Raw genomic sequence first — 71,131 nt, 5'->3', positions numbered from 1 at the left:
AGGCCGGGACGCAGGCAGGACCGCGGCCCTGAGGAGCCGGCGCCCCGCCTCACGTCCTCCGCGGTGAGCGGGAGGATCAGGGCCCGGCCCCGCTTTCGTGAGGAAAGAATGAGCCACAGGGGGAGAGAAACTCGCAGGGCCTGACACCTCGTGCTTCCCGAGGAGGTGAGGCAGTGGTTTGGATGCAAGGGCGCCTTCGAAGGAAAGGCTGGGGAAGCGGGGACCTCGGGGTCCCGGCGGGCTCAGGAGGAGCTCCGCGTTCCTTCTGGGCCGTGGAGCTACGGCAGGGCTTGAACGGAGGAGCAGGTCCTCCGACAAGGGGGCCGCGTGGGGCAGTGGCCGGGAGAGGGCCGCGCGGCCTGGCGCGGGGCGGCGTCGGATTCGTGGGGCAGGGACGCCCGGCTTCCGGCTGGGGCGCCCTGGCGAGCCGGGAGGGGGAGCGGGCCTGGGCCTCCCGCTGCGCGGCCCCTCAGAGGCTTCAGCCAGAAAGGGCGATGTTGAAATCCGTAATGAGAGGTGGCTCTAGGCGCCCAGTGTCCCCAGGACCAGCTGCCCCTGCTTGTCCCTCAGCTCTTCGCCACGCTCCCCGTTTCCCTCCGTGACCCAGCTGCTCAGCAGCTCCCGCCCCAGCCCTCCAGGCCCGCTGACTCTAAGCTCCCCTCGGGCTGGAAGGGCTGCAGTCGGCGCCCAGGCCGGAGCCAGGGCTGCGGGGACCGCCGGCCGAGGCTCAGCCCAGGTCAGGGGCTCCCCCAGGAGCCCGAGGGGGCTGCTGCCAGACGCCGGAGGGGAATGGGAAACGCCCCGACAGGGCGGGCGCGCGGCGGCCCCGGGTGTGAAGCCCGTCTCTTCTGCACCAGATCCAGACCCTGCCAGAGACCCGCGCGCCTTCCAGAAACAGGCTCCCCTGAAATCCGCCCCGACTCGCGACTTCAGCAGCTGGCCAGGGATTGGCTCAGTCCAGCCAATGAGAGCCCGGAGGTTGCAGATCTCGCACTGTGATTGGCTCACAGCGGCCTGGAAACGACCGCCTGGCGGGACGATCTCCGCCCAGGGCTGAGACTAACGAGGCGGCAGCGGGGTGCGCCCGCTGAGGAAGGTCGAGCGGGGGAGAGGAGGCGGCCGGAGCCCAGCGGCCGGTTGGGCCACGTGAAAGACGGCGGTCTGTGAAAGACAGGCAGCCAGGCCCAGGGAGCCTCGGTTTCCTTAAAAGCGTGGCCACCTCTGCGCATCCCCAAAATGTTCTTCGTTTGGACTGTTTCTGAACTTGACATGCGCACACCGCTCGCACCGTCGAGAGCACCCAGCGGGTCCCCGCGGCCGCTCCTCTCTGGCCTCCGCCTGACTCCAGCCCCTCCCTGGATTCCCTTGCCTGTGCATATTTAGGTGGTTTCCTGCTTTTCCCTGTTACACGCAATGCTGCTGTAACCATCCTCCCAGTCTTCCAGGGACGCTTGTGCTGGTCCGAGCCATGGGGCGCAGGCCTTCAAGCCGACCAGCCCATGCGAGCTTGCGGCGAGTGTGCGCTCCCTCCAGCCCTGCCGAGGCTGCACCTCCTGCCGGCCCTTGAGAAGGGCCTCGGGGATGTGAACCAGTCTCCCTGCGGTTTCACCGTTCACGGCCCTTGTCACTAATGAGGATAAGCTGGATGTATATTTACCAGCCATCTGCATTTCCTCTTTTGTGAAATTTCTGCTCATACGTTTTGCTCCTTGATTTTCCTTCACAATCACTGATTTCCAAAGCATAGTCAGGCCCTGTGGCTCTCTGCCTTTAAGCCCTTTCATGGCTCCCAGGGGGCCTCAGAGTGAAGCCCACGCCCAGGGGCCTGGCCAGCCCTACAGTGGTTTGGCTCTGGTCTGTATCTCCATCCTCAACAGGAGAGTTTCCTGAATCTCTCCTCTCACATTTCCCCCTCCCCTCAGCTCCTACAGGCTTCCTTGCCCATATTCTGCTCTGTGCCACCTTCTAGCTCCTGCCTGTGCTGTGGCACCTGCCAACAAAACCCTCCTTCTCCCCACTGAACCTTGTCTGGCTGCTGCTTCCTCAGCCTTCAGGTCTCAGCTAAAATGTCACTTCCTCCAGGGAGACCTCCTGGCTTCTTCCCACCCAGGCTGCAGGGCCACAGTGCCTGTGCACTCTGTCTCAGGGCACTGCTCCTGTGCCATGATTGTCAGCAGGCTCATCAGCCTTTGCCACTGGACAGTAAAGTCCATGAGATCCAACACCATGACTGTTTTGCTCACATTTATATTCTTTGTAATGGGAATGTGGCTGCACAGTTACCTCTCCAAAACTCTCCATAGAAGTGTGGGAAGAACAAAGAGATGGACAGGGGCAGTGTGGGGCTGTTAAAGCACTCACTGTGCTTTCTGGGATCACCTCCCAAATAAATTCTTTGCACCAACACAGACTGTGGGCGGGACCCAGAGATCACTATGAGCCCACATTAGGGTGGAGGAGGGAGGAATACTGCATGAGGAGTCAGGGAGCTGTGTTCTAGTCCTGCCTCCACCGCTGACAGACTAAGATCTCTCGACAAGTCTCTTGTCCTCTCTGTCCCACCTAACAGAGAGGAGCCCTGACTTTCTTTCCATTACAGATAGTGCCCTATAAGGCCAGCCTGAGGCCTGACCCACAATTCAGGCCCAGGGAGCGGGCAGCCCCCTAACCAGACAAAGAGGCCTTGTTCCCAGAGCTCTTTCATGGAAACTCCTCCTGCAACAGCTTGGCTCCAGCTGAACAAAACAATATGCCAGCATGCAGGAGGAGGGGGCGGGGGCAGGCAGCACCACAGTACCCCTCTCAATGTTCAGGCCCCGCCCAAATGCCAGATGCCAGGAACTCACTCTGAGGAATGCTCTCCTTCAACTGCCCCCTGCCCCACCCCCAGCTGTACCAGGCCCTCATCTGTTTCTCATGGGGCTGAGGGAGCCAATCGAGGCACACTCCCTTCTTCCCTCATGCAACGCTCGTGTCACCCTCCAGGCAAGCCTTCCCACCAGGCCCATTTAACAAAAGAGGAACGTGAGAGGCTTGGAGGTCATGGTCATGAGCCCTCAGACTCAGCCAGGAGGTTCAAAGGTGGGACCACACATAGCAGCCCGGCTTCACTATCACACTACCCTGAGCCCCACCGCTGGGACCATGCTTCAGTGCGTCCGGATTTCTCAGTAGTTGGGGAAGACAGGGCTCTCAGTGCAGCCTGCCCTCAGCAAATCAGAACATGGACGGACAGCTGTCGTTACCTGGCCTGCTGGACAGCTTCAAGGGGAGGAGCAGGCCTCAACCCATCACCACTTTGCATCTGGAAATCTGTTGAGCGTGTATCTATGGCTCTCCTCCCCTGGCGGGCCTGCAGCAGAAGATCTCCTGCTGAGAATCCTGGCTTCAGGCCCCATCCTGCCACCTGCAAGTTGTGTGCCATCGGGTAAGAGCCTTGCCTCTTGAAGTTGTCTGTGCAGTATGTGTGAGGCCTCTGGGGAGCACAGAAGGACATGTACCTGTGAACAGCTGACAAGCCCACTAGATTTATAGAAGGAAAAAGATGGAAATATTAAGTGTGGGAAAGGAAGTGAAGCAACTATAATCCTTGTCCATTGCTGATGGGAGTTTCACAAAGTACTTATCACTTTAGAACATTGTCGGGTGAAATTGACTAAAGCGGAATACATACTTATACAATGACCAGAAACTCCACTCCTAAGTTTCTACTCAGGAAAAGAACATATGTCCTCCAGAAGTGTGGACAAGATGATCCCCAGCAACACTGTTCATAATTCTCCAAACTGGGAGACCACTCAAAGGTTCAGTGCAGAGGGATGTGGAAGGATGTCGTGGATCATCCACACAGCTGAGCATTGCATCGCAGTGACAGCAAAAAGTTATGGCCACGTGGAGGTAGCTCACAGGTGCAGCCACATGGAGACAGCTCACAAGCACATGGAGAGAGCTCACAAATGCAACTTGGAGCCGAAGAAGTCAGGCGCAAAAGATCGCACACAGATGAGTCCATCTTTTACAAAGTTCTAGAACAGGCAAAACTAATCTGTGCTTTATTTTATTTTATTTTATTCTTTTAATCCGCATTCAAGGACATGTTTCTATTGATTTTAAGGAGAGAGGAAGGGGGATGGGAGGAGAGAGAGAGAAAGAGAGAAACAACAATCAGCTGCCTCCCAGCACTCTGACCTGGGATAGAAGCAGCAACCTGGGCAGGTGCTCTGATTGGAATCAAGCCCACCACCTTTCTGTGCACAAGATGACACCCAACCAACTGAGCCACACAGGCCAGGGCCTAAACTGTGTTTTTAGAAGTTAGGAGAGGGTACCCTCAGGGTGGTTGTGGCTAAGAGAGGCCACAGAGAAGACTTTTGGGGTGTTTCTTGATCTGGGCGCCAGTGTCATGAGTATGTTTGATTTGTGAAAATCTAGCACGTACACAATTATTATAGAGGTGTAAGCAGTTAATGGAGGACAGGGCTGTAGTAAACTGTAATGTTCCCCTGGGTCTGTTTATTTTTCTTTTCATTAAAGTCTCTAAAGAGATAGCGGAAAGTGGTCCAGTGGCAGACAATGTCCATGCCCTGCTCATCACCCTTCAGCCCATGCCAGAGGTCACTGCAGCCTCGGTGACCAGCCCCCCCACACACAGATGGCTTCTGGGTAGAAGAGTGCTCCTGGCCCATGCGTACAGGGCAGCCTGAGTGCCATGGAGTCCATTCCTCTGGGAGCAGCCTCAGCCAATAAAGTGGACAAACACCACACTTCCTTTGCCCTTTCTGAGGTGTGTCAGGTGTGTCCTGCACAGTCCCTTTGGAGACTGGCTAGCTTGAGCCCCAATTGCCCCCACTGGTGACTCAATGACCCCCCCTCCCCCCGCCTCACCCACTCACTGTGCTTTCTCCCAAACAAAATCTTTGCACCCAAATCCTTGCCCGAGGTCAACTTTTGTGTCCCTAAATGTCTGGACGAGAGGAAATGATGTAGGGATTGTCCTTACCTGGGAATTAAGAGGCCAGGAAGCCAATTCCAGATCTCATTGGAACTCTCCTTGCCCAAGACCACAGCAGCAGAGAACCCTGCTGGGGCAGAAACCGAGCACACATGGGAAGGGGTCCAGCTCGGCCAGGTGTCCCAGGTCAGGGTCCTCTGCGGAGGGGCCTCTCCCTAGTAGCATTTCCTGAAGAATCACACATGCCTACAAATGACCTGGTGGGGATGGAGGCCACATCAGGACACTGCTGGTATTGATGGCATGTCAGAGCAGCCCAGGAGGCTATAGAGGCTGACTACGAGAGGATGGTAGAAGACAAATTACACCTTCTTCACCCAACCCGGGGACCATGGACCACATCCAGCTTGGGAAGGGAAGAGGAGAGAATTCATAGTGCACAGTGGCCCAAACACTGGGATTGGCTGGAGATGGCCATCAGGGAAGGTGGGGCCCACAGAGCCCAAGGGACAGCACCACAGGAGGAGAAGAAACCCCTCCCCTCTATCCCGCCCCCAGCAAGTCCAGGCTGCTCAGCAAACTGGTGGCACTTGAATTGGATGGCTGTGCTGAGCAGAGAAAGAATGGAGGTTCATGGGAAAGGGTCCCAGCCCCATCCACCCATCACAGCCCCACCCACCACAGCCCCACCCACCGTGCAGACTGAGGGTGTCTCTACCCACTCTGCAGTGCCTTTGCCAGCAGACATCAACCTCACAAATCATGAATGCCACCTCGAGGTCCCCCAGGCTGCACAGATGGATTCATGCCCCACTAGGCCCCAGGAAGCTCTGCCCCCAGCCCAGGCCAGCTGAGATGTCTGAGATGGTGAGCCCAGCCAGGGTGCGGGTGGGGTGGGGGTGGGGCTGAGCTATAGAACATTTCTCCCAACGTGTTCCCTATGAGAAGGAAAAGCATGGGCCAATCTCATCTAGAGACACAGATGCAAACATCTTAAACAAGTGGGAACAAACCAGACCCAGCCATCTCTAAAAGATAACACATCACGCGCATGTACAATTTACCCAGGGATGCACTCTGGGCTTCACCTTGGGAGAGCACGGCATTTGGTCACCATCTTAACAAACAGGAAGAAAAACCATTCAGTCATCTCAACAGGTACAGAAAAAAACCACATGCTTGATAGAGCCAAAATCTCTCAAATGAAGAGTGGAAAGGAACTTAATCTGATAAAGTGTGTGTACATGTATATAAATTCCATTTCTACTCAATTGGAGACAGAGCTAAAGGAGCAAGTCTCATTTCAACACCAATTCCCTCTTCCAGATGAGTGTCCCTCAGCACCTCCCGCCAGAGCTCATCCTAGCATAGGGCCCCTGCCCTTAGGGAGCTGAGTGCGGAACCATTGTCCCATTCCAAAGGGAGCTTTCCTGGAGGCTGGGAGCAGGCAGGACCCCCTGGTGCAGCCACTCCAGCCTCCACGGCCCTCCTTTCCCTTCCCTACGTCAACAGCTTTGCAGATTTTTTAAAAATTTCAGTTGCAGTTGACATTCAATGTTATATTAGTTTCAGGTATACAGCTTGGTGGTTAGATGTTTACATAATTTACAAAGTGATCCCCCTCATATTTCCAGGACCCACCTGACACCATGCACAGTCATTACAACATTACTGACTATATTCCCTGTGCTGTACTTTACATCCCCGTGACTGTTTTGTAACTACCAATTTATACTTTTTCACCTAGCCCCCACACCTCCTCCCATCTGGCAACCATCATCTTGTTCTCTGTATCTATGAGTCTGTTTCTGTTTTGTTTGTTGGTTTATTTTGCTCTTTAGATTCCACATATAAGTGAAATCATGTGGTATTTGTCTTTCTCTGACTGACTTATATCACTTAGCAAAATACCCTCTAGGTCCATCCATGTTGCATAAATGGTAAGATTTCATTCTTTTTAATGACTAATATTTTACTGTATTAGTACTGTTACCGGGAAACCTGGGTGGGGCTCAGGCTGCCTGTCTCTGTATCCCATTCAGTGGGGGCTGGGTTGAATCATCCCAGGCGTTTACTGAGAAGCTGGCCAACCAAGAAGACGGAGCCTGCGAGCATCCACAACCTGTCCTACCGAGTGGGCTGAGGGGTCAGGTTCTATGGGGCAAACTGAGGCAGGGAACGGACTGCAGCTGCTGCAGCCCTGGAGGTCATTCTTTTGACCTTGGTCGCCTGGCGATGTCTCCATAAGGTGATATCTTGACTCATTGCTCACGGCTGCGCCACCTCCTTAAGTGCTTCAGTCCTGGACCAAGCGGAGCGCAGGGTGCCAAGGCCTAGGAGAAAGAAGCTTGAGGAAAAAAACTTAAATCTCTGCTCAGGTAAGTATACGTGTTCTGCAATTTTATAAGTAATATAATTATATTTCAGATTAATTCAGGTCTCAACCTTTGGAAATTATAAGTGCCCCTATCAGTACCACCTATTCTTTATCCAATCATCTATCATTGGACACTTGGGTTACTTTCATAGCTTGGCTATTATAAATAATGCTACAATAAACATAAGGGTGTATATATCTTTTTGAATTAATATCTTGGATTTCTTCAGGTAAATACACAGAGGTGGAATTGCTGAGACATATGGCAGTTCTAGTTTTAATTTTTTGAGGAATCTCCATACTGTTTTCCACAGTGGTTGCCCCAGTCTGCATTCCTGCCAGCGGTGTACTGGGTTCCCCTTTCTCCACACCCTTGCCAGCACTTGCTGTTTGTTGATTTGTTGATGGAGCCATTCTGACAGGTGTGAGGTGATACCTCATTGTGGTTTCAATTTGCATCTTTCTGATGATTAGTGATGTTGAGCATTTTCTCATATGTCTTGGCCGTCTGTATGTCCTCTTTGGAGAAGTGTCTATTCAAGTCTTCTACCCATTTTGAAATAAGATTGTTTTTGTGGTGTTCAACTGTATGAGTTCTTTATATATTTTGGATATTAACCCCTTATAGGATGTATCATTGGCAAATATCTTCTTCCAATCGGTAGATCATCTTTTCGTTTTGTTGATGGTTTTCTTTGCTGTGCAAAACGTTTTTAGTTTGATGTAGTCCCATTTATTTATTTTTTCTTTTGTTTCCCTTGCCTAAGGAGATACATCAGAAAAAATATTGCTACGAGGGTTTACTGCCCATGTTTCCTTCTAGGAGTTGTATGGTTTTGGGTCTTACACTGAGTCTTTAATCCCTTTGAGTTTATTCTTGTGTGTGGTGAAAAGAGATGGTTTAGTTTCATTTTTTTTGCATGTATGTCCAGTTTTCCCGACAACATTTATTAAAGAGACTTTTACCCCATCGTATGCTCGTCCCGCCTTCATCACAGGTTAGTTGACCATAAAGGTGTGGGTTTATTTCTGGGCTCTCTCTTCTGTTCCATTGACTTATGTGTTTCTGTGCCAGCCATGCTGTCTTCATTTAGCTCTTTTTCTGGAGTTTTGTTCTGTTCTTTCATTTGGGACCTGTTTCTTTGTCTCTGCATTTGGGCTGCTTCCCTGTGTTTGTTTCTGTGTGTTAGGTAGAGCTGCTTTGATTCCCAGTCTTGGTAGAGTGGCCTAATGTAGTCAGGGACTTATGGGCCCCTGTGCACGGCCTCCGTGGTCACCTGAGCCAGACACTCCAGCAGCGTCCTTGTGTGGCTTGTGTCTTCTTCTTGCAGTTGGGCCTTGATTGCTGTTGGCACATTACTGGGTGGGGTTGACCCTCAGACTGACTGACTGTGAGGTTTGGCCAGGACCGTAGCATATGAGCTACTGTGTGGGGGCTGACCCCATGGAGCAGGACTCACCCCAGCGGACTCTGGTGCCTGCAACATCTCTCTATAGGTGTGCCAAGTGTGCTGCTTGTGGAGCTAATCTGGTGATGCTCTGTTGTGGAGTGAAGCTGGCAGGCAGATGTATTGGTTCTGGGACCCTTGGGAGGGGCTTCTATGCCGGCCAAGGTCAGCAGCTGCCTGTGAGTGACCTGGAGCTACTCTGTAGGAATTAGAAAGTGAGCTGTGGTTGTTAGCTCGCTACTCTGGGCCTAGCGGGATGTGGGAGAGGCCACGCTATAAGCCAAGGCTGGCTGCCACCAGTGCCAGGCCTGGGGCCGCTCAGCAGAAGGGACAGGATACCCCAAGGCCTGCCACCACCTACTGCCCATGAGGCTCAGATGCTGAAAGAGCCTTGGGCAGTACAAGAGTTGGGCGGGACAGTCTTAGGGAGTCACCAAGGTGGGGCGAGTGGTGTTCACCAGGTAAATGCAGATTCAGTTTGGCACCAGTGCTGAGCCTAGGGCCACTCAGCAAAAGGCACAGGGCACACAGAGGCCAGCAGCCACCTGACTCGGGTCTTCAGATCTTTGAGAGTTTTTAAGAAAGGCTGCAGTGCAGGCCAAGGCTGCCACCTACCACCAAAAGAGCCTCTGGAGGTGTGAGAGTTGTGTGGGGCAGGGTCTCAGGGAGTCATCAGGGTGAGTGAGTGGTGTTCCCATGGCTAATGAAGACTCAGAGTCAGCCTGCCATGTGGGGAGAGCTCAGCACAGGAAAGGTGGCACCCGCCTTCCAGCTGTGTGGGAGGAGGGCTCCACCCAGGGACAATGGCAGCTGCCTCTCCAGCCTTCACCCTGAAGCCACCAATTCAGTTTCTCCCTGTACGTCTCTGGGGCTCCAGAACCAGAGCCCAGGTGACTGCCTGAAAGTGCGAGTCTGCACGTGGGCCCTTTAAGAGGATCCCTGGTTTTCTTTCTATTTTTAAAAATATTTTTATTGATTTTTAGAGAGAGAGGAAGGGAGAAGGAAAGAAAAAGAGAAACATGGAATCAAGTGCCTCCCACACCCCACACCTCCCTCTCCATGGATGGAGCCCACAACCTGAGCATGTGCCCTGACCGGGATTGAACCAGTGACCTTTTACTGAGCCAGGGCGAAGACACCTGGTTTTCCAGTAGGCTCCCCACCATCCCACCCCCCCGTCTCCCTTGGATGGGTGAAATCCCCACTGTGTCATGTGGGCTCCTTTTCCCGGCACTGGAATCCTGGGCTATGGAGGCCAGTGTGAGGCAGGGACCCCTCTACCCTTGAGGGGAGCTCTGCATCTGAAATATCCCTCCCATTTCTCAATATCCATATGTGGCTGTGGGGCCAGTCCATTTTGCATCTCTGCCCCTCTCACCAGCCCGGACGTGACCTCTTCTTTTTTTTTTTTTTAAATATATCTTGATTGATTTCAGCGAGAGGAAAAGAGAGGGTGAGAGAGAGATGGAAACATCAATGATGAGAGAGTCATTGATCGGCTGCCTCCTGCACGCCCCCGACTGGGGATCGAGCCCGCAACCTGGGCATGTGCCCTGACGGGGAATCAAAGCCTGATCGCCTGGATCCAAGGTCGATGCTCAACTGCTGAGCCACACCCGGCTGGGCGGCCTCTTCTTTATATCCTTAGTTAGAGGGCTTCTGTTCAGCCAGTCTTCAGATGGTTCTCCAGGTTGATTGCTCTATAATTTGTTGTAATTTTGAGGTGGTTGTGGGAGGAGGCGAGCACAGCATTCACCTACTCTACCATCTTGACAGGAAACCTTGGTTTAATGGATCAGAGATTTCTCAGGAGAAGTGACATTCAAGCTTATAAAAGTGTGATTAAGGATCGTGACGTGAGGAAATCCATTCTAGGTAGTTTTGCTGGAAACATATTTTTGCAATTTCTTTAAAAAATTGTAGTACACTTAAAAAGTACACAGCAGAGTTTGCCACGCTGGTCATTTGTAAGTGTGCAGGTCAGCCCACTCATACTGTGCAGCCATCACCACCATCATCTCCAGGCCCTTTCATCTTCCCAAACTGAAACCCTGTCCCCATTAAACAGCCACTCCTGTTGCCCCATCCCAGCCCCTGGTCACCACTGTCTCTGTGAATTTAACTACTCTAGAGACCTGATATGAGTGGGACCACACAATATTTTTCCTCGAGTTTCATCCACGTGGTACCGTGTGCCAGAACTTCCTTTCTTTCTAAGGCTGAATGACATTCCATCGTATGGATGGACCACATTTGTCTCTCCACTCATGTGTGGATGGACACAGGTTGTTTCCGCCCTTGGTGGCTGTGAGTGGCGCTGCTGTGAGCATGGTGTAAACATCTGTTTGAAGCCCTGCTTGCAATTCTTTGGGGTGTTTATACTTTTCCTACTTTGTGCACAAACACAGCCTCTGCCCTAGGGTTTCATGCCTTCCCCCACCCCACCCTGGCTGGAGGCTGGGATGGCGGAGACTTGCTAAAGAGCTGAGGCACGCATTCAAGGAGAGGACACTCCTCTGGGTGGGCAGAGGAGGTGGGGTGCATTTGTTGGCATGACCCAGGCATGCCATCTCAGCTAATCCTTGCAGCCACCCAGATCTGGACCTCAACTGCATTTTGCTTGCTCAGGATAGTTTTTCAATCAGGATATTTCAAAATCTCTATTTCTGACTTCTCTTGAAAAGTTGAAGAGTCTAGATTGGTCTGTGTTCCCATAGTTGGAGCCAAGTGGCACCCTTGGCACCCTTACACCCTTAGTCAGAGCCTGGGCTCTCCAAGTCCCCACACTTTTCTACAGCCCTTCCCTCCCTGGCCCCCATAAGCACTTGAGTTTGTGAGCCCTTAGCTGGGAATGAATCATCCCATTTTACAGCTGAGGAAAGTAAGGCAGAGAGGTTAAGTAAGTGGCTGAGCCCCAACTTAAACCCAGGACTCTTGAGCTACATAACAGACACTGAATGGATACTTGACTGTGTAGGTCAGGGCTGGAGCTTCAAGAGAAACGAGAGAAACATAGTGATTCATCCAAACACCCCACCCCCATCTCCTATGCTCTCAGGACCTCATCACTGTCTGCCCAGCCCCACATGCAGCCCATTGCCCATGGGAGGGGTGCTGTCCTTTGCCTGTCTCCCCACTCTTCTATCCTGCCACCTCTTCCCTCTCTCACCTGTGCCTGCCCTCATTTGGCCCTGCCTCTGCCAGGTGCCCTGCAATCTGCCCATCGCAGCTTCAGGAAGGCTCTTCTGGCAACATGCATCTGCTGGTGGTACTCCCCTACCTGGAAGCCCTCCTCAGCCCCAGGGCCTCAGGACGGGGTCTAAAGGCATCAGCCTCACCTTTGAGACCCCTGTGAGCCAGCTCAGCTGTCCCCTCCCTTGTGCCATCTTCCACACATCTGCCCCTCCAGCCAGACTGAGCTGACAGGCACACCACACGTGCACACCTCTTTGCCTTTGCAGAGACTGGTTCCTCTGCCTCGATGCCCTTCCCTCACCTTTTCTCCTGGGTCACTCCTACTCACCCTCCAGAACCCAGCTCCGGCATCAGCCCTGCCCTGTGCTCCTGCCGTCACAGCTCTGACCACCATATATTCCTACTGTACTCCCGTTAGATTGGGACCACATCTGAGGCCCGTCTGAGCCCTCACGCGCTGACTAGGAGGGCCTGGCACACAGTGGAGCAAAAACTAAATGGCCAGAGGGAAAGATGGAAGCGAGAATGGAGAGCGGAAGGGCTGGGAAGATGAAGGGATGGGTGAGGGGAGAGATGGAGGGGTGGGTGGATGGGGGAGCATAGGTGCAGGGAGGGGGAAGAAGGGAGGCACAAAGAGATGAATACTAAGAGAGACAGAGGGATGGAAAGATGGGGGAAGGAGGGAGGGATGGAAGGAGAGCAGGGGAGAGGGACCGCGGGGAGAGGGGTGGGATGCGATGGCTCTCCTTACCCCACTGTGTGCTGAGGCTCTTGGGGAGGTAGGGAGGCGTATTTATTTGCCGTGTGGGTCCTCCAAAGAGCCCAGCAAAAGGGTGGGTGTGCAGCAGGAGTTCAGTAAACTAACCACGAGCCAAATACGGAATGCGCTGGAAGTGGCGTTCAGGATAAGGAATGGGGGCCAGCGGGTGCAGCGGGTGGGGCCGTCCCGAGTGGTAATGGTGCTAGGCCCCAGGCAGGGGTGGGGGCTGCGAGGAGTGAGATACTGAACAGCTATGACGGAGGCAGAACTAGCTGGGCTTGCTGACCGGGGACACCAAGGGGAGGGGCGTTATATCCCTGTGGTGGGAAACAGTGGAGACCAGGATTGAATGTGCTGAGAATGAGGACCGTCCACTGGGGAGCAGCCCAAGAGCAGGGTCAGAGCTCAGGAGGGAGCTCTTGACCCAAGCCAGGTTTGGGGGTTCTAACAGAGACAGGCTAAATGAGCATGTGGGATTGAGAGAAATTTCCAGAAAATCTTGGTGAAAAAGCAAGAGGATGAAAGCAGAGCCTTGGGGACAAGAGAGTGAAGCCAACCAGGAAGAAACCAGAGGGAAGGGGTTGGAGGGAAGCCCCAGAGAAACCCGGTCCACAGCGGGCAGCGGAGAGGGTGAATGGCAGCTGGGGTTTGTCCCCCTAACCTTAGGCCCCTCTTCCCTGCTGCCCGGACCTGGGAGTCAGACAAATTCTTGGAGAAAAAGATGAAGGAGATGGGCTTGGGCACAACAGTCATGATTTGCAGCACTGGAGCAGCAGGGCTGTCCACCAAGCAGGAGCAGCAAACCGTCATATTAACAGAGATGCGATGTGCAGAAAGTGGGAGTACTAGGTGGTTTTTGGCAAACTCCTCCTCCCGGCCACACCAGCTCCTGCCCTATCTGGGCACCACCTGAGTCCTGGCCATGTACCTTCGTTTGGGACCTCTGACCCTCCTCCACTCCAGCTGTGCCTCAGCACAGGCTGTCCAACCCAGCCTCGCTCTGCCTGACCCAGGTTCCTAATTCGGCATGCAGACGGCCTGCCTCCCTCTCACAAAAGGCTTTTGTTCTGCTGTTGCTCACCCCTGGCCCCCATCAGGAGGAAGGCCTCTCCCAGCCAGGGAGGAAGGAGGCATTCTGTCCAGCATCTTCCCCTGCCAGGCCCTGTGCTGCCCGCCCTCCTGCCGCTGGGGAAGAAACTGGAAAGGTCAAGCACAGGCTTTAACGTCATGCCCAGGGCAGTCTGCTCCTGATGGCGCGCACTAGCCGCACAGATCTGGCCTTGTTTTCGGGCCTCTCTGAGCCCCACTCCTCAGACGTAAAGATGTTTAACCTTACAGAACAGATCAGAATGCAATGGGACATGCATCCCTCTCTCCTTTCTGTGTCTCCAAACCCCAAGCTAGTTCTGGACGTTGGGCCCTGGTACTCACAGAGCCCTCTGTCTGAGCCTTTCTCTGCACAAGGCTTGCCTGATGTCTCCATGCCCCCGACTGCTCTGAACGAGCAGGATCTCCCCTACTCTGAATTCTTCCCTTGCGTCACCGCATCAGTGTTCCACACCAGGGCCCTCAAATATTCTGCTCTCAGGGTCCTTTACGAGGATGCCAGTTTAGTACATAAGTAAAAATACAGAATAACTAGTTAAATTTGAGTTTCAGATAAGTGGCAAACAGTTCTTTTTAGTATAAGCATGTTCCAAATATTGCATAGGACATACTTATATTTTATTTGGCAAATTATCTTTTACTCTCTTAAAAATCATTGAGAACCTCAAAGTGCTTTAGTTTATGTGGATTATAAATAATGATATTTATTGTATTAGAAACTAAAATGGAAAAATTGTTAAAATATTACTGCCAGTTGTCTTTCTGGTAAAAAGTGAAATTCTAATTCTTTGTATTTCTGTTGGGTCAGTTGTTACTTCACCTCTTTCGTTTCTGATTTTCTTTATTTGGGTCCTCTCTGTTTCTTGGTGAGTCTGGTGAAAGGGTCTTCGATCTTGTTTATCTTCAAAGAACCAGCTCTTGGTTTCATTGATCTTTTGTATTGTTTTTTTTTTAATCTCTATGTTATTTATTTCTGCTCTGATCTTCATTATTTCCTTCCTTCTACTTACTCTGGGCTTTTCTTGTTGTTCTCTTTCTAAGTCTTTAAGTTGTAGGGTTAGAGAGTCTATTAGAAGTTTTTTGAGGTAGGTATGCAGTGCTATGAACTTCCCTCTCAGGACTGCTTTCATTGTGTCCCGTAGATTTGGGGTTGTTGTGTGTTCATTTTCATTTGTTTCCAGGAAGTTTTTTATTTCTTCCTTGGTCTCTTTGGTAATGCATTAATTGTTTAAAAACATGCTATTTAGCCTCCATGTGTTTGAATGTTTTTTAGTGTTTTATTGTAGTTGATTTCTAATTTCTAGCCATTGTGATCTGAGAAGATGGTTGATATGATTTCAATCTTCTTGAGCTTGTAGAGACTTGTTTTGTGTCCTAACATGTGGTGTATCTTTGAGAATGTCCCATGTGCACTTGAGGAGAATGTATATTCTGCAGCTTTGGGGTGGAATGTTCCGTAAATGTCTATTAAATCCATCTGATCTCGTGTCATTTAGGGTCACTGTTTCCTTGCTGGTTTTTTGTCTAGAAGACCTATCCAGTGATGTCAGTGGGGTGTTAAAGTTTCCTACTATGATTGTATTGCTGTCTTTCTCTCCCTTAAAGTCCTCCAGAAGCTTTTTTATAAATTTAGGTGCTCCTATATTGGGTGCATATGTGTTTACCATGGTTATATGCTCTTGTTGGATCAACCCCTTTAGTACAGGGGTGGGGAACGTCTGGCCCATGGCCCAAAATCATTTGGTCTGGCCCTACCAAGGCAATTGCAGGAGGGATTCAAAATTCAATAAATCCAGGAGCTTTTTTCATAGCTAATTTTTGTTTTTAATCCTCACCGAGAATATTTTTTCCATTGCTTTTCAGAGAGAGTGGAAGGGGGAGAGGAGAGAGAGAAACATCGATGTGAGAGAGACACATCGATTAGTTGCCTCCTGCTCAGGTGCCAACTGGGCTGAGGATTGAGCCTGCAACCCTTCAGTCCTCGGGCTGACACTGTAACCACTGATCCAAACCAGCTAGGGCCATAGTTAATTTTTAAGTTAATAATTTTGTATGACCCACAAATGCTCTTATAAATATCCAAGTGACTCTTGGCAGAAAAACAGTTCCCCACTCCTGCTTTAGAATTATGTAGTGACACTTTCTTGTCTCTTATAATGGTCTTCATTTTGAAGTCTATTTGGTCTGAGTATTGCTACCGCAGCTTTTTTTCATTTCCATTTGCATGGAAATTTTTTTTCCATCCCTTCACTCTCATCCTGTGTGAGTGTTTTGTTCTGAGGCAGGTCTTTTGTAGACAGCATATATTTGGGTCATGTTTCTTATCCACTCATCCACCCTGTGTCTTTTGATTAGAGCCTTTAATCCATTTACATTTAAGGTTTTTATTGATAGATACTTATCTATTGCCATTTTAATTCTTTATGCCTATGTTTCTCTCTCTCTCTATTTCTACTTCATATTACAGCAGCCCCTTTAATACTTCCTGCAATGCTGGTTTGGTGGTGATAAACTCCTTTAGACTTTTTTTGTCTGGGAAGATCTTTATTTCACCATCTCTTTTGAATGATAGCCTTGCTGGATAGAATATTCTTGGTTTCAGATCCTTGCTTTTCATTTCCTTGAATACTTCATGCCATGCTCTTCCGGCCTGTAAAGTTTCTGAAGAGAAATCACCTGACAGCCTTATGGAAGCTCCTTTGTAGGTAACAGATTGCTTTTCTCTTGCTGCCTCTAAGATTCTCTCTTTGTCTTGAATTTTTAGCATTTTAATTATGATGTGGTTGGGCACATCACAATTAATTTTAAAACATTTTTATCACCTCACAAAACAAAAATCCCATGCCCACTAGCAGGCAATACCCATTTCCTCCTCCCCTTCGCCCCTGACACCACTAATCCACTTTGTCTCTATATATCTGCCTTTTCTAAACGTGGATGGAATCATCTGTGTTCTTCTGTGTGGCCGCTTTCACTGAGCATCATGTTTCCAGTTTCACCCATATAGTTGTCAGTGCAGGTGTCAGTGCTTCATTGCTTTTTATGGCTGAAAAAAAGTTCCATTGTGTGGATAGACTACGTTTTGTTTATCCACTCAGCCATGGATGGACATTTGAGGTGTTTCTACTTTTTGACAGGCATTTATTTGCACAAAACTGCAAACCATATCACCATGTTCACCCCCATATGAAGGCATTGAACGTATTGAATTCAAGTCCCACCTGCAGTTGACTTGGCAGGGCCAGACCAAATGATTTTGCAGGCCAGCCAGATGTCCCCCACCCCACCTTAAAATGAGAGATTTCATGCCACAATATGCAATGAGTTTACTATTTTTTGGTGACTTTTTATTAACAATTTCCAGCAGAAGCAGAGGTCATGGTATAATGAATGTCCTCGCCACCTACATGCCATGAGGTTCCCAACCCTAGAGTCCACTGCTCAGCGTCCTGTGGGGCTGTCAGTCCCCTGACAAGAAGGGTGCTATCACCCAGATGTCCGGGGCCAACTGTCAGCTCCTCCCCTCTCTCCCCAGCCAATTAACAATTTTGGCCTGGGGCAGACAGCATTATCTCCAGATTGATACTGTCCCTTGGAGCTGTTTGGGCAGGAAGGCAAGCTCTGCAGGTGGGGCCTCCTTAAGGTAAAACTGTCCCCACTTGGGCAGCCAGCCACACTTCCTCCCACTCAGCCTTTCCTTCCCCTGGTCTTGTAAGCCTCTCCATCCTATAAGAAGTTCCAGGACCAGCCTGGAAAGAGCTAGAGTTGGGGAAACAGAGGCCCAGAGGAGTCGGGGATACTGTCCACATCTTCACAAAGCTCAGGCTCAGAGAGGCAAACACCTCTCAGAGACTGCTGGCTCCTGAGAGAGGCCAGGGAGGAGAGACCAGCTCAGCTCAGCCCCCCTGCCTGGGAGGAGGTGCGTGTAGGGAGGTGGGCAAAAATGTGGCTACAGGAGGAGTGCAGCCTGAACCTGAGCCTGCAGGGATGGGGATGGGGTGGGAGTGCTGCCTGAAGGTCATCCAGTGAGCTCCATGGTCACACTCCTGTGATTCTCCATTTGTGCTTCCCACTTGTCCCTAAGTCTTCACAAGATTTTCTAAACTGTCCAACCCTGGACTATTGCTACAGGGCCCTAGGGCAGGACCTCCAGCACGCTGGGGCCAGGGTGTTGCAGAAAGAAAGGTCTCCTGGACCCCTACCTCACCCCCAAGGCCTGAAGTGGCTGGTGAAGGGAAGAAGGCACTTGGGATCAAGGCCATTGGAGGCACTGTGGCTCAGTTTCCCCACCAAGGAGGCTGCCCCTCCAGTACCAGCAGGGGAGAGAAGCACCACTCTTGAGGACAACTCAGAGTTGCCTCGTCTAGTGACAGGACGACACCTGGGTATGGGGAACCCATGCCCCTCGCCAAGCCTGAGTACATGCCAGCTGTGTCACACATGCTCAAAGGCATGCTGCATGCTGAGCTCTACCGTTGGTCTGTGAGGCCCTGGGTGGGGGCTTGCTGGGTCTAGCCAGCTCTCCGGGGTTGGAACTCTGGCCCCTGCAGCCTTGGCCCCAGGCCCAGATACCAGGTTTCCACCCCCTGGCTCAGTAGGTGCTGCCTCCCTCCCCCGACCCAGCATTCCAAGTGTCCAGCTGCCACCCAGAGCGCCCTAAGCCAGCTTTGCTCCAAGAATCCTTTGGGAAAATATTTGCTCACTGCCTGCAGGCTTCCGGGGGCTTCTGTTTCCAGCCCTTGGTGGGGAACACCACTGTTTGCACTGGACCCTGGCAGCCAGCCCCTGGAGCTGGACTCTGCAGGCAGTGCCCACTCTCCATCTCGGTCCCAGGAGACCTTGGCAGAACCCTGGCCAAACCTCCACCCTGCCCTGTCTCCTCCCCACATTCCTGGGATAAACCCAAGTTCCCAGGAGCAGAGAATCTGTCCCTGGGCTGGCATCACTCGAGAGAAGCAGCCGAGGCCTGGCTAGGTTTCCAAGGACGTGGAAACCAGTGCCAGAGCAAACACTTCCCACACTGCTTCCTCAGGCCCCCTGGACAAAGAGAGGAAGGTGGCAGATTACAGAAGCGTGGAGCACCAACTGCGTAGCGGGCCACTGATGTTCATAGGCCACGTCCCACATGCTGAGGGCATTACTTTCCTTTTTCATAGGAAATGGTGATCCAGAGAGGAGAAGTGCCTTGCCCACGGTCACAGCCAGGAAGTGGCTCAGGCAGGACTTGAACCCAGAACCCAGTCTTCAATGCCCCCACAACTGGCCTCTCCTGCTTGGAGCCTGGGCCTCACAGGGGAGGGAGCAGCTGCAGCCTCCCTCGCATAGCAGGTAGGGCTAGCGGTTGATGGATTGCCAATGACTCTGGGGCCTGAGTGTCCACACAGTTGCCACATCCCCCCTGGGTCATATTATCAGCCCCTGTAACTGGGCTCCTGCATCAGTTTCCCTTGCCACCTAGAAGGCTGGGCCCTGCTGCTCCTCCTGGTGCCAGCAGATAATATTGAGGCCTCACTGGGCCCCATCCCCTCTTTAGGGTCCACCGGGCCCAGGACAAGCTCCCCTGGCCAGTATAATCAATCTCTCTTTCCTGAGGGCTCCTGTCCCATTCTGGGCAACGTGGTTCATCCACAGCTCAGAAGTTGCTCCTGTCAGCACAGTTCCCTCCTGGGTGGTGGGGGTTGGGGGCTGGAAGAGGTGGGAAGGCAGGGACTTGGGAGAGGCCTTCCCCCACCACATGTACACACTCCTGGGCATCGTCTTCCCTAAAATGGCAAGGAATGCAAAGTCCTGCATGGCTCCCGGTGCCAGTGGGCACTCATCAGGTGTGGGCCTTGCCCTGTGCCCCCGTGCCATGCCTCCTGGCCTCTTTTGCGTAGGCTTTGAGTCAGAAGGGCACTTGGAGACTGACAGCTCCACCCTCCAGGGTCAGGCGGAGGCGATGGACGCAGAGCTGCAGAGCACCAGGGCCTGCCCAGGGCTGTCCAGGCCAGGGAGCCAGGGGAGCTGGGAGGAGTGGGGCCGTCAGGGCTTTGGCTGACGACTGTTTATATTCCAAAGAATAGCAAGGTCGGGACAGTTTGTTCCCACATCTGGACCCAAGGGAACCTGGCTGACCGCCTCATCTATGTTGGACTTGACATCTGCTCAGCAGCCGGCCTCAGACCTGCTCAGTCCTTGATTTTTAATTCTGCACAAAGTAGATGGGACAGTGGGCCCATAGGTCCAGTTTCTGTGGCTGATGAAGGGGGCAGGTCCTCCCAGAAGTCAGGTGATGGCCCCCACATCTGGGGGCACTTCCCAGGCTAGAGGAAGGAAGGGAGAATAGTGGGAGGAGAGAGGGAGCGTCCCCCACTCAGGGTCTCCTCAGGCTGCAGACAGGAGACTGCTCATGGCTCTCAGCTCCCCACACATGCAGGTCCATCGAGGCCGGGAGGCGGGAAGTTGACAGCTGTGACTGTCATGACAGTCACGTGAAGATGGGAGCACAGCTGGGCACCTGTCTGGAGTGCCCACTCTGTGCCACACACTGTTCCAGTGTTTTGCATGGGCTACTCATTCACTCCTCACGGCAAGTCTGAGAGGTACTGTTATTCTTAAATTTTTTAAATTTATTTTTATTTTTTTCGATTACAGCTTACATTCAGTATTATTCTGTGTTAGTTCGGGTGTGCAGCACAGAGGTAGATTCTGTTAATATCCCCATTTTACAGATGAAGAAACTGAGAGCAGGGAGGTTAAGTCCCTCACCTAAGGCCAGAAGGAGTGGACAGCAGCCAGCACCACCCCGTTCTCTCCATTGCTCCTTCAGTGGATGGAAAGCCCAAAATTTGGTCCCTCCCACGCCCGCTGGCGCTCACCCATGCCCCCCAGCCTGGCTACCAGCAGCTCCTTGGCAGTTCTAGGTGGAAAAATTGTAGTGTTGGCCCAGGACTGCTGGAGGGGCTGGGAGCTCCCCTGCCTGAGAACCAGAGGGCCTGGAGGGGGGTGGAACAGGGTCACCTTCTCAGGAGTGGGATTGGGCCTCTATGAGTTCAGAGGGCAAGTGGGGCCCACCCGTTCCATAAGTGGGATGGAGAAAGTGGTCTCCACCCTGGCCTGGTCCCCCAGAGCCTGGAAAGCAGGACAGGGCTGATAGGAACCAGCCAATTTTCCTCACAACTGGAACAGGAATGGAGTGTTTATGTAGCACCTACTGAGTGCCAGCAGACCCTGCTCTGGGGATAGTGTGGGGGAGCAGACCCAACCCCTGCCCCCTTACTGTCTGGCAGGGAGAGCAGACAATAAAATGCTCGGTAACAAGGAAAGTACCTGTTTCCCAACATCCTGGGAAGAGGTGAAGGGACTTGCCACAGGCTCTGGGTGAAGCTGGGCCTTTGGACGGTGCTCTGAACCCGCCAGCCACCACCCTGGTGCCAGTCTCTTCGTGGAGCACCTAGTCTGTGATGGGTCATTCCCATGCTCATGTGACCCACCCAAGGTGGGTGAAAGCATTCCCATTTTCCAGAAGCGGCAATTGAGGCTCCAAATGGGGGAGGGTCCAGGATCATCTACTTGGAAAAGGTAGCCCCAAGACCCCACCCCAGATCATTGACAGCCTCCCCTAAACCTCTCTTGGGAACTACTGCTGTTTAGAGTCATGGGAGAGAGCTATCCTGAACAGGGTGGAGTGGGGTCGGGGCCCCAGCTGGCAGGCAGGACTCCTCAGCTGACAGCATCCTTCCTTTTACAATGATACATTATTTATCTAGCTCCAGCCCGCCCCACCTATGTGAACTTTCTTGATAATTTTGGTCTATCCTTTTAAGCACAACAGCTATAATTTAACCATTTAAGATGAAATGAAGCCCACACGATGTTTTCTTTGTGTTCCTGAAGAAAAAACACCATGGTCAACCACTTTCAGGCCACAGGATATTAGAGTAAGAATCTAGGTGCTTATTGGATAAGAAAGGTTACTTGCACCTAAACAATGGCCCCAAACTGATATTTTGTTGTTTTTCCCAGTTATTAACAGTTGTTCTTTCTCTTCTCTTATAGTCGGACCATTATTTCTAAAATCACCTAGGGCTTGCTTTGAAATTGGCAAACAAGCTTGATGCCACTCAACAACAAAGGGACTATGTCACAGGAACAAATTCCACCAAGTATTGTGAGTTCAGGGAGCTCTGGGGACTCCGGAACTGAAACCGGGGACTTGACACAGCATGGTTGCGAGCCCCTTAGCCTGTTCAGCAGTTTTGTGCCAAGTAGAGAAAGGCTCCACTTCCTCCAGACACTTGACTGCCCTCTGCTGGAAAGCTGTCCTGATAAACACAAACCCATGGTGCTGAAGAGTGTGAACAGCACTCTTCACAACTGTGTGGTGCACAACTTACACAGTCCTTCTTGATGTCATCAGAATTCCTTTTCTCCATGTTTATCTTCTCTCTCTCCATTTTACTCTTTCACATCTAACAAAATATGGCTCTACAACTCATGAGACAAGGTCACGTCCCCGCCCACCCCAAAGTAAAAAAGTCTGGGTAAGAACTCTGGCCGAACTTGAGTCACACTGCATCACGAAACCACCTGTGACCAGGGAAAAGGCATGCGTATCAGCCAGAACAGGCACGATTACGCTGTGCGCCAACCGAAGGCAATTCAGTGCCAATCAGAATCCCCATTTCGGGGCGCAGTGAAGGATTCACGCAGTGCGGACAGCTCAGCCCGGACTCGTCGCGACACGGCATGCCCACGGACCACGCAGCTGCGGAACAGCTCAACGGCGTTCTGATGCAACGGCGAGCCGCGCGGCTGGGGAACCGCGGGGCAGGCGGGCGCCGGCGGCCGAGCCGCAGGGCGCTTTCCGCTCCTCGCCGCTCAGCTCCGCCCGAGCAGGGCCGCCCCGCGCTGCAGCCCCCGCCCGGCAAGACCGGCCCCGGAACGTGACTTCTATACGGAGACAGCCTGCGCGGCCCTGGTGGGCCCGTTCCCCAGCGAATGCGGGCTCCAGATCCTCACGGTTTGATTCGTCCAAAAGCACTATCCTGATTGGTCAGTGCAGATGCTCTGATTGGACAGTGGAGATGCTCTGATTGGTCAGTGCAGATGCTCTGATTGGACAGTGGAGATGCTCTGATTGGTCAGTGGAGATGCTCTGATTGGTCAGTGGAGAGGCTCTGATTGGTCAGTGGAGATGCTCTGATTGGTCAGTGGAGAGGCTCTGATTGGTCAGTGGAGATGCTCTGATTGGCCAGTGGAGGTGCTCATGAGGCGCTAACGGTGCAGCTGCGCCGGGAAGCCGCAGGGCTGTTGGTGGGAGGAGGATTCCGGGAGCCCGGGGCGGGTGGCTCGGGCGGAGTACCCAGCGCCGGCAGTTCAGTGCCAACAGCAGGCAGTTTTGTGCAGGCTGCTCCGTGAACCGCCGCTTGCCTGAGAGGTACACGTGTTTAGCAGCAGCTGCTAGGCTCTGGTTTTTGGGGGGTTTTTAATTTTTCTAAGTTTTTGAGCCCAGTTAGCCACCAGGAGCCCTTCTTGGTAGGTATTTTCTTTCTCAGGGTTGACATGTGCAACAAGCCATCTGAAACTTCAGCAGCTTAAAAAACAAAGGTTTATTTCTTGCTCACACTGAATGCCCACTCCAGTTTGACTGGGGCCTCTACTCACCTTGGACTTTCAGGGACCCAGACTAACAAATGCTATGGGCCAAAATGTGCTCCTACTATTCACTTGCTGGCAAAGGGGAGGGCACATGGAGAGTCACCCACTGGCTTGGAAAGCTTCCACCTGGGAGATGCACAAGCCACTGAACTCACAGTTCATGAAACACGTCTGTGACCACATCTGACTTCAGGGGGGCAGATAGGTGCAGCCCTGTCCTGGTGACTGGGGGCTGGGCTGGGGTGGGCAGGGGACTGGGACGGTTACAGCCTGGAACTGATGGATAGGAGTGGAACGGTGAGGCAGCTCTGGGCACTGAGGCTGCTCTGGGCACAAGTGGAAGAGAGGAGGGTGCCAGCTGCCCCAAACAACTGTCCAGGTCAGTAGCCAAGAGTCAGTCAGCCTAGGGTGGGAGGGCCATGTGTGAGCCAGACAGCACACAGCAGCCCCAGGAGTCTCTGGACACTGCAGTCCGAAGGAGCCCTGAGGGATCCATAGGGACCAGAACTCCAGGGAAGAAACACACATATTCCAGCCCCGGGGAAAATGCACGAGGGGCCGGGCCTGGACTCCACAGAGATAAGTTAGGTGCAGAGCCGTGTATCTGTTTCACTTTCTGGTTCTTGGGTGGCTGTGGGTGGGCAGAGGTGCCAGGTGAGTAAGATGATTTAGAGTTTTAGACCCCATTTTACAGAGCCTATCGGTACTTGGATCGGTTGAGGAATTTTCTCAAATCGTGGAGCTAATTGGGAAACCTGCATTTCCTAAGCACCTACCACACGCTAAGCTTGTGTTCACTTCTCAGGCGCTCCTGTCTCTGTCATAGGAGCAAAGCAGCACAGAGCCCAGCCCCCAGGCCCAGCCTCCCCGGCACCCTCAGGAGTCCGGGCCTCTGGGGCAGGGGAGCCGAAGGGAAGGAGCAGTGGGTGGGCCTCTAACAGGATGACAGTTCCAGCGTGTGATCAGGAACTTGGAGGAACAACACGGATGTCTGCAGAACTGCGTTCCAGGCACATTCCTGAGCTCTGAAAGGAGAAATAAAAACGTTCCCTTGTCTGTGAGCTAGAGAGACAGCAATATTGTGGGGTAACCAGGACCAGATGGACTTTGGGAATTTTCAAAGCCCTTTTAGAGTATTAGACAAAACAGCCTCCCAGCCACACACTGTAACTTTGTCTGGCTGCCTGGGTATCGGTTACTGAGGCGACCGGCTGGCTACACACACTGACTGGAGGGTCCCAGAAGGGAGTGGACCTCTGGCTGGGACCTTGGCCTCTTCTCCGGCCCCATCAGGAGGCCCCCTTGCTTGCGACACTTTCCCCAGAGTTCCAGGGAATCAGAGAGTCAAAAGGGGCTGGGAGGTCCCAGAGGCTGCCCGGTGTGCAGACCCTGCTTAGGGGAAGGTGACTCGGCTCCCTTCCTGTGCCCCATCCTCACGTGCGAACACGGCGGTGCTGCCCCCGAGGCTTTGCTGCTGGTCGCCAGATGAGCGTCCGCCTCGCTCCTGCTCCCAGTAGCCGAGCACTTGCCTGTGCCAGCGCGTCTCACGTGGGAAAGGCTGAGGCCCAGGGCAGTGATTTGTCTCACCCAAGGCCTCACAGCAAATCCAAGCTCTAACCATTCCACAACACTGCCTTCCCAATGGTCCCAGCTCCCAGCGGGAGCAAGGCCCCTGTCTGTGCACCAAGAGACTGGACAGTGAGCCATGAGTATCCTTCCCGCACTCACCCTCTGGACCCTAGTTCTGTCCTCAGATGACTCGGACCACATGGCAGCCCCACCTCCGTGGCGCACAGTCATCTAGACAAGGAAGCAGCGAGCCTCGGGGGGATGCCGCCTGCCCAGGGTCACTCCTGAGGCCAGTGACAAAGGCATGTTTGAACCCAGGATGGCCAAGGCCAAAGCCTGGTCCAGAGACCCCGCCACAGGCATCATGGCCCCCACTGGCCTTTGGCCCAACAGCAGCAAGGAAGCAGAGCCCCACTGTGCCCTCAGCCTGCGCCTGCTGGGCGAGCTCTGTGGCCTCCGAGCCTTGTTTCTCAGGCTGTGAAAGGAGGCTCCAGGGCCCTGCCCAGGGAGGCTGAAGAGGGTGAAGGAAAGGTGGACGCATGCAGGGCGGAGCGATGCGCTGCCACCAGGGCAGTGTGCCACGGCCCCACTGCAACAGGAAGGCTGCAGCGAGGAGGCCGGGCTTGTGGGGTCAGTGTGTTTCCTTAACAGCCCTCCCTAGGTCTTACTTTCCCCACCTACAAATAGACAGTGGTGACCAGCAGGCCCCCGAGGACAGCCTTCCCTCTCCACCTCTGTGAGCCCCGTCAATGGCAGTGCTAGGCTGGCCTTCTGCGCCATCGGTGTGACAAGCAGGTGGGACTGGTGGTCCCGGGGGCCCTCGGCTCTGACTGTTCATATGCCGGTCCATAAAGCACTTCTCAGCTGCCTGCTCTTTTCTTTTCAAAATTCACTTTATATTTGCAAAATTCAAGCTGCGAGTTGGACAGCCCTGTAGAAGCCCAGTGCATCTTCCAGGGGCAGTCTCAACGACCGGACGTGGAGGGTGTCTCTCTCTGCAGGCCACTCACCCATTTGCCACAGCCACACTTCCCTCCACCTGGCGCTGCCACCACCGCCGAGGGATGGAGGATGGCTGCCTTTCGCCTGTGGTCCTGTCTCCTCTAGACACTGGGTGCTGACACCTGCCACACCCAGGATTGCTGGGAAAGGTGTGCACTAGGGAGGGGCTGAGAGGTCCAGGTGGGACATGAAACCAAAAACTCTGCAAGTGCTCATTTCAGACCTTTGCCAGAGGGTCTGGTTGTGGGGAAGAGGTACTTGTTTTGGAGTCGGGCGGATCTGGATCTATCCCTGACCTTGTTATTGCCTGTGTGACCTTGGGCAAGTCACTCACCCTCTCTGAGTCTGTCTCCTCTCCTGTAAAGGTGATGATGACGATGGTGACTTGTGTTGAGTGCCTGATACCCTTTAAGCACGTTGAACTCACTTCCATGATTTTCTTACGGGAACCCGTGAGGTAGCTGCCACATCCCCGTTTTACGATAAGCAAACTGAGGCACAGAGAGGTAGCCACCCAGCTCATGAGGGGTGGGGGTAAGACTCAAAGCCAGGCTGGCATGGGGGAGCCCATGTCACCCACTGCACCCACAGCCTCACAAAAATCACAGGACAGTGCTGCTCCCAGGGTGGCCCTGGGCCTGGGACAAGGTTCCCCAGTCGGTATTGTCTAAGGGAAACCAACTCAGGCCCTAGAGTTCCTGGCCCTAAATCCCAAGCATTTGGCCAAGGAGCCAGGAAATGTCATAAAAGTGTCCCTTAGATCTCCCCAGGAGTCCTCTCGCTGGCTTGCTGGGCTGGGAGGGGTCATACAAGCTGTTTGCGCCCAAGGCAGCAGGTGGGGAACCTTCATTCTCACCTCTTCTGCCCACCAGGGCTCTTAGCCTATCCTCAGGCATGGTCTTCATGGGGCAGGGTGGGGGGGCTGCTGTTTCCAATACTTACCAAGAACCCCTCAACTGGTCCCAAGTGGAGCGCAAGCTGAGATTCCAGGAGAAGCCCTGTCCCCAGGCCCACCAGCCAGGCCCGCACCAGGGTGTGTGGAAAGGAGGGGGAGGGGCTGCTTTCACACAGCACCTACTCCGGGCCAGACTCTGAGCTGCCACCAGTGTACCCCACACATCCCTGGGCCCCCAAGCTCAGATCTCCGACTCACCAGGATGGCTGAGGAACCAGCTCTAAGACTCATGTGCCCGAGGCTCCCCGCTCAGGCTGGAGCGGTGCGGGTTGGGCGCCAGGGTCTGCTGGAGCCCCAGTGCAGAGCTCAGCCTCCCACATCCAATGCTCCCCCTCAGGCAGGGCCCCTGGCAGACGCCCCACCCCAGCAGGCACGTCTGACCCGAGCTCCCTGGCCTGCCCCGCTCTCCCCCTGGGCTGCGGCACTGGGCACCACCCAGGGCTGCCATGCTGGCGCTCAGCGCCTCCCAGCGCTGGTGTTCCCCGCAGGCGAGGAAACGGCTCCTGGGCTCTGGGGTGACCCTTGCTACGGTCCTGCTCCTCCACTGCCAAGCTGTGGGCTTTGGCGTGTAACTAACCCCTTAGGACTCAGTGTTTGCATCTGTGGAACAGACAGAAATGCTGTAGCTCTTACTTTGAACTGCTGTGAGGCTCGCGGGAAGGGCCACCGAACCTGGAGCCGCCGCCTGCAACCCCGCCCACCACCCCGGCGCCTTCGCCTGGGCTGAACACCGAGGGGCCACCCCGTTCCCCACCCAGCTGTGCCACCAGCCCTGGGGACGGCCCGGTCCCTCTGCCAGGCCGAGGGCAGGGTCCTGCTCCCCACCTGGGGGACCCACCTGCCCCACCCAGACCATCTCCACAAGTGCTCCAACCGAAGCCCAGAGCTAGAAGGCCCTCACCCACACACGTGTGCCCTGCTGCCCCCAGCCTCACCCACACACGTGTGCCCTGCTGCCCCCAGCCTCACCCACACACGTGTGCCCTGCTGCCCCCAGCCTCACCCACACACGTGTGCCCTGCTGCCCCCAGCCTCACCCACACACGTGTGCCCTGCTGCCCCCAGCCTCACCCACACACGTGTGCCCTGCTGCCCCCAGCCTCACCCACACACGTGTGCCCTGCTGCCCCCAGCCTCACCCACACACGTGTGCCCTGCTGCCCCCAGCCTCACCCACACACGTGTGCCCTGCTGCCCCCAGCCTCACCCACACACATGCAGCCCTGCTGCCCCCAGCCTCACCCACACACGTGTGCCCTGCTGCCCCCAGCCTCACCCACACACGTGTGCCCTGCTGGAGCACCTGCTGCCCCCGCACGTGCTTTCCTGCTGGGGCACCCTGCTCCCCCACACCCCCCCCGCGCACACCCCCCCCAGCCCGCCGCAGCACCTGCCCCCCCGCTGCCCTGCTGGAGCACCCCCTGCTCCCCACCCTCACACCCCCCCAGCCCGCCGCAGCACCTGCCCCCCCGCTGCCCTGCTGGAGCACCCCCTGCTCCCCACCCTCACACACCCCCAGCCCGCCGCAGCACCTGCCCCCCCCGCCCTGCTGGAGCACCCCCTGCTCCCCACCCTCACACCCCCAGCCCGCCGCAGCACCTGCCCCCCCCGCCCTGCTGGAGCACCCCCTGTTCCCCACCCTCACACCCCCCGAGCCCGCTGCCTCCCACGCTGCAGAGCCACCATCACAGCCCAGCCGCGCCTGCCTTCCCACCCCACACTTGCCCAGACCCTGGGCCCTCCTGTCTGGAGAGCCATGACCCCTGCCCGCAGCTCCAGCTCCACCCCGCCTAATTTGAGGCAGCTGATACAGACTCTGGAATCCAGCAGAACTAGGTTCAGATCTGGCTCTACGACTCACTAGATGTGTGGTTTGCGTTACAGGGCTCTGAGTCTCAGCTGTCTCATCTATGAAATGGGAACAATGACCTACTTCATAGGATTTAGAATCAAGTACTATCATTTCTTGGGCAGCTGTCCCATGTCAGGCCTCGTGCTACAGGCATTTAAAATGTTTATTTCCTTGAATTCATAGGAGGGAGGGATTCTTCATCTCAAGAACACACAGTGACGAGGGCCAGTCAAGAAGAGCCTTTATGGTTCTCTACACACAGCTCTACAGTGAGAAGCGGCATCGCAGCCTTCCCCAGGTGTCACAGGACCACCGGAGAAGGGAAGTTAGGGACCTCAAGTCAGACACCGAGACACCAACGAGGACGGCGGGGAGGAGGGTCCACGGGCGTGGTTAATGCTCAGGTCTTGTCCAGGAGGTCAGCATTTCTGAGTTTGTGATCTTGGAACTTTTACCACCCCCTCACCCCCTCCAGAGAGGGAGTGGGAGGGAGAAAGTGGGAGGTTGCAAGAGCAGCCCCATAGGGAAATGCACAGTCCCATGAGTGGAGCTGCTCTGGGATTCAGAGGCGTCTCCGGCCCCACCTCTGTCCACTGAGAACACACCCGGGCATGGAGGAGTGGACTCTCCCCCAGCCCAGCTTCCCGGGGACCTAGGTGTCCCCTTCCTACTAGAGCTGAGGACAAGGTGAGGGCCCACTCAGGACCCTGGACAGTGTGATCAGGGCCCAGGGAGATTTGGGTGAAGCCAGTGGAGGCTGTAGCCCCACCCAGGGCCCTGCCCCAGCCCCTTCCCTTACAAACTATAGGCCTGGACGGAGACCCTTTGCCCTCCCTCCAGAAACCCGGGCCTGGCTCACCAGTGACTGGTCCCTCCCTGGGGCCTCAGTGCCTGCAGTGCCTGGCTTGGCCACCAGCCCTGAGACTTCTTGCCCCAGCCTCCTCCTCTGCCCTCCCCACTGGGGTCAGCAGCCCCGTGACGCCACCAGTGCCAAGGCGCTGAGCCAAGTGTTCTTCCCCACTGCCCCTCCCTGAACAGGAGGGACCCATGGAAGCAGAGATGGGGCTCCTCAGGTCTCCTCTTCACACATCACTGAGGGGCTCTGAGAGAGCAGGTCCAGCCCTTGCATTACTGAGGGAATGAATGCTAGATGGGAAAACCTACCTGCACCCCCTTCCCTGCCACTGCTCACATTGAAAACCAAGGCTCCTGCCTGCTGGCCAGGAACTCAGCCCTCACCCCTAGGCCTGGCTTCAGTAGCCGGCTCTCAGTCCCACCCACATTGTTGCCCCCAGCTCTTCAGGCCCTGCCTGAGACAAGAACGGAAGCACATCGAATGACTTAAGAGGTGGGAGGCCCAACCATTGCAGAGATGGAAGTTTGCTTGGTCTGACATTTTTGAAAACGGGAGACCCTGACCCCTGGGGGCCCTACCTGCAGCCCCCAGAGCCTCACCTGCCTTCCCCTCTCCTTGGGTGAGCTGCCTGCTTCCACAGGGCCCAGTCAGACCTGTGACCCCATGTGCTGTCTTCCTGGGAATGCCTTCTGTTCCTACCAAATAGGGGCCTGGAGACCCTCCAACATCCAGTGGGGAGGCTGGAGGAGCTGCGTGCCAGGCCCCTAAGGTGGGCCTGGGCAGGGACAAACCCCAGGCCCCTCAGGGCCCCTGGCAGCTGTCCCCCACCTCATGTGGTTAGAAAAGGAGAAGCACTGCGGAGTGGGCAGGATGGGATGCAGGCAGGAAGCCGTCAGAAGGGCAGTGCGGTCAGGGCAGCTCCTGGGCTAGCAGAGGCGTGTCTGAGCTCTGCCCTGAGATGCTGGGTGACTCTGGCCCGATGAGACCCAGGCCATACAAATTAAGGATGGAGTCAGCGATGATTCGGGCCGTGCGCTTCTGGTAGCCGCCCGAGGTCACCATGAGGATGGGCACCTGGCAGGCCCGGGCCACCCGGAACACCAGCTCATCCCGCTTCACGATGCCCTGTGGAGGTTGGGAAGGCTAGCTCAGGTAGGCCTCGATCCTTGTGGCATCGGGGTTCTGCTGCAGGTCTAGCCTTGCATGGCCTGCTGCTGTTTCCACCCCCCCTCCCTGATATCAGAAGTACCTATGTGGCCACCTCTGTGTCCCCCTGCAGCTCAGTCTGCAGAGCAGACCCTCCCCTGCCCCAGGTCAGGATGTACCTGTGGGCTGATGGACAGTCCCCCGAGGCGGTCCCCCTCAAGGATGTCTGTGCCGGCATTGTACACCACCACATCGGCAGGATGCTCCTGAAGGGCTTTCTTGAGGTTCCTCTCCACCTTATCCAGGTATTCGTCATCCTCTGTGCCCCACTCCAGCTCCACCTTCCGCCTGATGGCCTCTGAGAGGAACACACCGATACCCCCATGTGCAGAGACGGGAAATTGAGGCTCAAGAGGGCAAAGATTGCTTGGGTCCCTGTCAGTGCCCAAGGCAGGACTAGAAAATAGTCTGACTCTAGGACTGCTCGGCCTCTCATTTCACTCAAAACAGAGCAAAAAAGAGCACCAAGAGCTACAAAAAGGGACCCAAAGGAGAGAAGGGGACCTGCAGATAAAACACAGGGACACCCAGACGCGGGACACCATGCTGTGCCCTTATGTTCAAATCCAGCACACTCAAGATTCAGTTCGGAAACTGGCCCCTTGGGCACATCAGCAGCCGAGTGCCCACAGCACTCACTGCCCTCCCAGCATAAAGGTCCCTACCCACAGTGGGCAGGTGCCCACGCTTTCATAGCTCACCCGAACACCGCTGCCTTTAGACTGGTAGCTGAACCTGCCTGCATGTTTTACCGACAATTACATTTGAACTGCTTTCTGCTATCCTATTCATCTTATTTTCCCTCATTTCCTTTGGTCATTCCCTGTGCTCTACCAGGCAGATGAATACCCAGGAGTCCATTTCTAGCCTTCTGAGGTCCCCCAATGTAAGGACCCACCCAGATGTGTATCAGACAGAGAATGCAATCTTGGGCGGGTCATGTGATTTCCTTGGGTCTGCTTCCTCATCTGTCCAATGGGAACAACTCCCACTTTGCAAGGCCCAGCACACAGGAAATACTCAGGAGAGAGAGCCCCATCCAAGCAAGAGTGAGTCAGGACCCAGGGGTGGCGGGCAGCTTACGCTTGGCAAAGCGGTCCCCAGGGTAGATGTGGCGGTTGTAGACGTCCATGATGTACACACGCTGGTCGTCCATGAAGTCCCGCTCATGCCCATTGCCCTGCAGGGAGAATATGGGAGCCACTTGCAGGCAGGTGCCCTTGGAAAAGCCAGGACCCACCACCCCCTGGGCCTGGGCAGTGTGGTTTCTCCCTGCAGCAGAGGGTCTCATGGCTTAGGTGACAAAGCTGGGATTCAACCTCAAAATCTGGCCCCATGACCTTCCAGCATGACCTTGAGCGAGCTCCAGCCCTGTTTCTTCTCTAGGAAACAAGGCAGGAATCCTGGCCCCTACCCTCTCAAGGCTGTGGCAGAATTGGCTCGGATCAGGGATGTGAAACATGAACTGTAAAGGGCTGTACTCCTGTGGTTAAGGAGCTCAGTGCCCCGTGACCGAAGCAGGGCGGGACCATCACAAGTCACAGCAGCAGAGGCGGGGGAGGGGCCTTCAAGAGCCCACCGGATGCCCCGCTGTATCTCGGACCAGAGGAGCCAGATCTGAGTTGCCAGTAGTCCTGATGCTTTACCCTGCAGTGGCTGAGCAGCCCTGAACCCGGTGAGCATGTTCCCGAGGAGCAGGTCCACAGTGCCCCTGGGCACCGCGCACTGGCTGGGGGGCCACTGAGGGGCTTAGACACAAGAACTGCACTGCCAGACAGGGCTCTTCGCCCCGTTAGGGAGGCAGTCAGGAGAAGGGAGGGAGGACACTCAGGTTTCACAGGCGCACTGAAGAGGACCAGCCACCCTGGCGGGGCCAAGGGGCAGAGGGAGGAAGGCAGACCCTGGGCCTCCGGCCTGCAGTCTCCACACAGAGAGGGTGGCAGCAGGAGAGGCTGAGCAGGACGAAGGGGGCAGGGGTCTGCCTTGGGGCTCAGGAATGCTCCCAGGAGCGTGTCCCACAGAACAGGCTGCATGACAGATGCTGATGGGAGTACACACAGGGGGGCTGAGAGGGGGCCCATGGGACCCCAGCCCCACAGGGCACTTACCTGATGGGCATCGAGATCAACAATGGTGGCCCTGGAGATGCCCTCCACTCGCTCAAACAGAAACTGCCCATGGGAGGAGAGGGGAGATGTGAGGTCCCACACAGGCCAGACATAGCCCCTTGGGGACTCAGCTGGTGAGGGGCCACGGCAGGAGGCCATACATGCTTGTGGACTGTCAGGACCGGCAAAGACATCATATGCCCAGGAGAGCTGTGCAGCTCTAGAGAAGCACGTGTGTATGGTCAGGGAAGCCTGCCTGGAGGCAGGGGCCTGGGCTGGGCCCTGAAGGGCCAGAAGTCAGGAGGTGAGCAGGGGAGTGAGGCTGGCCCAGGGAACCTAGGGAGATGTGTGGTGGCTGGAACTTCATTCTACAATCTTCGCCTTCCTACAAGGTCGTATCCTCATGCCTGCTCCTCTAGGAAGCCCTCCTCCCCTCCCTCCACCCTCCAAGGCCTCTCTGAATGGCAGGGTCTGTGGACCTGCCCCCATCCCACCATTAGTCTGTGTTCCTGACGCCCAGCCCAAGGCCAGGCGCAGAGTGGTCGGGGAGCTCAGGGGTCTGACCAACACAGAGGCCAAGGCCAGCTCTGTGCCTCTGACTGTGTGACCTCACCTCTCTGGGCCTCAGTTTCCCCATCTGTAATGTGAGGATTCACTGAGGTGAGCCACGGAGAACAAGGACTGGCACAAGCTTGAGCCTGCAGTAAATGCCATCAGTATATTGTGACCCTTATTTCCATCTCCCTTGCCCTTCCTACACTGTTAATATACATGCTGCCCCCCAGGCTCCTGCCATTGTTGAAGGCAACACAGAGGAGAGGGGCAGATCTGGGTTTGAGCCAAGCCCGGCTGAGCGATGCGGGGACCTTCCTCCCCCAAGCCTCGCTTCCCTTCTCTATCCTGTGGGGTGAGAACACAAAGCTGGGAGTGGCAAGGGGATCCAGGGAGGGCTCTTGGAGCTGAGCCCCACATGCTCTCCTACACACCTTGATGGCGAGCGTGATGTCCGCATAGGCGCAGAAGCCCCCGCCCCGGTCGCTGGAGCAGTGATGGAAGCCGCCACCTGTGGAAGGGCAGCCACGGAGAGGTCAGGCTCAAGAGCTAGACCCCCTCCTGCCCCCACCCTCCCACGTGCCCTCCCTGTCAGCTCCCAGGAAGAGCAGCCATCACAGCCACCTGTGCTATACAAAGAGACCTCTTCGGGTATCCCAGCAGGTCAGCTCCCATGCCCACGCATCCCCTTAGGGGACGGGAGCTCATCCTTCCCAACACAGTAAGTCTCCATAGAGCTGGGCCTGCCCACATGTGAGTCCTCCTGCCAGAAAAGGGTGGTGGGGCTATGGTGGCAGATTTACCTCAGGAACACCCAGATTCTGCTGGATGGTAGAAGGCAGGGCACCCTCTGCTGGTCATGCCTGCCCATGGCAATGGCAAGGGCCCTGGAGACTGGGTCCTCACCCGAGACACAGCCTCAGAGCCTCGGTGCCCATGGTGCACATTCCCCTGCAACCCCTACAAGAACCTGAGCTGCAGGGCTTCTGAAGTTGAGCCCAATAACTGCCTCACCTGGCAGTGTGAGGCCAGGCCCCACAGACACAGGGACTTGCCTCTTCCACCACCCAAGAGGCTGTCATTGGATCATAATGATGCGAAAACAGACAACAGTGAACTGCTAACCAAGCACTGAGCTCGCTGAAGCCTCTCTACAGCCCTAGCAGGCAGCATTATTATCACCATCTCCATTTTACAGATTAAAGACCTGAGGCTCAGAGAGGGTCAGCAACTTGTCCTGGGTCACACAGCTAGCTAATGGCAGAACCAAGATTCAAACCAAGGCTAGATCAGGACCCAGGCTCTTAACCTCTATCAGGCCATGATATCTTCCATGGGGGAAGGGCCTTCCTGAGTCCTCTTGGGAACCCTGTAGAAACACATGGCATGTGTCACTCATTCATTTGTTTAGCAGAGTCTCACAACATCGTGGTTGCCAGATGATGGGCACCTGGCCACACCAAGATGGAAAAGAGCCAGCCCTTGGTCTTGCAGTGCTCACAGTCCAGGAGGGGGGTGGGGGGAGGCAGTTATGGGGCTCTGAGCAAGCCACGAGGCCTCTCTCGATGTCCATGTTCTCATCAATGTCATCGAACTGAACAGTAACACCCAGCTCAGATAAGAGGCTGGACAGAACAGGGCTTCACAACCCGGGACGTGCTGAGCCTTTCTGAGGGACAAGGCAGGGTTGAGGAAGACATGGGTGAGCCCTCCCATGAGCCAGTCTTGTCAGGGAGTCCAAGGGACTGGGGAATGCTGGCCTTCAAGGCCCCTGAGGATGAAGTGATATTGATCCTGGGCCTGGCTACCCATGTGACATGACCTGCAGGCTGTCCTGGGCCTCAAGAGGTTGATGGAGTCTTTGGGGGGAGTCTCTAAAACTCTGCAGGTTCCAGCCCCATGCAGAGCTGTCCAGGGGATGGCACAGGCTTCCTGGGAGAGCGTGAGCTTCCCACTGCTGGAAGTATGCAAAGGCAGGGCTGGGGAGCAATCTGGAGAACTCTTTTAGACAAGGATTCCATGCCAGATGGAGACACTGGACGGTCGCTCCCAGGCACCAGAACCTCTGAACTCTCAGCTGCCTCCTCCAGGTTCCTCCTGGCCCTCCCAGCCCCAGGCCCTGACAGGCCAGCTCCCCCAGGCAGGACACTCACCCACATTGATGGCCCAGCCTCGTTCCACTGCCAGCTTCCCCGCCTGGGAGACAAGCACAGGGTGAAGAGCACAGGCAGCCCTCTCCTTCACTCACTCCCTCACTCACTCGTCCCATAAACACTATTTCTAGCCAGCTTTGAAGTGGGGATGAGCTATAGGAGGCACCCATCCCCTGGCAAACTCAGTCCCAGGAGCAAGCACCAGGTTGGGTGGCATATAGGATGTGCAGTGCAATGTTGTGAGGAAACTGGAATAAATAAAAGTTAAGTACTTATGATCACACATAAGCTGACAATGACTTTACTGTGGCTTTCTAAGGGAAAGAGACAAGTTTTTGCTCATAGAAACACAGTAGACTGAATACTGAAGCCACAGGAAACCAATGTTTTGGGGGTGGGTAGTAATTATGTAATAAACTAAAAAGAGATACAAATTTGCAAGCTAAAAAGAAAACGATAGGGATCAATAGGCATTTACCAGGTCTGAATCAGGTATCGTACACAGATATCTGAAGTGTTTCTCTACCTCCAATCAACTCGGCAGACTCTGGCTAATTTTAAAGAAAACTACACACAGGACATGAAACCTACGTGGGGGAGTGTTCTTCATCCCACCCCTGATGGGGATGAGGGGCGTGCCACCCATCATTAAAGTCATGGGGGTCTGGTTCTTAAACTTGAGTACACTGGAGTGATCGTTTTAGGACATACCTCTGGGGGATGGGGTAGATCTTACATACCAGCAAATACGGTAACTCAGTGGACATTCCTGGGAAAGGAACAAGCCTAATGTCCTGGATGGGCAAGGCTTTGAGGGAGAGTCACTGCTGCTGGGCCTTGAGGAACACTTAGGATTTTGTCCAACTACTAAGTGGGAGGAGGGCATTCCAGATGGAGAGCGCAGGGTGGGCGGAGGCCCAGAGGTGGGAAGGAGCCAGGTGTGGGGGTCCCCAGCCCAGCCCTGTGTCCCACCTGCCTCCCCACCTACCATTATGGTTCCTCCTGTCTGGGTCCGAAGGGGCTTCAGCACCTTCCTCTGCACAAGGAAGTTGGGGAGAAAGATGACAGGGGGGATTTCTGTGATGGTAGCGACAGCAAAGGACCACTGTGGAAAGAGACATAGGCCATTGGCCTCCCACTGCCATGCCCAGAGCTCAGAGGCAGTAGCTGGGAAATTAGGTTTCCTCTAGTGCCAGTTTCAAAGTGCCCTGGGTGAACTCTGGGCCAGGTGCAGTTACTTTGGTAAGAAACAAGTCCCCACCACCGCCAGGCTGGCCCCCACCAGGCTCTGCTCAGTAACGCCTTACACAGCACCTTTTCTTAAAGCTCCGCCAGCCACATTCCTCAGCGCTCCAAAGCCCTCGGCTGCCCTCCTGTGTCCAAAACAAGAGCTGAGGAGGACAACAGCTTACAGACGCACAGACCCAGAGCTGGCCCAGCCCTCCCACTGTACAGAAGGGGACACTGCGGGCCCCAGCAGGGAGGAGCTTTCTTTCCAAGGTCACACAGTGTGTCACGGACAGAGCCAGGTCTGGGAACCCAGGGGCCCTGCTCCCCAGCACAGTATGTATGGCTCTTTCATCCACTGGGAACTGGACCTTTCAAAAGTAGAGTCCTGCCTCCTCTCTGGCTGCTGAGGCAGGAGGACTGGGCCACCTAAAAGGCATTTGCACTAAGATCAGGACACAGCTTTTTCTGGGCCCTCCAGGGCCCTGGGCAAACATCCATGCCTCCAGACCCTGTGCCTGGCTGAGAATGCACCTAGGCCCATGCTCCCTGCTCCCACTGACCAGGCAGAGACTCGGAGGGGACCAGGGTGCTTTGTAAATGTTTATTAAGGGCCTGCCTGGCGCCAGGCCCCGAGGTGGAGGCTGGTTCTGTCCTCATGTCAGGATGCTTGCAGCCTAGTGGAAGTACTCATATGCAGTGTGACAAGCTTTGGGATGAAGAAAAGGGTCTGATGGGGGCGGGGGGCAGACAGGCCTTCTGGAGGTGGTGACATGAAAGCAGAGACTAAAGGTGAACAAGAGTCACTCAGCTGCAGGGTCCAGGTAAAAAAATTACTGCTGGCAGAGGAGAAGCGAGTCCATGTTCAGCGCAAGTTGAGTACAACTGGACACGGAGGGCTGGTCTGCAGCAGAGGCTCTCAGGCCTGTCAGAGCAGTGGGGCCTCAGACTGTGCTCCCCACGCTGCTGTGGTTGTAGCAGGAGGACCAGTTAGGGGAATGAGAATAGCAGCCCCAGGGAGGAGTGAGAGACCATGAGGGTCTGGGGCAGGTGAGATGGGGACGGTCAACAGAAGGCATGGGGGGACAGATGGACAGAGGTTCAGGATGCAGGTCAGAACTCCAGGGCTCTGACATGAAGGGCAGAGTCCAGGTTGGAGCCCACTGGGGCAAAAAGGGCTGTCCTGAGACCAGAGGGGTGATGGGGAGTGTGTGTGTGGGGGGCGGGGGGCAGAGGTACTCAGGAGGCCAGACACAGAGGTTTCAGGAAGGAGTGAGCAAAGTAAGGCAGTAAGACTGCCAAGGCCTCCAGTGAGAGAGAACTGGGAAGCGTGGCCTCAGTGATCACCAACCAGGAGAGATCTAGAGATTCAGGTCTGGAGAGGCCTGCAGAAAAAGCATGTGCCTGGAAAGAGCCAGGAAGGGGTGGGGAGGGGGTGGCACCCACGAGAGGCCGGGGCAGGAGGGCAGGACAAGACCCAAGTCAGCCCCCAAAGGGGCCACTGTGGCTCAGGCCACCGGCCAAGGGGAGACATTCTGTCCGGTTGCCCACACTGCTACTGAGCACCTGTACAGTCACCCACCCAGGTGTACACGGCTGGTAACAGCTGAAGGCTGGGGAAGCTCGCTCTGCTCCCTCACTCCAGCGAAGGCACCTGAGAGCAGTGCCCACAGGACCTGCATTACTTGTCCGCAAGGAGAGCTGGAATTGTATTTTAACCAATAGGACCGAGGCTCTCCCTGTCCAATTGGATCTGCACACCTATATCCATCAGTATTTTCTCCCACCAATCAGCTCAACTCAACTTTAATCAATCAGGACAGTGCCTTTTGGACCAAACTGAGGATCTGGAGTCCTCATATAGGTATGGGGGAGAATGGACTGACCAGAAGCAGGGATGTATCTGTATGAAATTGGCTCCCCTCTGGCTCCTGAGCGCACTTTCCCTTCCACCAGACTGAAGACGTGTCAGGGCTGGGCTGAAGCAGACTACCCAGGGGCAGAGCAGAGCTGAGGGCTGCCTCGCCCCAGGGCCCACTCACAGCCATGCTGTATCACAACTGGGCTGTTTGCACTGAATAAAATTTCTTTCTTCACCACGCCCAAACTGGGGATTCCTGCAGGCGTAACAGTATGCACATATGCACGTGTGGTGGGGGACAGACCCAGAAAGAACAGGGTGGCCAGCTCCACCTGTTCATCACACCAATCCCACTGCCCAACACAGGCCTGGCAAATGGAAGGCCTGGAAGCACTGCTTTCTGTGAATAAATGAGTACACAGATGACCCGCTGAAGAAACACGTTATGTGACTGCCCCTCCCTCAGCAAGCCAGCAGAGGGCAGAGGCTGAAAGGGGATGAAGCCATACCCCAGCCTCCTGAGGGGTGCGCTCTGGACACAAAACCATGAGATAGCATTTCTCTAGGAGTATTCCACAGCAACAGGCTAGCACAACGGCACCCCATCAGTGAGTTTGGGAAGTCCTCCTATGTGCCCACCTCCTGGAGCTCACAGCCCATGCTGCGTGTTAAAGGCACTGAGAAGTCCTGCTACAGAATCCCCTCTAACTTTGCCTCACCCTGTTTCTCAAACTTCCTGACCACAAAGCTCCGCCTGCCCACTCGGCCTTTCATATAACCCACACTGTACTGATCTTCACATGCTGCAGTCGTGTGGGACAGCCCGGGGACCTCTGAGCTAGAGACTGCATTTTACATGGGCCAAACATCCAGGCACAGCACACATGGGATCCAGCCAAGGGGACCAGCTCCCACAGGAGAAGGCGCCCATCTGTCAGTGTTTCTCGACTTCTGGCCATGGAAGACAGGGCTGGGCACGCAGCCTTCTCAGCCAGCTATGTCGCGTGAGAGGCGGTGGTGTAGCCTACTGATGTTCTAGATCTGGACTGCCCAATCCAGTAGCTGCCAGCCACACATGGCTACTTGCGTATAATTTTAAGTTAATTAAAAACATTTTTAATTTTTTTAAATTAAAATTTGTTCTTCAGTTACACTAGCCGCATTTTAAGTGCTTAGTAGCCACATGTGGCTATGACAACTGGATTGGACAGAGCCTTTATAGAACATTCTCATCGCTGCAGAAAGTTCTGTGGGATATAGATACTCTAGAAAAAAGCATCAGTGGCCAGGGTGAAAAATAAGTGGAGGGAGTGGGGCAGACTGGGGGGTGGGGGGTAGATGCTCCAATGCCAGGAACATATACTCTATCTGGGAGGTGCAGCAGGCTGTGGTGGGACCGCCCAGGTCTGCTAGCAGGGCAGGCCCTCTGACAGCCTGGCCCCAGGCAAGGGCATGGACGGACAGGCTGATGGGAGCAGGACAGGGACAGAGTTCCTAAGTCTTCCTCAGAGCCAAGCTGGTCTAACTGGGCTCTGCCACCACAACATGACCTGGGCATGGCCCTCTATGTGCTGGGCCTCTGTCCAACGCAGAAGCCCCTCTCAGATAGGGCCTGGAGGGAGGACTCGGAGCCACTGCAGAGGCCTGTTTGCACCTCCCAACCTAGAGCCCCCCAACCTGGCCCTGGCCACCCCTGCCTTTGCTTCAGCTTTCTACACAGCACTGGACTCTACCTGACAATAACAATACCTCTGTTGTTATCTGTCTCTCCCAGAAGGATGTCAACTCTAGGAGGGCAGGCACACACTTGTTCCCTGCTGTACAGGCAATGCTGAGAATGGTGCCTGGCACACAGTAGGTGCTTGTTGCACATGCTGTCAATGCTCCCCCAGATCCCTACCTACACCCTCTCTCAAGGAGGCCACCTCACCTGTCCCATCCCAGGAGAGCCTGTAAGAGCCTGGACTGCTGCTCCTAAGAGCGCGCACTGCACAAGCAACCCCCCTGGGATCAGGCTGAGGCCACACTTCTGGTGAACCCATGTGTGTGCCCAGCTTCTTCCCCTGCCTCCTCTGCCTCCCGCCCTCTCACAGGCCTCACCTGAGACCTCACCCGGGGGTGAATTTCTGCTGTAGGTCTGCTCCTAGGGCTATGCTTCACCAAGTGTGTTTCCTGGACCAGCAGCATCAAGGGCACCTGAGGGCTTGTTAGACATGCACATTCTCAGGCCCCACCCCAGACCTCCCCAGTCAGAAACTTGGGGAGTGGGGCCCAGCAATCTGTGTTGTGACAAGCCCTCCGGAGGATCTGAGGCTTAAGCAAACTTGAGAACCACTACTCTAGGGAACTTGACCTCGGGTGGTGCTGAACAAATGAATGAATGAGCTACAGTGAATCTATGAGGTTTACCCCAGCCTGATGCCCACAGCCCACCAAAGGGCATGGCCTGTAAGCTTGCCCATCCCAGCGCCTGGTGAGATGTCAGGGTCTCCGTGCCCTAACAGCCTCTTGGGAATCCCACAGCTCTGCAAGACACTGCTCTCCAGCTGCCCGATTTCCTCAGGCAGACCCCCACCCTCAGGGGTCCAAACCAACAACTGCTCTCAGGGAAAACATCGGCTGGAAACTCACTGGAACCCCTACTATTTGGTTTGGGTCAGGACTTTCCAGCAGTGGAAGTGGGAGCAAATGGGGGGAAAATCCCACACAATCATTTCAGATGGTGAAAAAAAAAGGCTTTGAGGAAATCCAACACCCTTTCATAAAATCAATCAACAAATTAGGAATAGAAGGGAACTCCCTCAACATGACAAAGGACATTTGTCTCACACACACACACACACACACACACACACACACACACACACACTCCTACTGCTGGCATCATACTCAACAGTAAAAGACTGAAAACCTCCCACCTAAGATCAGGAACAAGACAAAGATGACTGCTTTTGGCACTTTTACCACTTCTATTCAACTGGATTTAGCCAGAGCAACTAGAAAATAAAAACAAAATGCCTGTAAATTGGAAAGGAAGGAGTAGAGCTCCTCTCCACTTACAGATGGCATGATGTTCTATATAGGAGACCCTAAAGAATAAATACACTGCCCGGCCGGGCGTGGCTCAGCGGTTGAGCGTCGACCTAGGATCCAGGTGATCGGGGTTCGATTCCCGGTCAGGGCACAGGCCCGGGTTGCGGGCTGCAGCCGATCAAGACTCTCTCATCATTGATGTTTCTCTCTCTCTCTCCCCCTCCTTTCCTCTCTCTGAAATCAATAAAAGATATATAAAAAAGAAAGAAAATGGATCTTTCTACAAAAAAAAATTAAAATAAAGGATATATGACTTAAAAAAAAGAAATAAGAATAAATACACACACACACACCCCCAATTAAACGTAAGAAATAAATTCAGCTAAGTGCAGGACATAAGATCAGCACACAAAATCAGTTGTATTTCTATACATCAACAACAAAATCCAAAAAGGAAATTAAGAAAGCAATTCCATTTACATTAACATCAAAAATTAAAATACTTGGAAATAAATTTAACCAAGAAGATACAAGACTTATACATGGAAAATTACAAAACATTGTTGATGAAAAAACTTATAGAACATCTAAATAAATGGAAAAAATCCCATGTTCACAGGTTGACCTAATACTGGAAAGATGGCAATACTCTCCAAATTCATCTGAAGACTCAACACCATCCCTATCAAAATTTCAATGGCCCTTTTTGCAGAAACAGAGAAGCTGATCCTGTAATTTGTATGGAATCTCAAGGGACCCTGAAGAGCCAAAATGATCTTGAAAAAGAACAAAGTCAGAGGGCTCACAATTCCCAATTTCAAAACTTACTACAAAGCTTCGGTAATCAAACAGTGTGGTATTGGCATAGGATGGACATACAGATCAATTTAATAGAACTGAGAGTCCAAAAATAAATCCATACGTCTACAGCCAATTGATATCAACAAGAGTGCTAAAACCAGTCAACAGAGAAGGAACAATCTCTTTAACAAGTGGTGCTGGGAGAGCTGGACATGCACATGCAGAAGAGCGAAGCTGGATGCTTACCTCACACCTACATACAAAAATTAACTCAAAATGGACCAAAGGCCTAAGAGAAGCTAAAACTATAAACTCTTAGAAGAAAACACAGTTTGGGTAAAATCTTCATGACCTTGGGATTGGCAATGCAATCTTAGATACCGAGAGCACAACCCAAAAAGAAAAAAATAGATAAATTGAACTTTAGCAAAAGTTAGAAATTTTGTGCATCAAAGGACATTATCAAAAGAGTGAAAAAACAACCTACAGAATGGGCAAAAACATTATTTGCAAATCACATAATATCCAGAACATATAAAGAACTACAACTCAACAACAAAGACACATATCCGAATTTTCAAAATGGACTTGAATAGGCATTTCTTCAAACGAGATATATAAACAGCTAAAAAGCACACGAAGAGGTGCTTAATGTTATTAACCACTATGGAAATGCAAATTATAAGCAAAATAAGATACTACTTCACACCCACTAAACTAGCCACAAAAACAAAAACAATCCAGAAAATAAGTGTTGGGGAGGCTACAGATAAGTTGGACCCCTTGGCAGTCGTTAGAAATGTAAAATGGACCCTGGCTGAGGAGCACAGTCGGTGAGCACTGTCCTGACACACCAAGGTTATAGGTTTGATCTCCAGTCAGGATACAACAAATTCACGTTTTTTTCTCTCTTTCTCTCTCCCCCCACTTTCTCTCTAAAATCAATAAATTAAAAAAACAAAGAAATGTAAAATGTGCAGCTGCTGTGGGAATCATTTTGGTGATTCCTCAAAAAGTTAAAGAGAATTACCATGTGACTCAGCAACTCCACTCCTAGGTATACAACCAAAATAATTGGAAACAGGTCCTCAAACGGGTACTTGCGCTTAAATGTTCATAGCAACACTGCACAAACGACAAAGCTGGAAGCGGCTCAAATGCCCATCAGCTGATAAACAGATAAACACCGTGTGGTGCACTCGCAATGGACACTGTCCAGCCGTGACGAGCAGCGAGGTGCTGACATGCTACAAGGTAAGTGATTCTTGAAACACTGCTCAGCGAAAGAAGCCAAGCCCAGAGGTATTCATGCAAAACATCCAGAAAGGTGGTGGGGCCCCAGCACGGGGAGGGAGGAATGGGAGCCACTGCTTGGGGCACACAGGCCATCTTTTGGGGGCGATGAACATGTTCTGGAACTAGATAGTGGTGATGGCTGCACCACATTGTAAATGTACTAAATGCCACTAAATTTTAACTTTAAAATGGCTAATGATTAATTTTGTCATGTGAATTCTACAATAAAAAAAAAGGAGAGAGGGGTCCCCTCAGGGGAGAAAAGTAAGAGAGACTCAGAGACCTTGGGGGTCCCATTTCCTCAGAGCCTCTCCTGGAATCTGCCTCCAGTGCTTGATGCTGGAAACGGTGCTTCCCTTTCTCCGAAGGCTGCGAGTGCCACTGGGGCAGTGACTAGGCTCAATTCTCACACAGGCTTCCTGGGACTCAGGTCAACATTTCTGAGGTGGCCTAGCCACCGTGGCTCAGGTGTTGAGCGCCGACCTAGGATCCCGGAGATCACGGTTCGATTCCTGGTCAGGGCACATGCCCGGGTTGCGGGCTTGATCCCCAGTGGGGGGCGTGCAGGAGGCAGCCGATCCATGACTCTCATTATTGATGTTTCTCTCTGTCTCTCCCTCTCCCTTTCTCTCTTTGAAATCAATAAAGACATTTTTAAAAAAAAAAAATTTCTGAGGTGTCCTTGCCTTCTTTCTCTCGCATGTCCCATACTCAGCCTGAACAGAAAATCATGTGGTTTCAGCCTCTGCTTGAAGCCTAGCCATAGAGCCCAGGGTCTCTCCCAAGGACTACTGCGATCACCTCCTCCTGCACCTCCTCCCTGCTTCCCTCTGACAGCCTGTTCTTATCATAGCTGCCAAGCACTCGGTTAAAACGTAGATCAGATCACGTAGCTCCCCGGCTCCCACCTCCCTCACAGCACAGCCACAGCAGGGTGTGGTCCGCCCCATCTGCTTCTGACCCCGCCTCCTATCCCTCTCCCTCCCGTTCCCTCCCATCCGGCCACACCGCCTTCCTCACAGTGGCTGCAACACCCCGGAGGTAGCATGCCTCGTGGCCTTTGCTCTTGCCCACCCTTGTTTGGAATGCCCTCCTGGACGCCCACATAGCCCACTCCCTCACTGCCCTCAGCTCACAATCACTTCATAAGATCTTCCATGACCCACCCCGCCTTCTAACATACTATATAATTGACTTGATTTTAATGTCATTAGCTGACTCCCCACCTAAATGCCAGCTTCAACAGAAGATCTGGGCTTTTTTGTTCCATCCTGTCTCCCTGCATCCAGAACAGAGCATGGTGCTCACTAAACACTTGCTGTGTAAACATGTCCGGAGCACCGCCTAGCTCAGGCCAGGAGAGGTGTCAACTCTGCACGCAGCACCCACGGCAAACTGTTACTGTGGTCAGCAGGAGGCAGAGCCCTGGCTGCCCAACCCAACCACTAGCCTCAGCGGGGCCACCTCCGAACCTTGCACACAGGAGGTGCTCAAGAGACATTTGCTTCTCTGAAAGGATATCATCTGTCAAACATCAGGCTACAGCATCGTCCTCAGTACCGTTTAGTAAGCATTGAAGGCCACACCCGTGCAAGGCCAGGCATGAACCCCGAAACATGGGTGTGGGGGGCAGAGTGGAGGTGGGACAGGGGAGAGGGTGGATGTGCCACAGCACACACAGAACAGCCAAGGAAGAGCAGCTCTGGGAAACCTGCAGGAACTCTCCAGGTGCCCGCAGCAGAGAAATGAGAAAAGAAATATTGCATGTCTCCGCAGGGCAAATGGGGTGTTCCTACACTGCGACGCCTAGACGCCACACAGTGCCTGAAAGGGATGTGGGTCTCCCCTGAGCGTGAAGGGCACAGCACACACTGCTCTTCTGTAGCACCTGGAACAGAGCCCAAACTTCCCACATCCCACAGCCTACAGACCCTGGGCAGCCTGACACCACTGCCTCCCTGAGCATGCCATGTACCACCTGGGGAGGTGGTCAGTCTTTCCACCTAGCCACTCAATCACCCTTCTCCCCTCAGGGGGTCAAAGCTCTTCCCACTCCAGGTCTGGGGTCCTGGAGCATTCTTTTTTCTTTGTTTGTTAATTCTCCTGAGGATATTTTTCCATTGCTTTTCAGAGAGAGTGGAAGGGAGGGGGAGAGACAGAGAAACAGCGATGTGAGAGACACACATCGACTGGTTGCCTCCAGCACGTGCCCCACCAGGGCCTGGGTCCAGCCAGCAACGGAGGTATGTACCCTTGACTAGAATCTAACCCGGGACCCTTCAGCCAAGGGCCGACACTCTGACCACCGAGCCAAACTCGCCAGGGCTAGCGCACTCCTTCTTCAAAGCTCCACCTATGTCACCTACTCCTCATTACTTAGTCTCAGCTCAGACCTCACCTCCTCCGGGAGGCCCTCCCTGACCACTCAGTCTAAATGAGCTTATTTCCACCCAGGTGCCCTTACTATTTTTCTCTGTTCATCGCCCTTGGTGCTCTCTGAAACGCTTTGGTGTGGTCACTTCTTCATTTTCAGTTTTCCACAGTGAAAATGAGAAGCCAGGCACTGGGGAACCCCGCTTATTCTTGTTGTTGCACCTAGTACGTGGTCAGTATTTGATACGGTTGCTAAATGACTGAACACTTCTTCACCTCAGGAGGCGCGATGCAATTCATCGTTTCTCCTTCTGCTTTGGTTGCCAGGGAGCTCCAAGTCAAATACGTAACTCATTCATACCGTCTTGGTTAATCCTTTCAGTTGGATATTTGAATTCTCCCTTGGCCCTTGACCTCAGTTTTCTACTTCAGACTCTACCTGCTAATACTTTAATTATTAATCATCACATAGTAAGCAACCCTCAGGCTTTTAGGGGTCCAAGGCCAAGCATGTAGTAGGCCCCACATAGTTACCCTAAAGGGCCCCTCAATTGATGGAGCCCTGAAGTGTCAGTCTTACCCTGGCACGCTCACTCCACCCTTGCCCCACTCTGTTCTGGTTTCTTCCTGCCTCAACTCAATGCCTCCTGTCCCTATACCCTGCCCTCACTCTCTGGACTCTGGCAGGCCTGTCCCCCTGGCCCATGGACTGTGACCATGCATATCCCAGCCCCAGGAAACCAGGGCAGCCAAGTGCTGGGCTTCCTGCCAAGGCCTCGCACCTCTCTCACAGGAGCCAGGTTTCAGCCGCTTCCCGGTACTCTTTCACAGGTTACCATTGTCATGACTCCATCTAGGACTCTCACAGCTAGGCCAGAGTCTAGGAGAAGGGAGGGCAGCAGCTGTGGCCAGAACTGGGAAGACCAAGCTGGATGCCTTACCTGGGGTCTCCCCAGGCCTGCCTGACTTCCCACGTGACCTCGAGCAGGTGTGCCCTCTTTCTGGGCCTAGGCTTTTCACCTGATGGAGGGGAGGAGCCTGGTGACCTCTGGCATCTGCCATGGTTCTTAGTCTAAAATGAGTCTAGCTGCGCCTAGCTGGGTGTGGCTCAGCGGTTGAGCATCGACCTCTAGGATCCAGGAGATCGAGGTTCAATTCTCCGTCAGGGCACATGCCCAGGTTGCAGGCTCAATCCCGGGGGGGGCCATGCAGGAGGCAGCTGATCAATGACCGTCTCATCATTGATGTTTCTCTCTCTCTCTCCCCCTCCTTTCCCTTCCCTCTCTCTGAAACCAATAAAGATATATCTAAAAATAAAATGAGTCCAGCTGGGAAGCCTGGGGTCTTTTTTTTTTAATTTATTGGGGTGACATTGGTTAATAAATTATATAGGTTTTATTGTGTATAGGGATCCCACACTCTTGGGGGCAGAGAACCTGTTGCATCCCTGACCCCACCAGGGCAGGCTAACAGCACCAAGTTCTGGTGCAACCCCACCCAGCCTCCCCTCTGCTCCCACAAAGGGAACCAGGAGCTGACTGAACGCCTCAGCCCCTGAGGAGTGCTGCGGAGCCCTCTGGAAAGAGCTCACAGCATGCAGCCTGTGGGCCCAGTTTGGTCTGCAGGTGGGATTTAAAATCTTAAATGAGCTGCCACAGTAAGAAACTAGGAACTGTCACTCAATAGTCTGAATTTCTGGTTTTGCTTTAAAGCGGGCTCTCTGGCCCTGCCAGGCAGACAGCGGGCTGTCGCAGCCAGCCGCTAGGGCAGGGCAGCAGCTTTCCAAGTCACTCAGACACCACCATACCCACATGACCTCCTACGCCCCCTGCTGCGCCCTGGCACTTTTAGCACAACAGTTTTCAACAAGTGTTTAGCAGTACAAGTTCTTAGAACAAAACCTTAAACTTCAGTCCAATATAAAAATAGGCCAAATAGAACAGCTCTGATTGGATGGTGACAGGGGCGGGCTTATCCTGCCCATCCTCTCAGCAGAGGCCTTTGAGGCCTGTTCATAGAGCAGATTGAAAGTCACTACTACAGAAGCCCCAATCCCTGCAAAGTTTCACTTTCTACCAATGGATACTGCTGCTTTCATACTCCCAGAGGCGGGGGTCATTACCCCGGAGCAGCCTAGTCCATCCCTGGTGTCTGCCTGCTTATGACACTTTGTCCCTTCTCTGGGGGACCACACTCCCCTGCTTCCCCTGCAGGATGGACAGGAACTGAGTCCCTCTAGGCTGTGCTCTCCCAGGCTGAGCTGCCCCTCCCCTGGCTGCTCCTCCCGGCTGGCAGCCCCCAGGCCCCTGGCCTTGTACCTTCAGCTCGTTGAGATAGCGTCTCGTGTGCACCACCAGCAGGTCCTCATCTGAGGCTTCCCGTGCCTCTACCAGCATGCCGTCTGACAGAAGCTTCTCTTCTGAAACCAGAAAGTGGGCAGCATGCTTCCCTGCCGGGAGGGCCCCGCCAGCCCCAGACCCTCCCCAGGCTGCAGACCTGGCCTCTGGCAGCCCTGCCCCAGTGGGCACTGCTGTTTTAGGGGCATTCTGACAATGGGCCACCTCCCAGGCAGTGTGAACAATGGCTAGGCCCTTAGGCCAGGGGACTTCCGACATTGTGCACACAAAGATTCTTTCCAAGCCACTGAAAGCCATGAGGTGAGCTCAGGTCTGTCTGGACAACTTTCAGAGGCAGATGACACATGGGCCAATGATGTTTACTCTCAGGTGAGAAAAGCTCCCTCCACTTCTGACGACATCATGGGAGGCTCAGTGTGGTGCAGCCTCTCTTTAACACCTGCCTGACCCATGATCCATCTCCCTTTTTAATCCCCAAAAGCAGTCTCACAGCCTGCAGCAACAGTAAGCAGCCTGAACCTAATTATACTCTTGCTTTTAATGCATTTATATTTCCCATGACTTTCTATTTATGGCAAGTGAAACCAGCTTTTCCCATTTAGATGACATATGTTCCCTTTTAAAACAAATTTATTTAAGTTTTTAAAAATAAAGGCTAAGTCAATAAAAAACATGAAGTAAAAGTGGAACAGGTGGTATGAAGAGAGGGCAAGGTCCCAAGAGCGGTTTGCAAATGACCAGTGTTTAGAAAACCCTGCAGTATTTCATCAGCCCTCACATACATCGGATGAGATTTGCTCCATTTTGCAAAAGAAGAAACTGAGGCCAAGGGCATGAGGTGCTCTAAGCACAGTGAGAACAGGCCCATGATGCTCTAGGTTCTAAGGAAGTCAAAGGGACAAACAAGGTCAGAATCTAGGGGACCTGTTTTAAAGAGTTACCCTTAGAAACCAACCCTGGTAGAAACCAAGTAGTTACATACATTTCCCACATATAGTTTCATATATAGCAGGTACTCTCCCTAACCCCCACCCCAGGACATTCTATGGCTCCCTACTGTCTTCCGGCAAAGGGACAGCTCTTTTCTTGGAGGCATCCAAGGCCCTTCATTCACCATGTGACCTCTGCCTCCTTTCCACCTACACCCTCATAGGATAAAGGGGGTAACTCAAGAGGACTGTTGGCTCCAGATGAGGGAGACAAGGAACCCTTCTGTGAGGCTATTAGGTGAAACCCTTCTGTTGGGCTACTAGGTGATACAGAAGCCCAAGAAGGGGAAATGGGGGGAGTAACTCAGACTGGAAACAGAGCGTGAAGGACCACGTTCAGGAAGGTAAGAGAACTACAAGGTGAGGGCAGGCTGGCACTGCTCACTTTGCCAGAGTTCTTACATCACTGCACATGACTTGTATTCTTTTCTACTTATAATTTTCTGTGAATACTCACTCTAGTCACTCCTGCGAACTGAAAATCAGTATCACTTGCCATAAACAGAAGTTAGCCAGAAATAAAAAAACAAATACAGTAGAAACAATGTTATCAATCTCTAATTTGACTCTATTTTCTGCAAGGTGCAGAGCCTCAAGCTTGCTCTGGGTTTGTTAAAAGGGAGATGGGCTTAGTGTTAAAGATGGGCTAGCCCCCAAATGAGATTTTCTCCACGGTGTGATCAGAAGGATCAAGTCATCCTACACCAGGTAACGTTTCGGGTATCACTTCCTACTTCCCTTAGGGCACCCTTGATACAGAGGGAACAAGGGAGATATCCTTGCACTAGCCTGCAGTGTTGCCTGAATTTCCCACAGCACAGTTCAAACAGTGCAAGCCTGACCTTGCCCAGTGGGATGAGCCATGAAGGGTAGGAGCCTGGAGCTCCCAGTTTCAGACACCTCTCTGCTATTTAGTAGCTCTGTGGCTGTGGGCATGCTTCCTAACTTTTCTGGGACCCAGTCTCCTCCACTTATAATCAGTGGGGATGGAGCAAAAGTTCTCTTCTTCTTGGACTCTCTGGCTTTGTGGGGGATGGACACTGGATTCCTCCAAACTCCAGCCTCCTGTGTCCATCATTAATTAGCTCCCTTTCTACTGGGCTTCCAAGGGAAGCCACGCGACTTAGGACCGCAGCGCTGGGGAGCCAGGGCAGGTGTGAGACAGAATCACGCTTTCAAGCCTGCGCTGGAAGGACTTTCCACAGTGTGCGTGGAAGGCACTCGGAGGGTGAGGCTGGCGGTGGCAGAGCCTGAAGCTTGCGCAAGGGAAGGGCGGCGGGGGAGGTAAGGGGGCGCTGTGGGACCCGGGGGCTGCCCTACCTTTCAGGAAGCTGATCACCTTGCCCCATTTTCCCGCGTCAAAGGGATGCAGCTTCTCCAGGCCCAGGAAGGTTATGTTGTAGCGCGGCGAGTACACGATGGGCCAGCGCGCCTCGGGCACAGGCTGGTACAGCTGGGTGGCGTGTGGCCTTCCGTGTGCCCGGGGGCAGAGCAGACGGGGGCGGTCTCAGCGCGGGAGGCGTCTCCACTCGCGCCCCGGGCCGGGCCGCGCGCTCCCTCGGCCGCGGAGAAAGGGCCGCGGGCCCCCCGGGAGGCGGCGCCGCCTCTCACCGGCCCGGGGCCCGCGGGGCGGAGGGGCCCGGGCGTCCGGGCAGGACCTGCGCGCCTCGCTTCACAGCGCAGCAGGGACGCCGAGCGGCGGGGCCCGCCTCCCTCCGGAAAACCTGCGCCGGGTCCGAGGGCGGAGAACGGCGCCCGGACAGCTGAGCGGAGCGCGCCGGGCGCGAGGGCCGGGCCCGGGAGGCGGCCGCGCTGGTCTCCGCGGGCCGCCGCCGCCGCCGCCGCCGGGCTCCGCAGGCCGGCGGGCCGCGGGCAGAGCTCGGACCCGCGCCGGTCGCGTGTCCCCGCCCGGTGGCGGCCCAGGCCGGGCTCCCGTCCGACGGGTTGCGGAGAAACGGCGGGGCGCGCCCCCGGCCCAGCGCCCCCGCCGCCCCCGGACCCGCACCTGACCCGCCCGCCCGCGCGCCGCGCTCCGGCCCGCAAGCCCCGGGAACCCGGGGGACGCCCGCCCGCGCCCCCGCCCGCGCCCGCGCCCCACTCACATGCCGCGGCCGAGCCCTCCCGGCGCCGAGCGCCGCTCCCCAGCCGGGCGGGGCTGGGCGCCCCCGGACACGCCCCGGACACGCCCCGGTCACGCCCCCGCTGCGCGCGGAGCTCCCCGCCCGCCCGCTCGCGTCACAGAAGCGGGAGCCCCGCCCGACGCCGGGCGCACGAAGCCCCGCCCCCTGCCGGCCGGGCTCGCGGGCTCGGGGACCCGCCCCTGGGGGGCCGGGCCGGGGCGGGCTGCGGGGCCGCGGAGCTCGGCGAGCCCGGCCCCCCGCCCCCGGGGCAGGCGCTGGGGGCCCCGCGCCCGCGGGTCAGGGGCGAGGCCGGGCTCCGCCCGCGGGACCCGCTCCCGCGCGGCCGCCTCCCCGCCGAGTGAGCGCGCCCGGGGGCTCTGCTCCCCGCAGGCGCCCGCGCAGCCCGCCCCGGGCCCGGTTCTTCCTTCGCTGAGTATCTAAGATCCGGCTGCGGAGAGAGGAGGGCGGAGGGGAGACCTCGAGGGCCGCGACCAGGCCCGGGGTGGCCCTGCCCGCCGGGCGCGAGCCCCGCGGAACGGAGCCCGCCGCGCCCCGTCGCGGGTGACATTGGCCCAGCCGCCGGCGGGGCTCCGGGTCAGCCCCCCGCCCCCGGGGCCGCAGCGAGCCCCGCGGAACGGGCGGGGCCTCGGGGGGCGGGCCCTCGGGGGCGGGGCCTCGGGCGGGGCCTCGGGCGGGGCCCCTGGGGGGGCGGCTGTCCTGCCCGCCGGCAGAAGCACCGCCCGGGCCGCCGGGAGCCGGGCAGCTGGGACCCCTGGTGGCCCCACGAGAGCATCAGCGCGACAGGCGGGCGCGGCGAAGGGAAGGAAGGGCAGACACTGAACAGTGCCGTCCACGTGCCTGCCACTCGATTGCATGATGGCGTCCTATTCTCTCAGCCTAATCCTGTGAGGGGCTGGCATCACCCCTCGATTCTACCCCGAGGTAGCTGAGGTTCAGGGTCACACCCGCCCTCCGCCACCTGCCAGCCCAGTGGCCTTGGTCAGCTTGCTGTAGGTCTCCGGTCCTTCCTTTCTGCATCTGTAAATGAGAGGATGCCTGCCCACCGACCTCGTGGGGAAGCTAACCGAATCAAAACAGGAATGCTGATGATTATTTAAAGAGCACGTTACATGTCGTAGGTTCAACTCTAAAAGTTTTATGATCATTTAATTCTTGCAGCAACCCTAGGAAGCAAACTATGACTATGCCCATTTTACAGATGAAGAAACCAAGGCACAGAAGCAAGTTGCCCAGAGGTGAGGGATGTGGACAGATGGGCTAAACTATAGCCACAGAGGGAAAAAGTAATATTTAACAACAACGATAAGGGAGAAAGTGCATACAGTGGGCCTATGTCATTGTGAGAGGTCACCTTTATCTCTGGGAACTTTATCTTTGGGAAGGCACACAGGTGATCCTCTTGTTGGGAGAGCAAGAGGCTGGGCAGGCTGGATCAGGGAGCTGAGGCCAAAGAGAGGGTATTTCCCTAGGGATGAGGATTTTAAATGGTGTCTGGTGTGGCTGAGGAGGAAGGTGTTCTGGAGAACCCCAGGGACTTGGAAATACCTTCAAACCACCAAGCCAACTTGAACCACCTACCCACACCGTCACCTGTGGGAGAAATAAACTGTGTTATTCATAAGCTGTGTTTGGGGGCCTCTTTGTTACAGAACCCCAGCATGTCTGCTCACTGACTACACTGGGACATGGCAGTGAACTCAGCAGGCAAGATCCAAAAGCCTTTGTCAAGCTCACAGTTTAGTGCGAGAGACAAACATTAAACTAGGAAACAGTTATAATTACAAAATGTAAGTGCTGGGACAGGCACAAGGTGACACGGTGAGAGAGAATGATGGGACCCCCTGATTTAGACAGTAGTAGTGAAGGTCCCTTTGAAGAGATGATTTAAAAAAATTTTTAAACTATATTTTATTTTGTTTATTTTTTAATTCATGTATGTGTTATTTTAAAATGTCATTGTGATAAAACAATACACTGACTTATCAAACATTGTATAGTTATTATTTCCCCCTTTTATGCAATCTTGGAATATATTTCAACTTAAAATGAGTAAGAAACCCCCAAACCATAGCACTTCTTTTGAAAAATACAGGTATACAAAGGACATCATTAGCTGTAGAAATGCACCAAAGATGAATAATGATTGGCACAGATGAAATTTTTCAGTATTAGTTAATATTAGTTAAATTGACACAGTATTAAAACCATGCTCTTTAAGGTCAAGTAAACACCTTTTCCATCCCAGTACCTGCAATTTATATACTTAACATGGCAGCAACAAAGCAACACTAACTAGTATTTATTAAACCCAAAATGAGTGACAGCCACTGCTAAATATGAAAATATATTTTATTACTTGTTTTATCGATGAAGAGATGATTTTTTAAAAAAAATATGTCTTTATTGACTTCAGAGAGAGGAAGGGAGGGGGAGAGAGAGGGAAACATCAATAATAGTGCGGCCAGCATGGCTTAGAGGCTGGGCATCAACCTAGGATCCAGGAGACCTTGGTTCGATTCCTGGTCAGCGCACACACTCAGGTTTCAGGCTCAACCCCAGCAGGCTCAACTCTCTCATCATTCATGTTTCTCTCTCTCCCTCTCCCTCTCTCTGAAATCAATAAAAACATTTAAAAAAAAGAAGCATCAATGATGAGAGAGTCATTGATTGGCTGCCCGCAACCTGGGCATGTGCCCTGACCGGGAATCAAACCACAATCTCCTGGATCATATGTTGATACTCAACTGCTGAGCCACGCCGGCCGGACAAAGAGATGATTTTTTTTTTTCCCCAAAGAGATGATTTTTAATCAGAGGACAGTGCAAATGCAAAGGTTTTGAGGCCAGGAGGAGCTTTTGATCAAGGAGCATAAAAGGGGGTTGTATCTTCCCACCACATGGGAACTGTGGGCACCAGGCCCCAGCAGCAGAGAGGACCCACACAATAGGGTGTATTGAGGAGATTAACGAAGGGACTATTTACTTGACGTTTGTGTGGGGTTAAGGGAGTCTGCAGGGGATGGGGCATTTCCTGGGCTGGCAGTAGTGGGAGCCTGGGCCCACTTAACCTGAAGGGAGGAGGGAAGAGTGGCTTCCTGGAACCAGGGAGAGCTGCAGCTATGGGTCAGGGGTTCCCCAAGAAGAGCAGTGGCTATGAGAAGCACAGCCACTGCCAAAACTGGGGGCAGGTGGGAAAAACACCCCAACTTTCCTCCTGCCCTCTGATGCCCATTCGTGCCTCCCACTGGCTGAAGCCAACCAGGAGCCAAGGAAGCCCAGGTGATGGTGTCCACAGGGATCGGCTTCTTTAGGGGACACAGAGCAAGGTGGAAAACTGGAAAGTAGATTTGGGGAGTGGAGAGTGAGTAGAGACTAAACTAGTGTTTTAGGTGGCCTTGGATATTTCAACAGCCCTTCTGAGCCAACTCTGTAACAGGAGTGAGCTGAGCTTGCAAACTGACCCTGTCCCCGTACTGTGGGCAAATACCCTATGGACTTATTGATGCAGAGTGCTCACAGGGCCTGTCACCATGGGAACCTACCTACCATCCAACAGCTGGTGGTGACCAGGTGGTGCCCAAAGGACGAGAAATCACTGCATCTCAGAGACCCCAGCCTCAGCCTTGCAAGAGGTTGCCAGCGCCTCTTGGGACCATCAGGGACATACAGACACCCTGGGTGGGATGACATCATCACTCCCATCTCTGGCCTCCTAGCATTTTGCTCCACCAGGGAGGACTGGCCCTGAGGGAATCCACAGCTAATGAATTCCTCATCAGCCACAGCAAACAGCAGCAAGCGCTTGAGTTCTCCCTCAGCTGCACCCATGGAGAGAGACAAACACCCCACAGCCCAGGCACACCCACCTCACCACATCCAGCTACACACACAAACACACAGACAGGTACAAACGCAGCACAGATGCTCCCAGTCACACTCCCACGGTGTTCTCCACCACATCCCAGCCCAGTCTGCCCTGCCCTGATTCTTCCAGTGTTTGTTTACCTGACTGTCCCAGGGTGCAGGTCGGATGCCCCCAACACGCTCCCGTGGATCCCGGAACCTCCCTGGAATAGAGCGTCTGCCTCATTACTGTGCCTCTTTCCCAGAAGCTGAAGGTCCTGAAACAAATACTGAAGGAAGAAAGGAAGGAAGGAGGAAAGGAGGGAGGGAAACAGACACAGGCACGATAAACACGTAACAGTAGGATACAAATATGCCAGGAGCAGGTTGGGCCTGACATGTACTGTTCTTCAAAATCAGAAGACAGAAACTGGAACTACAACCTGAAGGCGGGGCCGTGGGTAGGGCTGTGCACGTGAGGGCTCTGAAGCCTATCAGTAAAGCTGCTTCTGTCACGTGCATGAAACACACGTGTGAGCTCACAGATGCACATGGAAGCACATGCACAGGTGCCCCCAGCCAACTCCCAGACACACACAAATGGCTCCAGGACTCAACTGTGAGCAGGGGCTGGGCCACCCGGCACCAGCCTCCAAAGACCCCTGCAGCCCTCAGACAGAAGGCATTAGGCCAGCTGCTTCCACACCCACAGAGCATCCTCTGGGACAACCGCCTGTATGTGCACATTGCTCCTGTGCCCTCCCCGAGACCCTCAAACCCCACACCCCTCTGCTGATATGAGCTGGCTTTAAACCAGGTTAGCAGGACAAGCAGCGTGAGAGCTGCCCCTGGAGAAACATTCAGGGGAGCACGCGCGAGGCCAGCCTCTGCCGTCAGAGCCAGGACACCCCAGCCCAGCCCAGGCGAGCCCAGCACTTTCTGAGGATGAGGGGGGAGGGCACCCAGGCCCAGGGGGAGGGCACAGGCTCTGCGTGGGTCCTCTTAGGGGATATCACACACACAGTCACACACTCTTACACACATATTCATTCACACACACACACACAGTCACACACTCTTACACACATATTCATTCACACACACACACACACAGTCACACACTCTTACACACATATTCATTCACACACACACACACATAGTCACACACTCTTACACACATATTCATTCACACACACACACAGTCACACTCTTACACACATATTCATTCACACACACACACTCTTACACACATATTCATTCACACACATACAGTCACACACTCTTACACACATATTCATTCACACACACACACAGTCACACACTTACACACATATTCATTCACACAGTCACACACTCTTACACACATATTCATTCACACACACACAGCCACACACTCTTACACACATTCATTCACACACACACACAGCCACACACTCTTACACACATTCATTCACACACACACACACTTAACACTCTTACATATTCATTCACACACAGTCACACACTCTTACACACATATTCATTCACACACATACAGCCACACACTCTTACACACATTCATTCACACACACACACAGTCACACACTCTTACACACATATTCATTCACACAAACACACACTCATATACACATACCTACACACACACACACTCGTACACACTCACAGAACCATCACAAATTTCTGGAATTCAAGATTTTAAAAGGTTTTCTCTTTAAATATAGAAAAGCCTAGAGAAAAAGAAAGTGGCTTGTAATGCCACCGCACACGTAATCCCAGTGGCACTTTAGAAAGTTAATACATGCACACAGTTAGAAAACACAAGCAGTTCTGAAAGATGATAAACTAAAAACTGAAACCCTCTTCCTTGGCAGCCCCTCTCTGAAGAGGACCACTCTTCTCGCATCCTCCGGAACACTTCGATGTACCAGCATTTGTACTGATCAAAAGAGAATCACACTCTGCCCACTGTTTGCACTTTGCACAATTTTCACCTAAAGCACATCTCTACAGACCTTTCCACCTCAGCGCCGCCCAATCTCCAGCCTTCCTTCCACGGCCGTGCTTTGTCCCACTACTTGGTTGTGTTCTCTGTGGACAGGTGTCCCTGTCCAGCTTCTTTGTTTTTGTTATGCGCCGACAAGCAGCTTGCTGTACCGGGATGAGCCGTAAGTGTTGCCGTAGACCAGCGGTTCTCAACCAGTGTGCCTCAAGAATTGTTAAAACATGTTCTACCTGACTCTTTAGTCAGGGGCACTGACCGCTTTTCCCTTAGGTTGTCAAATAAAAAAATGAGTCAACACAACAGCTATCCAGTGTGAATGAATCAAAATGACACCTACTTTTTTTGTCAGATCGACAAAAAATGTATTTTTTTGGTTTGGTGCAGAATGGCTTCTGCCTTCATACTGGTCCCTTTGGATGATGAGGCCTTGGTGGGCACGCCAGGACTTCTCGGGCCCTTGAGGACCTCTGTCTTCCTGGCCAGTGGTACAGGTACCATCTTGGACCCAATGTCCTTAGCCTTAGGAGCAGCAGCAGCCTTGGCTTTTGACCCTTCCCTGGGCTCCTGGGCAGTGGCCTCTTTAAGGACCTTGTTCCCTGTCTTCTTTTTGGCTGCGGAAGTCACTCCGTTCTCGCCCTCGGTAACCGTGGGTTTTGAACTCTGAGTCCCAGCTTTGGTTTTCCTGTGGGCCTTCTTTCTGCTGGGCTGTTCTTTCTGACTTTAACCTTTGACTTCCCATGGGGCCCACTGGCACCAGGAGGGGCCGCCCGTTGTGGCCTTGTCTGGCTGTCAGGGGGCCTTCCTGGCCTTGACCACTCTTGCCTCCCCATCCTTGGTCTGGCCATCTTTCTTGGGGATCTCCTCTTTGGCCTCACCAGGTCTCTGTGCTGACATGGTGCTGACATGGTGGACATCTTCCTGGGCTGGACTTTTTTGTGTGTGCTTGGGATTGGTGTCTACCATAGGGTACTTCAGCAGGATGTAAACCTTGGTGGCCATCAGGGAAGTGCCCCAGCACCACTCGCCCGCCTGCAGTGCCTCCAGCACCAGATGCAGCATGGGTGGGTTGTGGCATGGTGCTGGGATGGCACTATGGCTTGGGCCTGGCTTTTGAGTCTCAGACCACCCGGATGTGGAGATTGTGGAGGTCATGGAGGTTAGGGAGGCTGAGGTCAAGGTGTCATTGGAGGTCAAGCTCCTGGGAGCCCCCCACCTTCTGGCAACCATTAATCCACTTTTTGCATTATATATTTGCCTATTCTGTACATTCAATATAAGTGAAACCATATGTGGTTTTTTGTGTCTGGCTTATTTCATTTAGCATGTTTTCAAGGTTCATCTGTGTAGCAGTAGGTGTCAGTACTTCATTCCTTTCAATGGCAGAATAATATTCCATCACAGGTATAGCTGACATTTTGCTCATCTATTCGTCAGATGATGAACATCTGGTTCCCATGACTAATGCTGCTATAAACATTTGTGTACAAATTTTTGTGTGCATCTATGATTTCATTTCTCTTGGGTATATACTTAGGACTCAGTGTTGCTTTAATAGGCATTTCTTTTAATTTTGAATGAGGTTGAGCATCTTCATGAGTTGCCTGTTCAAAATCCATTGCCTATTTTACTGTTGGGGTGTTCGCATGTTTCCTGTTTGTTATTTGTAATATGAAACACTATCCAGCTCAAGTACCTGCTGAAGCGGGCCCTGGACACTGGCATGCAACGCGGCCTCCTCTTCTGGGTTGAAGAGCATGTGGAGAGTAGTGTGGACGAAGAGGGGCCGCAGGCTCACCTGATAAGCTCAAAGGAGGCCTGCATGGTGGCCTTACAAACTCTAAGACCTAAAATAACCAGATAGGATGGTCTGAAATTAAAACTTTTTAACTAAAAACAGGTCATGGTGGGCAGTCAGGTCTTAGGCTATAATCTTCCCTGACAAAAGTCCATCTTTACCTTAACTGAGCCTATTGTCTTTTGCATCAACCTTGGAATGTCAAGGTAACTTCCCTTTTTCTAGACCCCTCTGGACACAACCACCACACCAGAGGAGACCAAAAATCCTCTAGTTATCATTGTTATGTTAATTGTTGACCGTTAACTATCCTGCACCCACCTAAGTCAAAGTGATGAAAAACATGGAACTACAAACAAAATTGCTCTACCTGGCAAAGCTATCATTTAGAACTGAAGGTCAGACAAAGAGCTTCAGAGATAAGAAAAAGCTAAAGGAGTTCATCACCACCAGACCAGCACTACAGGAAAAGTTGAAGGGTCTTCTTTAAGAAGAAGCTAATGAACAAAAGAATCTGATGAACTAAATAGATCCAGAGACATTGATGCAGGCAACAGACGATCATATTTCAGAGGGAAGAGGGAAGAGGGAAGAGGGAAGAGGGAAGGGGGAAGGGGGAAGAGGGAAGGGGGAAGGGGGAAGGGGGCGGAGGGTGGGAAGAGATTAACCAAAGTTATATGCATATATGCATAACCCATGGACACAGTCAATAACGGGGTGAAGGCCTGGGGAGGGGGTGGGAGTGAGGTGGAAGGGGTCAATTGGGGGAAAAAATGGGACACCTGTAATACTCTCAACAATAAAGATAAATTTAAAAAAATAAAAAATAATAAAAATAAAATCTTTAGAAAAAAAAGTAAAAGATGTGTCCATCATTTTACTTTTCCTCCATTTGCAGAGGTCCCCCCGTTTTGTGTTCTCCTGCCTCCCTAATCTATCACCAGTGGATTTCAGGTAACCCACTTCTCTTGATTGTAATGCATGAAGCAGGGGGCACAACTGCCATTTTCTGGAGCACTTTCTCAATTCGTTGAGGTTCTGCCTCCCAGAAAGTGTTAGTTTAGCTCAAATAAACTCATAAAAATTCTCAACAGATGTGAATGTTTCTTGTGGTGACTGTGGCCCACCCGGCAGTCATCGGCAGCTCCGTGCTCCTGGCCCTCTGCGTCTCTTTTGTCTGGTTGTTCCTGAATCATATCCTTTCACAATAAACTGGTAACCTAGTGAATAAACTAGTTTCCTGAGCCCTGGGAGCCAATCTAGTAAATTAAACCCATGGAAGGGGCCGTGAGAACCTCTGATTTATAGCCCATCTGTCAGAAGCACAGGTGGCCACCTGGACTCGTGACTGGCATCTGAAGTAAGGCAGTATTGTGGGACTGAGACCTAATCTGTGGGACCTGACACTGTATCTGGGGACAGTGTCGGAACTGGGTTGACTTGTAGGACACTTACCTGGTGTCACAGAATTGCTTGGTGGTATGAGGAAAACCCATACACATTATAATTGGTGGGCAGAATTATGAGTGCTGTCAGAATCATATTATTGATTTCAGCTCTCTGTTAATCAATACAGTGTAGTTCACCGTCTGGCACATGCGTGGTAAACACATTTTCCAGTTTGTCATTTGTCCTTTGACTTTATTTATTGTATTTTGTTACATTCAGAAATCAATTTTTTAATGTTTTCAAAGTTATTAACCTTTTCTCTTTAGGCATATAACCATCTTTAGTCAGGTTTTTCCCACCATGATTATAAATTTATCCATAATTTCTTCCAGAATTTTTATGGTTTTTCCTTTCCCTCCGTCCTTTTATAACACCTGAGAATTTGACCCACGTGGGGTTTATGCCAGGAGTAAAGGTCCGGTGCTCTTTATTTAGTCAAATAATGATCTCGACGTCTTCACCTGAAGACCCTTCGTGTCGCCACCACTGTGATGTGCCACTTTACCATAAATTACACGTTCCTGTGCAGTCAAGCCTGCCTCAGGATCGCCGGCACAGTGCTTCTCAGTTCTGGTTGCACCTCAGGACCATCTCAGGCATTTAAGAAAACACCGACATCCAGGGCCCCCACTGTTGGATCAGGGTCTCTGGGGGTAGGGCCCAAGTGTTGCTTTATTTGTTTTTTAGAAGAACATTAGATGCTTCTAATATGAAGCCAAGAACTACCATGCTGTAGCACTCTGTTGGCTTATCTAGCTATTTCTTTTCTACCAAATAGAAAAGATAGGATTGGCTTTGTCATTAACCTTTTTCAGAATTATTTTAGCTTTCTTCACATCTGTATTTTTCCAGAAGAATGTGATTATCATTTTCTCAGCTTGAAAGAAAAAAAAAAGCCCATTTAAAAAATTTAGGCCACGCTAACCTTATTTTCAGCCAGTAAATGCCTATTGAACATCTATTATGTGCCAGTCCTGTTCTAGGCAGTGTGGATACAGGGGTGAACAAGAGCTTACCTCCTATCGGAAGAGACAGACAATAGATGTATGACTCTGAGGAGGTGAAATCTGAGCTGAGCCTGCCTGGCGGTTCTGGCCCTACCAAGCAGCTTTGCTATCCCTGGCTTACGGCACCCCACCTTTGTCCAGGGCAGCAATGTGTCTTGCCTAGGTGACACCCTTGTTTTCCCAGCCTCCACTCCACACAGTTATGGCCAAGGAGGCCTAAGCCGAAGTCTCTGTACACTGAGGAAAAGGAATTTGAAAAGAGATTTGCTGACCTAAATAAACCACCAACCACCCATCTCTAGCTGCATGAAGAAAATATACCCTTGTTTTAAGCCATGAGGAAGTAAAGGTCATTCTTACTGACACCACACACCGTCGAGGCTTTGTGAAAGAACCGCCCGTGTTCTTGACACTGCAGATGCAATAAACAAGCAGGAATGACTCTGCAAACCTGGCAGAGTAGAGGCAGTGCTCTAAGATTTAACAAGATTTGGCCATCAGTGTCTTGGTTATTCCATTAATGTTGGTTAAAAAATAACATAAAATCTGCCATATTAACCATTTTGAAGTTTACAGCTCAGTAGTGACAGGAATATTCACTGTCATAAAAGAGGCCTCCAGGCCTTTCCATCTGCAAACCTAATGGCAATTCCACATTCCTCCGCCCAGCCCCGGCAGCCACCGTTCTATTTCCTGTCTTTATGAATCTGACTCCTCTAGGGACCTCACGTAAGTGCAGTCTCACAGTATTTGTCCTACTGTGGCTGACTTATTTCACCTGGCATAATGCTCTCGCGGTTCGTCCATGTTTAGTGTGTGACAGGACTGCCTTCTTTTCTAAGGATGAATAATCCATTGTATGGATGGACCTGTTTTCTTCACTCATTTATCCATTGATGGAAACTATTTCTGCCTCTTGGCAGTGGTGAATAGTGCTGCTAGGAACATGGGTGTGCAAATACCTCTTTGAAATGCTCTCTAAAGTCTTTTGGATATATGCCCAGAAGGGAGATTGCGGGATCCCATGGTAATTCTATTTTTAATTTTTTGAGGAATTGTCATAGTGGCTGCACCATTTTACATTTCCAATGACAGTGCACCATGATTCCAATTTCTCCATATTCTCACCAACGCTTATTATTTGCTGGTTTGGGTGTTTGTTTTTTGTTTTTTGATAGTGGCCAACCTAAGGGGTATGAGGTGGTATCTCATTGTGGTTTTGATTTGCATTTCTCTAATGATTAATAATGTTGAGCGTCTTTTAATATACGTGTTGGCCATTTGTATACCTTCTTTGGAGACATATCAATCAAGTCCTTTGCCCATTTTTAATTAAGTTATTTGTGCTGCTGTTGTGTTGTGGGAATTCTTTATATATTCTAGATATTAGCCCTTTATAAGATATATAATTTGAAAATATTTTCTCCCATTTCATATGTTGCCTTATTACTCTGCTGATTGTGTCCTTTGACGTACCAAGATTTTTAAGTTTTATATGATCTCATTTACCTATTTTTGCATTTGTTGCCTGTGCACTTGGTGCCATATAAAAAAAAAATTATCATCAAATCCAATGTCATGAAGCTTTCTCCTTATGTTTTCTTCTAAGAATTTTATAGGGATTTTTTCTTAAAAATGTTTTGATTGATTTAGAGAGAGAGGAAGAGGGAGACAGGGAGAGGGAGAGGGAGAGGGAGAGAGAGAGAGAGAGAGAGAGAAACATCTATGTGAGAGAGAAGCATCGATTGGCTGCCTTTTGCATGCCCCCCACGAGGGATCTAGACTGAAACCTGGGCATGTGCCTTGACCAGGAATTGAACTGGTGACCTTTCAGTGCACAGAACGGTGCTCAACCAACTGAGCCAGGGCAACTTTTATAGTTTTAGGTCTTATATTTAGGTCATTCATCCATTTTAGTGTCTGAGTTTTTGTTATTAAAACATACTCTGCATGCCCAAGAAGTATGTGGGCTTCAGGGAAATTGTTGAGATCCTCACACTTGAACAGGGTAGGGCCTACACACGATTCTCTTCAGATTATTGGTTCACAGGGCTGGTGAAGCTGTGGTGGGAGTTGGCCCTTTCCCAGTACCAGTGGTAATGTCCACTAGTCCTCTTGTTAGGGACATTCATTCAACAATTGTCAAGTTTTATCATCTCCCTCAATAGCATCATCAATGTTGCCAGCATCCCATTCACACAGTTGCGCATCATTTGGGCAGCAGCGATTACCTTGATCTTCCCAGCGGCTGGTGGGAAGGCAGCCCAGGAGTGACGCTCTCTTCACAGGTAAGGCAAATGAAGCTTAGGAGTACTCTCCAACAGCAGGCAGGGCTCTTTCTACTGCACTGAAGTTTCTTCCCTATAAATATATATTTAAATTGCTGATATACACTGATCTATCCTGGGAGATTTGAGCTGAAAAACATAATTTAAAAGAAAATTAAAATAACTGTATATAAAGGTGCTACCTTCAGTTTTGTTTGTAGAAGCCGTAACAGGAGAAGGTGCCACACATGAAACAATAGGGAAGCAGTTAAGCCAACGAATGAAGTGCTTCCCAGTTAAGGGAAACACGGTCCATGATGCCTCTGGGACATCAGAGAATTATATATCTATCTTAAATGAGCAAAACTAAGTGGAACTGAAGTGTACAGATAAACACTGAAAACGCTCCGTAACGCCCATTGGCGGGCGCCATGGCCTGCTCACGTCCATCTCCATCCTTCTCCTGCCCTCGGGCTGCACATTCAGCCAACGGCCAGCCCACGGTGCTGGGACACGGAGGGGCAGGAAGAAAGGAGGAGCCGCGTGCGTCTCTTTCTCTCTGCTCCCTGTGACATCTCTGGCAGCAGGAGGGGGTTTTCCTCCCTCGCTTCAGCTCCCTCTCGTCCCCCAGGAACCCTGTGGTCCTGCTCCTACCACGAAATTCCCTTCCATGGTTCTAGCTTCTGCCAGACACCCCAGTTCCTGAGGAGCAGCAAGCACTTAAGCTTCTCTGTCACAGGAGTGACAGTGGCTCCCTGCTGGGCCAATACACAGGCTCCCTTACTGTCACTTGTTTTACTCCCCAGCTCCTCCACATCACCTGAGTAACCAAGTCTCTGTATTGAATTCCATCCGAGTAGTTTGTGTTTTCTTGGCTGTACCCAGGCTGATAAATAAAAATAAGAAGTTTTTTTCAGATCAAAAGAATGTTATGTGCTCATTGTGCAAAATATGGAAAATCCAGAAACATATATAAATGAAATAAAATTCACCATAATATTCTACCACCTAAATTCAACCACTGTTACCATTCCCACTATTTTTTAATATGTGAGCTTGTATCCTATATAATTTTATAACCTGCTTTTTTAGCTAACAGTGTACGTAGCACAAGAGTTCCCCATGTTAATTAATTTTTTAAACCTTGTTTTAAATAGCTATATATATCATGAACTGTATGTAGTACATTGCTGTACACTTAGATGTTTTATAATTTTTTGCTAGTATAACTAACACTATAATTAAACTCTTTGTTTTTCCCCCTCCTGAATGCACATTACTTCCTTAACTAAATTGAACCAAGGGTGTGAACAATTTAAAGGTCCTTGGTATACATTATTAAATTAAATTCTACAAATACTGAACCTATTTATACTCCCCAGAACTCATGAGAGGACCTTGGTCATCACTACATGGTGGGACCCCCTGTGCCTTGGATTATAAAGTTCTTTACCTGATAGGAGAGCTGCTCCTATGCACGACATAAAATATCACAATCCAGGTGGGTTTAGAAAGAAGGGCTCATTTCCTGGGCGGCACAGAATTCTAGGAAAAGCCACGTATCAGTTACCTATTGCTGCATAACAAATCACCCCAAAAGTTAAAGGGTTAAAACAACAAACATTTACTATTTCTTGTGAGTCCACAGGTTAGTTGGATGGTTCTGCTATTCTGGGTGGAGCTTTGCTGATCTTGGCTGGGGTCAGCTAGGATGCTGTGGCTGGAATGGCTCGGCATTTTGAGTCAGTCCACCACTAGCCTTCTAAGTGTATTTCTTACATCATCCAACCAGCTAGCCCAGGTGTGTTCTCATGGCAGTGACAGGATTCCAAGAGACAAATTCACAATGATCAAGCTTCTGCTTGTATTAACTCTCCCTCTATTCCATTTGCCAAAGAAAGCCACACAGTAAATCCTGTAGCCAGTGCTGTACTACCAAAGGGTGTAAATATCGGGAAGCACGAAAACGTGGGCCATTGTTGTAATCAGCCTACATGCTGCACCCTCACCAGATGAGAACATGATTTCATGGCAAACAGCAGGACCACAATGATATCTCAGGAGAGGCTGCTGACCTGCCCCCAACACATGACTTGGCACCACATTTAATCCTCTTGGAGTGTAGGTGCAGCCTGGGGATAGGAAGAGGGGAAGCTTTGAATTGCCACCCTAGGGAACGGGATCTGGAAAAAGAAATTAAGTTGGGGTATGAAGAGTCAAGGAAGGTACAATTTTTGCACACCTGAGCGTGTGCACTAGAATCCCAGTCCACTACAGATGAGGTAACATTGGCTTTAGATGAGGTGGAGAAAGGGCAACAAAACAACAGAACACTGTGAAAAAAATGTTCAGTGTTAAGAGAGAGAATCCTCCCACTCAGTTGGAAAAGCCCGTTTTTGGTCCAACAGGGCCTTTAAATATCAGCTAGCATAACCTCATTTCAGAGCCCAGAAAACAGAAGCCCAGGGAGGTTAAATGCCTTGTTTGAGGTCTCACAGTGAGCTGGTGCAGGAGACACAAACCTTTGCCTGTGGTTCTCTCTGCTGCATTGGGCTGCTGCTGCTGGGGTTTGTTGCAGACACTCAAATTGCTTCTTGATTGGAGTTCTCTGCTTAATTAGCTGCTTCCTGAGGAGCCTGTGCTCCCTGCTTGAAAATCTATATTAACCGCATCTTCTCAAAACTGGTGTAACCTCACTCTTCTCATCTCCTCTGCACTGAGATTTACTTCATGGCTTTGTGTGGGGTCCTGGGCCCCGGGGCAGCGGACCGCGGCGCACTGGTGTTCTTGAAAGAGATCAGCCAGGCGCGTCAGTGCCAAGGCCACCTGTAAATCAGGGAGTGCCTACATGTCTGCTGCCCTGTGTGCTCAGCCCCGCATAGTTCCCAGATCCAATTAGGCCAGATACTCCCCTACCTTATCTGGGAAACAGTCCTTTGAGACGCCGGTGTGGCTGCAACCTCCTCTAAAGTGTTGTATCTAGGAATGTCGTAGAAGGTCAGAAGGTTGGCAGGATGCCCTGAAACACTGTATAATATGCTGTGGCTCTGAATAAACTTTGCTTGACTCTCGCCAGCATCCCTGAGCGAGAGAGCCCTCCCAGCCCCATTGTCTCGTCTCTTTCTTTTTTTCTTCACCTCCGGAGCTCAGTCCTGCTCGCCGCGGCTGGTTCGCGGCAAGTGGCGCCCGAACAGGGACCTGAAGGCTTCTGGGGGCAAGACTGTCGGTGGCGCGCGCAGTGAAATTTGGGTAAGTGGCAGTCTTGGATGAGGTTTTGTCACTGGGAGTAAGAAATTATGGGGCAGGCTTCTAGCGCTGATCTATTTGTTCAGGTTTTGCAAACAATGCTGCAGCTGCGAGGGGTACGTGTGGAGGCTTCGCAGCTGGCTAAATTTCTTGCTTTCGTTAGGACTGTTTGTCCCTGGTTCCCCTCTGATGGCACTATTAATATTGAAACTTGGAAAAAGGTTGGCGATCGCATCCAGGGCCACTTTCAAGCTCACGGGCCCGACCAAACCCCGGTCGATGCCTTTGCTTTGTGGTCTCTCATAAGGGATTGCCTGGTTAATGATAGTGAGGCAGAAAAATGGCGGCGGCTTCGGGGAAGCCCGCGGCGCTCTCAGTCTATTACCACCTTGGCGCCGCCTGCTGACCCTCCACCACCTCTGCCTTCCCTCGCTCCTTCTTCAGCTCCAGGACCAGCGACGCATGAGTGCGTTGAGCCCGGCCTTGAGTCTGCTCCCCTAGTTTTGGAAGACAAACCCGCCGCCTCCCAGTCTTGTCAGACATTTTTGCAGGAGTTGCAACAGGTACCCAAAGTATATCCTGAGGTCCAACGAGACCCAAACCCAAGGGATTGGGATGATTTAGAGGAGCAGGCGGCACGTTATCATGAAGATGACGATCCCTTTGCCGGGGTCGTCACGCAAGGTCCGGGTGGGCTCGTCTCAACCCTCCAGGAAGTCCACAAGGAGCTACGAGCCATGGCCGATGCAATAAAGAATCTTCCCCTTTCAAGTGCCCAGGCTGGCTCGTTGGAAGGCTTACATAAGGACCCCTCCCCTGGAGCTTTAACTCCTACTGCTTCGGCACCCCCCAGTTACTCGCCTCCTGCAGTACAGCTGCCTACCAGCCCGACGGTGGTTGCTCCTGCCTTGAGTGAACACGCTCCTAAAATGCTACGTGTGGGTCCTCCGAAGGCTACTATCGATGATCTTATCTCCCCTTTGCAGTTAGCTCTAAGAACGGCCGCCAGAGAAGGTGAGGGCATAGAGGGCTTCACGCTGCAGGCTTATCCGGTGGTGGAGGTCGCGGGGCCTAATGGTCCCCAGCGGCAGCATGAGCCCCTGCCGTATAAGCAGCTAAAGGAGCTCAAGACTGCCTGTGCTCGGTATGGGGCAACGGCTCCCTTTACTGAAGCAGTGTTGACTACTCTTGCATCTTTTGCTTTACCACCTGGGGACTGGAAGAGCATTGGAAAGGCGTGTTTGTCAGGAGGAGACTTTCTGCTATGGAAATCAGAGTTTTCGGAGATTTGCTCTCAGCAAGCCTTGAATAATAGGGCTTATAACATCCCTATCACTTATGACATGCTTGTTGGTTCTGGCCAGTATGCGGAGTTGGATTCCCAGTTACAGTTCCACCCCGTGGCTTACGAGCAGGTTAAACAGGCCGCCCTTCAGGCGTGGCGCAAGCTGCCTAAAACCGGCGTCCGGAGGGAGGAGCTCTCCAAGATACGACAGGGACCTGATGAGTTATTTCAAGATTTTGTCGCCCGCCTTTTACAGGCTGCGGCTCGGCTAGTAGAGGACCCTGAGGCAGGAACTATTCTTGTGAAACAGCTTGCTTTTGAGAATGCCAATACTGCATGTCAGGCCGCAATTCGCCCCTGGAAAGGGAAGGCCACAATTAATGATATGATCAGGCTCTGTGCTGATATTGGCAGTGGCTATGTACAGGGACTCAGTATGGCTGCGGCTATGAAAGGTGTGCCTCTGGCAACTATAGTCCAACAGCAGTTTGGTCGTGGTCGTGATCGCAGGGGTGGGGGCTCCAATGGACGACGAGTCCCAGGGCCCCCTGGGAGCTGTTTTGGCTGTGGTCAGACGGGGCATTTAGTGCGCAATTGCCCTCGGGGAGCAGATCCTCCAGGTGTTCTTGATCGGAAGCCTAGGCCCAGGCCGACAGAAGTTTGCCCTCGTTGTCGACGCGGAAAACACTGGGCAAGTGAATGTCGGTCGCAAACGGACGTTCAAGGCAATATCCTGACGGGAAACTTGTTGGGGGGCCGACCCCGGGCCCAGAAAACAATAGGGGTAGCCGCCTCGCCGTCCAATCCCTTTACCGAGCCACTCCAGGGAGTGCCGGATTGGACCTCGCCGTCAGTGAACATGTAGTGCTGTCCCCTGAAATGGGCCGCCAGTTGTTGCCGACTGGCATCAATGGCCCTCTACCCCCTGGCACCTGGGGACTTTTGTTGGGAAGGAGCAGCACCACTTTGAAGGGCTTAACAGTTTTCCCGGGGGTGATTGACCAGGATTACACAGGAGAAATTAAAGTAATGGCTGCCACCATGGAGCGAATTATTGATCTCCCTAGGGGTACTCGTGTCGCTCAACTTATCTTATTGCCCCTTATCGCTGAGGGCCGAGTAAAGGAGACCAAAAGGGGAACAGGAGGCTTTGGTTCCTCTGATGCTTATTGGGTGACTGCTATTAAGAATAATCGCCCCACTATGAATATATGGATTGAGAAAAAACTTTTTTCAGGAATTTTGGACACTGGGGCAGATGTCTCAGTAATATCCTCCCAGCATTGGCCGCGTGCCTGGCCGTCTCAGGAGGCCTACACTGCCTTGCAGGGCATTGGTCAATCTACTGCACCCAGACAGAGCAGTGCCCTGCTGCGCTGGAGGACTGATGCTGGGGCAGAGGGAACCATTCAACCTTACATAGTTGACAACCTGCCAGTTAACCTTTGGGGACGAGATTTAATGCAACAGATGAGACTGTATTTAGGTGGTCCCGACCTTGATTCCCCTCCTCGACTTTCTGCCTCTGCATATTTTCCTCCGGGCCACTGACTTGTCCTGCCCTATGCGCTGATCCTATCGTATGGAAAAATAACTCCCCCGTATGGGTAGATCAGTGGCCCTTGAACTCTGAGAAACTTGCTGCTGCACGTGAGTTGGTGCAGGAACAACTCACTGCTGGCCACATAGAGCCTTCTAACTCTCCTTGGAATTCACCGATTTTTGTAATAAGAAAAAGATCTGGGAAGTGGCGATTGTTGCAGGACCTCCGCAAGGTAAATGACACTATGTGCTCAATTGGGGCCTTGCAGCCAGGGCTCCCGAATCCTGCAGCCATACCCCGGGACACCTATAAAATTGTAATAGATTTAAAGGATTGTTTTTATACCATTCCCCTCCATCCGAGGGACAAGGAACGATTTGCATTCAGTGTCCCAGCTATCAATTTGCAGAGACCCATGCAACGGTATCAGTGGAAAATGCTTCCCCAGGGAGATGTGGATGAGTTAGTGGCCCCAGGCACAGAGGAGCTGCCTGGGTGAGCTGCAGAGGTGCTCTCCTGCTCCCTGACCCAGTCCTTGAGGCACCAAAGCAATACTAAATTCTAGAAAGGCTAATTAGGAAGCTGGCCCCGGCCTGAAGGGTTAAAGGACAGTTAAGCCACATACCAAGCCAAGGACTCAATCCTCCCCAAAAGTTCCCATTAGAAGCCGAGATAAGGATACTTTCCAAGGCCTGAGCTCCTGCAGGAGGCAGGGTGTTTACTCTGAAAAGGCATTCGTAGGACCTTGGAGGAATTACTTAGTATCGGGCTAAGGGAAGAAATGTCGGGCAGGGTGCTATTCAGCACAATCAACAGTGCCTGTATTTATTAAGCTGAAAAAATAAACTCAGGGCTGGCAGCTGGCAACAGGAATGAGCTGCAGCCCT

General features: G+C 52.7%; 1 protein-coding gene and 1 long non-coding RNA gene across 3 annotated transcripts; both read right to left on the bottom strand.

Moving 5' to 3' along the window:
• Nucleotides 1-29,079: 29,079 nt before the first annotated feature.
• On the bottom strand, nucleotides 29,080-51,174 carry HDAC11 (histone deacetylase 11; the record flags this gene model as incomplete). Its single annotated transcript, XM_016215644.2, has 9 exons — nucleotides 29,080-30,836; nucleotides 31,037-31,215; nucleotides 32,001-32,097; nucleotides 33,026-33,088; nucleotides 34,012-34,088; nucleotides 35,731-35,773; nucleotides 36,719-36,835; nucleotides 48,640-48,740; nucleotides 50,988-51,174. Coding segments are annotated over 9 exons (1,080 nt in total), but the record flags the coding sequence as incomplete, so codon positions are not given.
• Nucleotides 51,175-55,824: 4,650 nt separating this feature from the next.
• Nucleotides 55,825-66,903, bottom strand: LOC107539227 (uncharacterized). Of its 2 annotated transcripts, none has more exons than XR_001603379.2 (3): nucleotides 65,624-66,903; nucleotides 64,135-64,320; nucleotides 55,825-55,874 (listed from the first exon to the last, which is right to left on the bottom strand). It is a non-coding gene; the product is annotated as an uncharacterized LOC107539227 (long non-coding RNA). The 2 variants fall into 2 exon arrangements; XR_015714662.1 differs by lacking the exon at nucleotides 55,825-55,874 and adding an exon at nucleotides 58,566-59,496.
• Nucleotides 66,904-71,131: the final 4,228 nt, after the last annotated feature.

This window comes from Miniopterus natalensis, chromosome 6, assembly GCF_054644295.1.
Source record: "Miniopterus natalensis isolate mMinNat1 chromosome 6, mMinNat1.hap1, whole genome shotgun sequence".
Classification (NCBI taxonomy): Eukaryota; Metazoa; Chordata; class Mammalia; order Chiroptera; family Miniopteridae; genus Miniopterus; species Miniopterus natalensis.
The sequence above is the reverse complement of the archived record's forward strand: the minus strand, read 5'-3'. Positions and strand labels throughout refer to the sequence as shown.